General features: G+C 33.2%; 7 protein-coding genes and 1 pseudogene across 8 annotated transcripts in view; 2 read left to right on the top strand and 6 right to left on the bottom strand.

The window, feature by feature from the left end:
• Positions 1–18,025: 18,025 nt before the first annotated feature.
• LOC112764544 (uncharacterized) lies at positions 18,026–25,341 on the bottom strand. Its single transcript, XM_025810240.1, has 5 exons — positions 25,113–25,341; positions 24,861–24,917; positions 20,912–21,483; positions 20,626–20,809; positions 18,026–20,526 (listed from the first exon to the last, which is right to left on the bottom strand). Exons 1-5 carry the CDS (start codon positions 25,339–25,341, stop codon positions 18,026–18,028), a joined length of 3,543 nt encoding a protein of 1,180 aa, XP_025666025.1.
• A 6,761-nt stretch (positions 25,342–32,102) lies between these two features.
• On the top strand, positions 32,103–33,406 carry LOC112706122 (uncharacterized). The gene has a single exon (XM_025757261.3). It carries the CDS (start codon positions 32,508–32,510, stop codon positions 33,159–33,161), a length of 654 nt encoding a protein of 217 aa, XP_025613046.1. The 5' UTR covers positions 32,103–32,507; the 3' UTR covers positions 33,162–33,406.
• A 15,522-nt stretch (positions 33,407–48,928) lies between these two features.
• Positions 48,929–50,301, bottom strand: LOC112764465 (uncharacterized). The gene is made up of 2 exons (XM_025810130.1): positions 49,968–50,301; positions 48,929–49,914 (listed from the first exon to the last, which is right to left on the bottom strand). The coding sequence occupies exons 1-2, from the start codon at positions 50,299–50,301 to the stop codon at positions 48,929–48,931; spliced, it is 1,320 nt and encodes a 439-aa protein (XP_025665915.1).
• Positions 50,302–51,281: 980 nt separating this feature from the next.
• On the bottom strand, positions 51,282–54,746 carry LOC112706111 (serine/threonine/tyrosine-protein kinase HT1). 2 transcript variants are annotated; one of them, XR_011865024.1, is made up of 5 exons: positions 53,618–54,703; positions 52,872–53,327; positions 52,532–52,611; positions 51,970–52,260; positions 51,282–51,799 (listed from the first exon to the last, which is right to left on the bottom strand). XR_011865024.1 is itself a non-coding variant. In XM_025757242.3 (4 exons), the coding sequence occupies exons 1-3, from the start codon at positions 54,065–54,067 to the stop codon at positions 52,015–52,017; spliced, it is 1,152 nt and encodes a 383-aa protein (XP_025613027.1). In that variant the 5' UTR covers positions 54,068–54,746; the 3' UTR covers positions 51,282–51,799; positions 51,970–52,014. The 2 variants fall into 2 exon arrangements, 1 of the variants encoding a protein (XP_025613027.1); XM_025757242.3 differs by lacking the exon at positions 52,532–52,611 and having other exon boundaries at positions 53,618–54,746.
• Positions 54,747–55,827: 1,081 nt separating this feature from the next.
• LOC112764408 (tropinone reductase-like 3) lies at positions 55,828–57,494 on the bottom strand (annotated as a pseudogene).
• Positions 57,495–57,726: 232 nt separating this feature from the next.
• On the bottom strand, positions 57,727–59,387 carry LOC112706105 (tropinone reductase-like 3). The gene is made up of 6 exons (XM_072201698.1): positions 59,080–59,387; positions 58,891–59,007; positions 58,667–58,801; positions 58,458–58,583; positions 58,252–58,353; positions 57,727–58,166 (listed from the first exon to the last, which is right to left on the bottom strand). Exons 1-6 carry the CDS (start codon positions 59,200–59,202, stop codon positions 58,017–58,019), a joined length of 753 nt encoding a protein of 250 aa, XP_072057799.1. The 5' UTR covers positions 59,203–59,387; the 3' UTR covers positions 57,727–58,016.
• Positions 59,388–60,894: 1,507 nt separating this feature from the next.
• On the bottom strand, positions 60,895–61,541 carry LOC112764327 (tropinone reductase-like 3). The gene is made up of 3 exons (XM_025809916.2): positions 61,362–61,541; positions 61,173–61,289; positions 60,895–61,083 (listed from the first exon to the last, which is right to left on the bottom strand). Exons 1-3 carry the CDS (start codon positions 61,482–61,484, stop codon positions 60,895–60,897), a joined length of 429 nt encoding a protein of 142 aa, XP_025665701.2. The 5' UTR covers positions 61,485–61,541.
• Positions 61,542–64,004: 2,463 nt separating this feature from the next.
• LOC112764243 (protein FAR1-RELATED SEQUENCE 5-like) overlaps positions 64,005–65,083 on the top strand; it is a 1,686-nt gene continuing 607 nt past the window's right edge. The window contains exons 1-2 of the mRNA XM_025809829.1: positions 64,005–64,668; positions 64,754–65,010. Of these exons, the coding sequence (XP_025665614.1) occupies positions 64,005–64,668; positions 64,754–65,010 (921 nt within the window). The remainder of the gene's footprint in view (positions 64,669–64,753; positions 65,011–65,083) is intronic.

Genomic DNA, 65,083 nt, shown 5'->3' with positions numbered 1-65,083 from the left:
AAATCCAATCCCACTAGGTTGGAACAGTTGGTTGCTGAGAGTGGATGGTATAGAACTCGTGAAGTGATTATTCTGTAGGAACAGTTCCTTCAAAAAATTCCTAGGATTTTGATGTAGCCACTTTAGGATTGTACCATAGAAGAAGTTCAAACTCAGATCCAATGATTCCAAACTCACCATCTCCATCAATGATTCCAGGAGCAACACTTCGAATTGGTTGAATCAACAGAAAGCTCCCTCAGCCTCTCCATTTTCACAAAAATCTCAATCGGTAACTCACCGAGAGGTTGTTAGACGAGAGATCGAGTTCGACAAGCATAAAACAGAGACTGTCCGCCATGGCGATCAGAATCTGGTCGGTAAAGTGGTTGCCGGTAAAGGAACTAGAGCGAACTGGTGGGGAGTGAGGGAATGGGGCCGGAGAACTGGTTGTCACACAAAATGACGTAGTTTTGAGGGAGAAGGACTTTTTGTCCAGTTTTCAAAACTATCATTCCACTCATATGCCACGTCATCAGAGACACGTCAGACTTTTTTGTTGGGTTTGACGAAGATATTTGCACAGAGAAACTAATCCGTCTAACTTTTAAGGAGGTGAAGGACTTAAAAATATTTTCAAATAGTCAATGATGAAAATGTCCACAGGACAAAAGCTCAGGGACTTATTTGTTATTTTATCTTTTAATTTTTCACATATACAGGATTGTGTTGTATTTTAATCCAAAATCAAATTAGTGTATGGACCCTCTTATAATATTTCGATATCTTCTTTATGGCTTTCTTTAATTAATATTTTTTTTTGGGACAATGTCCAGGCTGGGCAGCCCTACCGGAACCAAGCTAAGCTCCAAGCCCTATCCAGTAGTACTACGGGACAGCAGCACAACTTTTCGCAATCTTCATCTTCTTTGTGATAGTTTCAACTTGTTGTCCCCTTTAACGACTTCTGTAGCGCCGCCCATCATTGCGCCCCTCTCGTCGCCGACGCCGGTGGTTTGTTGTCGTCGCCGTGCTGCTACCTCCATACAGCGTGAGAATGAAGATACTCGAAGCTACATCAACCTCGATATCTCTGGCAATAACTCCTATCTCTTATCCAATCAACCTTATTCCTGATTGATGCTACTTTCGCCAATGATGCCACTATGTTGATGGTATTGAAATTCCTCCTCAGTGGGACAGTGAAGGCATAATGATGCTAATTTCCTTCTGACTTAAATCGAATTGCAACCAGTCAAATTTAGATTCCCTTAGTCATGATCTATTTGCCGTTTGTAGTGACATGTAATTCTCTTTTTTTAGAATGTTCGTGATGGTTTGTGGCTTGCACATGAGCCAATTTTGTTGAAGGGTATATCGTCAACTGTAAGTTTGGCGACTTCATGCGCTAAGGCATTCCCTTCTCTAGGCACCTATGTGAACCCACAATTTGAGATACTTCTTGCTAAATCCAAAATGTCATCTAGAATAACTTGAATTTATGCAATTGATGCTTGTGATTTTAGTGCTTTGATGAGAATCAAACTATCAGATTCTATGATAATTCTTTACAGTTGAAGGTTGTTTGCCATTATTAATGCTTCCCTAACTGCTAACGCTTCCGTAGCTAAAGGCGAGGTGGCCATTATTTTGGAGTTTGAGCTTGTAAAAAGATTTTCAGTGTGGTCTCTAATTACTGCTGCTGTAGCCCCTCTAGAATGCACTTCAACAAATGTTGCATCAACATTGCACTTAACCCATCCTGCCAGTGGTGGTCTCCAAGTAACCCTTCTAACTAACCTTCTTTCATTAATAGAAGTCTTTTTCGGGTTCTTCTACAATTTCTGCAAATTCTGTTTTCATTTGTTTAGCCTTGTAAATCACTGTTAATGGATTAGGTTTGAACCTCTGATGTACTGCTTGATTTCTTGCTTTCCACACCTCCCATACTAAAAAGCCAACGTTACTGTCACACTGTTCATAACTAGCTCCTGTATTCAACTTCATATTTTTCAAAATATCCATCATCCATTTCCCAAAAGATGTTACTGTATGGGCTGTAGGGCAGCATTGAAATTGGACTCCAAACCACGCTACCCTTGTCCAGAAACAGAGCAGCAATGCATGCTTAGTGGTCTCTGGTTCTTGCAAACAAATTGCACATATAGGGGGTGTTAGTTATTTTTTATTATAAAGATTTTTAAAAACCAGTATCATGTTATGTGGAGCTCGCCATAAAAAGGTTCTAATTTTTTGAGGTACTTTTAATTTCCAAATCTCCCCCCATAAGTCTTTAAAATCATCACTAGTTGATGGGTTATTTTTATTATCGATGCTCCGTTCCTTTCTAGCAACATGATATCCCGTCTTGATAGTGTACTTGCTATCTGTTTTAAGAGGCCAGTTGAATTTATCTTCTCTTTCAATAATAGTTACTGGGGTTCTAATGATTTTTTCTATAGTATCTCCATCAAAATGTTTCTTTAGCTCATTCATATTCCACCCCTGTCCTTCACTAATCAGCTCATTTACAAAAGTGACATCATTATTCCTAATTTCAGGATTCTTATCCATGTTTAATATCCCGTTATCTTCCAAGATTCTCACTTTCTCTCCATTCTCAATCAACCATCTTCCATTCATCAAAAGAAAATCCTTACCATACACAATATTTTTCCAAATCCATGATGCTGCCCTTCCTGCCTTAACTTCTTTAAAGTTCTCATTTGGAAAATACACAGCCTTTAGCACCTGAACCCATACCGCATTAGGACATTCAAAAATTCTTCATGTTTGTTTTGCCAAATGTGCTATATTTTGACTATAAAAATCCTTAAAACTATTTCTTCCATCCTTTTTGCTAGCACATATTTTTTTTCAACTCCTCCAATGGATACAGAAATCCTTACCTGTAAATGCCCACCAAAATTTAGCCACCCTCTTACTAAGATGTTGACAAAAGCCTTTAGAAAAGAGGATGACATTCATGGTATAGGCTGGTATCGCTTGAATTATCGATTTGATGAGAACCTCCTTCCTAGATTGATTAAAGAATTTTTCTTTCCAACCTCCTAACTTATCTGACACTCTCTCCTCAATCCACCTCAGAGATCTATTCTTTGATTTTCTCTATTGAGCCGAAAGTCCAAAATACTTACCTGGTTAATCTCAAGCTGACAACCCTAAAAGCTCTTCTATTTCTACTCTATTCTTGATCAGAATATGTTTGCTAAACGTGATCCCAGACTTGTCCACATTAATCCTCTATCCCGAGGCTTCCATATACATATTCAAAATAGTTATGAGCTGATAAATTTTCTCCTCGCTATCTTTTGATAATATAATGCAATCGTTCGCAAATAGAAGATGTGAAATGGCTAGTGCAGAAGGAGCAATTTTGATTTCAGAAATTCTACCCTTTTCTCTAGCCTTATCCATAAGGATGGTAAAAACATCTGCCACTGTGATAAACATGTACGACGATAGAGGATCTCCTTGCCTTAGTCCCCTCTGCGGCACAAAACTCTTTGATAAAAATCCATTGATCTTAATCTTATAAGTGACTTGTGTCACGCACTTCATGATCATCTTAATCGGTCTAAGCTGATTAAAAGTTTCTGGGTAATTGGTCTTAGGAACCAAAACTATAATGGTTTTTCTTATGCTGCTTGTCATGTTCTCGTCATGAAATAAACTCTTAACAATTTCACAAACCTCTTTTTCAACAATTGCCCAATGCTTTTAAAAGAAGAGACCATTTAATCCATATGGACCTGGTACTTTGAGACTTCCAAGGCTTAAAGTAGCTTCTTTGATTTCCTGATCAGTAACCTCCTTCATGAGCTCTCCATTCATATCTTCAGTCATTTTAATAGGAATTTTACTTATGCATTTAGTCATATCTAAGTTCTCTAAAGTCTTAAAAAGATTCTGAAAATGATCTACTGCTAACTTAAGAATATCGTTCTCCCCACACACCCATTCTCCACTAGAATCCTTCAATCTCTTTATCCTATTCATGTCCCTTCTTTGAATGGTAGAAGCATGAAAGAAAGGTGTATTCTTATCCCCAAATTTTAACTATTTCACTCTCAACCTTTGACCCCAATACTTTTTCTTGTCTCCATAGTCTAGTAATTTCCATTTTCAGTCTGTTGTTCTCCTCTTGCTGTCTATCCAAGTACTTTCCTTCATGTGCTTGTTTAAGGTTATTCTTTAATTTTTGTATTTCAACATCTGTCCTCTTAAAGCTAACTTACTCCATTTGATCAATTTCTTCTTACAATTATGCATCCTTCGAGTTAAATTTGTCCAATGATCAACCTCACTATTACAAGTATTGCTTCATCCTCTCCTTATGACATTATCACAATTAACATGGTCAGCCCAATAAGCCTCAAATTTAAAGCACCTACTCCTTATTTCTCTTGGTTTAACATTGAGAATTAAAGGTTATGATCAGAGCTTATAGCTGGTAAGGCGGAAAGAGTGGCATGTTGGAAAGCTCTTCTCCATTCCCAATTAGCAAGTACTCTATCTATCCTTTCTTTAGTAAAAAAATCATTCCTTGGGTTACTAAACTATGTGTATTTTATCCCTTGTAATTCCAAGTCCATGAATGCATTCTCATTTACAAGACTCCTAAAAGCTTCAATCTGACTAGTCAATTTTGGGTGCAACCTTACTTTCTCCTCTTGTGTAATTACATCATTAAAGTCCCCAATAAAAGCTTTCGATTCATCCAGGTTATTATTTGTATAAGTTAACTCTTTCTATAACTCCTTTCTCCTCTTGTGATTAGGATGGCCATGAACAAAAATTCATTTTCAATCCTTATCATTGGCAGTGCTGATCTTAGTTTTAATAAAATTTTCACACCAAACATAAACATGAACATTTATATTACTTTTTCAAAATAAGCATAGCCCCCAAATAGCCCCCGAAATTTCATACAAAACATATTATCAAAACCTAACTTTCTCCTAATACTAACACACCTAAGTTTGCTAGCTTTAGTCTCCATAAGAAACAAAATGGACGGCCTAAGAGATTTACATATACTTCTCAGTTCAGCCACTGTCGAAGGGGCCGTCATACCACAACAATTCTAGCTGACAACAATCATGGCTGTTGGTGGGGCATGTTAAAGCCAGTTTCCTCATCCATGATTGTTCCAGCTTCGTTCTTGAACTTCTTACTAGGTTTTTTCATTCTTAGTTGTTCATTTTCCTTTATCTTGTCTTCATAATCTACTAGGCTGCTTGTATCTCTTTTTCTTTTGAAATTCAAATTCATCCCTATGTCAAAAGCCAACTCTAATACGCCTTGATTTTCATTCCTCTGCTCTGACACAGCAGCATTATTCTCTTCCATTTCTTGCTGCTCCTCAGCTAGTTCAATGTAATACTCTTTCCCATTCTCCATTCTTTGAATCATGGTTCTACCAACTATCCTCTTCATTTTGGTTTTTTTCTATAACTCCAAAACTGGCCTGCAACATGTCTTATGATTCCTGTCTCCTTCTCTGTTTGTTTAATAATTTCCTTATTGATATGTTGATTTAGTTGGGCCTCCTTCTTTCCAAAAAACTTCTCCAACTCTTGTCTGATTGTTCAATCTTTGGAATTCTCCCAGCCACCTTCCTCTACTTACTAGTTTTTAATTCGATCCTCAATATCCTTTAGCTCATCCAGATGTAATTCATTCAACCTTGTTTTCATAACAAAAGGTTGGCCCTCCATATTTTCCGCAACTTCAATATGCTCATCATGCCTCTCTTTAACATTCTGAATATTGCATGGCCCAGAAACCTCTTGTTCCACATTGAGCCTGGACGCACAATTCACTTCACCTATCTCTTGAAGCTTATCCTTTCTTTTTCTCGTCCTATTTATAAGGTCTGCTGACTTGTCACTTCTTCTTAAATCTTTCCTGTCTAAAAAAACACGCTTGATTATCAGATTTTTTGAATCCTCCTCAACTGCCCTCTAGACTCTAGCTAGATCCCTGACTCTCTCTACTTAACATCTTCTGCTACTTTGAATTTGTTTCGAGAGTTCTCTGAAACCCTCCTCCTACTCCCCTGCCTGTGCCACTCTCTTCTGCCCAATGATCCTTCACGCTCTTCATTTTTACAATCTTCCCCTCACATGCCTGTTTAGCCTCTGTCCATTTCCTGTTCTCCTCTTCTTCTTCCTGCTCTGTTCCCCTGACTGAAATGGCCTTGACTCTATTAACCCCATACCCAGTCTATACCTTGGCTTTATGTGGTCCCAACTTGCCATAGCCATTGAATTTTTATATTCCTTCTTGGTATGACCAAGAATTCTATAATTTAGGCAATAACTATTCTGAATTCTCTCATATTTGAACTCGACCCAAAGAGTTTGATGATTTTATCTCACTAGTCAGAAGCCAGTTGGCAAAGGTTTAGTGTGTTCATTGTCACCTTCACTTTCAAGAAAGTTCTGTGTAGTATGTTGTTCAATCTAGGATTTTCTGTTTTCATCACGACTCATATTTTCTTACTAATAATATCAGTTGTTTTTCTTGTTATATAATTAAGTGGAAGTCCATGTATTTGCACCCATAATTTTATATACTTATGATTCACTTCGTAGACTGACTCTCTTCCATTCCATATATGCAGATTAACAAGATTTTTTCTAATACTCCAAGATCATCCCTTACGTATTTGAATGCCTTTCCTTGTATTTTTAAAGCTGATAAACCCTTTGTTTCTGCCGACATTGGAGATGACTACTCTTTCTGAATTTTCCCAAATTTTCAAAAAAGCTACTTTGCAAGTCTCGAAGCTAATTTCTTTATCCGAGAGAATCTTTTCCACTATATTCAAATTTTCTTTAGTAAAACTCTCGTCCTCGTCTGGATTGATGGAGATAACTTCGCCTTCAACAGATTATTCCTCTTTATAGGCCATATGTAGTATTGCAGCAATAAAAGAAAGAAGATAAATATAAAAGCTTGCGTAAAGGTATGAAAGATAAAACAAGTAAGCGCAGAACTAAAGAGAAACACTCATTATAAGAGAAAAGTTCTCCATGAGAGAGATAAGGTGGTACCCTTTAATTAATGGTTTATCTTTAACCCACTTGATCTCTTTTTTTTTGGTCCTCTACAACCATTGACATTAATGATTTACCCATGTGTGCATAACATAGATCCAAGACCAAACAACATTATTTGACCAAATGACACTTTGGGATTGCTGAAGAATAGACGAAATAATAAAGCAACCGAACCATCATAATATTTTATAAATACTTCAAACAAAAAAATTCTATTAAATAAAAATTTTTACTTATAACTCATATAAATATCTATTTTAGAATCTATTTATTTATGAATGTCAACTAAGTATTGTAAATAAATTGCTTCCGATTGTTCAATCATTTGAAATTGAGTATACGTGTCCCCCTTTTTCTTGTTAGAATTAGATTATCTACAGGATTCATAACTACTCCTCTTACTACTCACCACCCATCAATGCATGGTGTTCTTCGACTTATTTCAGCTCCATGCTTTATTCCCTTTGTGAAAAATTTAGTAGAGTTTAAAGATTTTTTTCTTTTTTCAAATAAAAAATAAAAAAAGTGCATTATCATACCTATGTTCCTTGCAAAAATAGAAGGCGAAATCAATCCATTTTTTTAGTTTTGCGTTTTATATTCATTCTTTTTATTTTTTATTATTTTAATAATATTTATTATATATAAAATTAGATTCTATTTTATACTAGTGGCTCACCAGGCACTATCGTGCCTGTTGAGCCGCTTTTCTATTGAGTTTAAGAAATTATTTTTATATTTTTATTTTAAAATTATAAATTTAATATCAATTAAAAATAAATTATAAAAAATAAAATATCTTAAATTATTTAACATGTAAAATATTAAAAAACAAATTTAAATTAAAAAATAAGATTAAAAAAATATTAGTTTGCTATTATGTGTAATAAAATTAATATAAAAATTTATTGATATTATTTAAAGATTAATTATTTATAAATATTATTAAATTTATTTATTTTTTTCAATCCCATTTAATTAGAAACAAATTTAAAAATTTATATCCAAAACATTTTTTATCTCCATCCATAATTCTAATAGATAAAAAATATATTTTTTCAATTTTAATATTAAAATAATAGTACTTTTATCTGACATTTAAGTAAAAATTATCTTTTATAAATAACTAACATGTATTTTGGTTTATATATACTCTTTTTGAATCAGAATAATGTTATTATCATTATTTTTTAAATTATATTTTGGTTTATAGTAATTTTAATTTTAATAAAATATGATATAAATAAAGTCATATCAACATTAAAATAAAAAATACTTATCTAATAAATTTGAAGAGTAAATGATATATTAACAAAAAAATAAAATTAATTTCTTAAAAACTATAGAAAAGCGGCTGAAACCGCTTTTTTATTGAGTTAAAAAAATATTTTTATTTTTTTATTTTTAAAATTATAAATTTGATATCAATAAATAAAAATTAATTATAAAAAATTAAAATATTTTAAATTATTTAAGATATGTAAAAAATATAAAATAATTAAATTTAAATTAAAAAGGTAAAAAGTTATATTATTATGTATACTAAAATTAAGATAAAGATTTACTAACATGGTTTACAAATTAGTTATTTATATATTAAATTTATTTATTCTCTCAATCTTATTTAATTTGAAGCAAATTTAAAAATTTATATTCAAAACACTCTTTATCTTTATGTATAATTCGAATAGATAAAAAATATTTTTTTAATATTATATTAAACATCTTTAATTATTTTTAATTTTATTATTATTTTAAAATTATTAATTTTTATTTTGATTATATCATCTCATCATATTATACACTATCAATTTTTCTTATCATTTTTTTTACATGGATAACTATTATCGTCTCACCGTCACTATTATGTTGTCTTGTCTTATTTTTTTCTTGTTTTCTTCTTCTATTAACCACAACTGCAATCAATTACCATAATACCATTATGGCAGCTCTCATTTTTGTTCATCACTTTGTATGTGAAAGACAGATTAAAAATATATAAGAATGAGTTAACAAAATAATTTATGAGAGTTCTTCAGTTCATTATTGATAGGTATATACATGTCAAAAAAATTAAAAAATAAATATCAGATAAAAAAATAATATTTTTTTAAATTAAATTGATGAGAGAAAACTTTGTATGTGAAAGACAGATTAAAAATATATAAGAATGAATACAGTTTGGTAAGTAAACTGAAGAGAAAGGAAAATGAAGGTGAAAGTTATGCGTGAAATTAATATCCGCAGTAAAATGGTATAAAATTTGCAATTGTAGTAAATGAAAGCGAGGAAAAGATGGAAGCGATACAATCACGATATTCAAGAAGGAGAATGATGGCAACAGTAATAATATAGAAGAGTGCACCTAATGGTGAGAGGAGAAGCACTAAAAATTGAATAATAAGTTCAAACTTGGTATAAAGTACTCAAGGATATACCCAAAATAAAACGATAAGATCCATACAAAATTATTTATCACCCCTAATTATTTTTTTTCTCCTTTCATACATGGCGTCGAAAATCAACATTTGGCATAGTCATTATCTAGTTCAGAAAATTACAAAAACTCATCCAAATAATTATTACATACAGAGAAGCACATTCAGACTTGAAAAGAGAAGTAAGAGAAATTGAAAACGGATAAAATTAATTAAATGGATAAATTATTGGAATAAAGAATTGAAGAAGAGGTTACGGTTCCTACAACTATTAGTGAAATACAGAATGAAAATAAGATAGAAGAACATGTGTTGCTGTTAACGGTGAAAGTTCTTTTATTTAAAGTAACTGACGCATGTGCGGGAGAATCTCTATCATTAAGGGCAACATTAGAAAGTAAATTTGGATACGAAAACTCCGTATCCATATTATATATTGTTATAGATTTCTGTTACTTGTGCCTGTTCCATTGTCATGCGCTTCCATTCCTGTATGTTTTAAAAGTAAAATATAATTATTAAAAACTAATTGAATTCATAACAAAGAAAATTAGTTATTGTGTTACCTGTATCAAATTGATGAAGGGTGGTAGCTCTGGTCATTTGTCTAATTGTAGTCAATCGGGCTACTCCTATATTTGTAGTTAATCGAGTACCTCTACCTGTGTTTGGCCTTGGAGTTGGAATTGGAGTCAGTTGATATGGCAACTTGTTTTCCTTGTCGAATCATCTCCCGATAAGTTGCACGTCTTCTAGCTAGGTGTTGCTGTCTTTGTTCTTCAATCATGTTGTCTTCTTCGCCTAGCATATTCTGTTCAAGTGGGTCGATGTTGACGTAATTGTTGATTTTATGAAGTTTTCGCCTAGCATATTCTGTTCAAGTGGGTCGACATTGACGTGATTGTTGATTTTGTGAAGTTTCCATTTCTATTTGTCAGAAAGATAGCAAGTTGCAGAGAAGAAAAAAGGTGAAAGTGAAAAAGTATTTAATTCTGTTGGGGTTGTAGTTTTTAAATTGAATAAGCAGTTTTTTATTAGAAGTAAATCAGTTTTAAAATATGTCGTGGGTTGAAAATGTATCAGTTTAATACTCTATCGTGAGATAAATTCTTTTTTTATAAAAAATATAAAAAATTGAGGACGTGGTAACAGTTTGTTATATTGAATTCAGTGTATAACAAAAATAAAAAAGAAACAGGGGTAAAATAGGGAGAAGGAATTAGATACCAAACTTTTCTATCCCATTATATATTGGTATAGATAAAAAATAGTTATTATAACAAAAATAAAAAAATAATAAATAGAAAATAATAGAAAAAATAGTTATTATAATAGAAATCAAAGTTGTCAATCATGCAATGGGACTATTTCAATTCGAAAAGAATAAAAGAAAATTTAAATCTAAATTTTTTGATATTAAATAAAATAAAATTACATAAAACATTATTATTTACGGTATAAATTAAATAAAAAATTATCAATATTTTTAAATAAATATTTTATACAATAACTGTCAAGCAGAACTCACTGAATAAAAAAATTGAACATCAAATTCCTATATTTTCTTTGTATATTGTTATTTTGTTATATTATAAATAATAGTTTTGGAATTATCTAAATATTTTAATATAAATTATTTAATATTGTCAAAGCTAAAAAAATTAAGAGATAAAATTAATATTTCTTCTAATGATTATTTTTAAAGTTATAAATACACAATAAAAAATTAGAGTACATTAAAATAGTACCATAATAAAAAATAATTCAAAAGATAAAATTAACAAACTAATAGAATATATATACACAACTAACCAATGTTATCATCCTTCACAATATTATTTGGACAAATTCTAATACTTGAATATCTAAAAACAGATTTTTAACATATAAATAATATTTATTGAATTTCATAAATCTTTTAATATAAATAATTTAATATTCTTTGGACAAAATAAATTAAAAAATAAGATTAATATTTCTTTTAAAAATATTTTTTATCAAAATTATAAATACATAAAAATTTAGAGTACATTAAAATAGTACCATAATAAAAAAAATTTAAATATTAAATTAATAGTGTAAATTTTTTAAGTGAACAATTAACAACCATAATACACTGTATTATAGATATATGTAACATAGTATATTAGAAATAATTAAAAGTTTACTAAGTATGAATTAAAACTTTTAAAAAATGATAATTTATACCCACTAATATTATTACCGTTCTATCTATTACTTAAATTTGGACCAATTTTATTATTATTATGAATATCTGAATATTTAAAAGCAAATCAATTATTGGCATGAGTCTAATATATTTTTAAAATCTATTAATATATTCAATAATATTAATAAGAGATGAGATGAGAAGAGAAAAATTGAGTAAGAGGTGATACGTGAAAATTACGTCAAGTGGCCAAGTGGAGTAATGGTAGTTTTCCAGAGATAACTGACATTAAGTGGAGAAGTTGATTTGAAAGGGTAATACTGGAAAAAAATTTTGGACACCAAACTCATGAATTGCCATTATATATTGTTATAGATAAAAAATATTTATTGAAAAAAGTGATCCATTAAGTTATACTAAGTATATTTGAATTCTATTGATTATAGGCTATCTTTATAACAATATAAGAAAAAAATGCGATATATAAATTAAATATTTTATAATTAATAATTATATATAACAGGTACAAATATTAAATCGAGGTACCCATTTTATGATAAACTTACTTTTTATTTTTGTGCCTTTGTCCCTTCTCATGTCAACATATTCTATTGTTTAAAAAGAATTATACTTATTTTTTAATTCAAGTAGTAACAGAGTTTGTTATAACCTTTTATTATCGTCCGACCGTTACTGAGATTTTCGGTTTAATATATAATGACCGAGGTTAATATTGGTTGACTAATCCGATCTGTTCATCGATGGTCGACAAGTATAATAATTTTAATGATGATCCTGCATGTATTGAAATTTTGAATAAGACGACATTTTTTATTTTAAATTCTTGTAGAAAATAGAAATCATAGTAGAGAGAAGAATATAAAGCTCCAATATTATATTATTTAGCTTTTATATCCACCCAAAACACAAAAGAAAAAATTGTTAACTTTTACTTCATACCACTTTTTACACCTTGTTATTCATTCTTTTATTTCATATGTTCATGTTAGAGCTTGTTTGGGTAAGTTTTTAAAAGAAGATCTTTTTTTGAGTTATCTTTTTTTAAAAGATTTTATGAAAAAGTAAAAGTAATTTTATGTTTGGATATCTCATACAAAAAGATCTTTTTATCTATCAATTATGTTTGGGTATAACGATATAAAAGTACTTATTTATTTATTTATTACATGAAAAATATCTTTTTTTTAAGGAAAAAAGATCTTTTAAAAAAAGATATAATTACAAATTCTCAAAAAATATATATTTTTTAATTTTTCTAGTGCTTTTACTTTTACTACTAAAAATTTACCAAACACGCTAAAAAATAAAAACGATTTTTTTCATTAAAAAAGATATTTTTTATCAAAATAATGACGCTAAAAAAAACACTGACTATTTTTAAACTAAATCAATCTTAATATTATTGGTTTATAATTAATTATTTTAATTTCTATTATTTGTATATTTTTTAAATATTTTTTATTAAGTAAGAAATATTGTATTTTTATAAATTAAATAAATTTTAGTTTTATTTTATCATGATTTGTATGAATAATTAAGGCTAAAAACAATAATATACTAATTAAGTTAACTATAATTTTTTTATGTTCAAATGAACTATATATGTTTTTTTTTTTAAATTAAAACACATAACTTACAATTTTATTTGTTAACTCTAACATGTCATTTTTAATGAGTAGTACACGTTATTTTATTTAGATTACATCAGATGCTATTAATTAAAAAAAACTTTTTATATAAAACAATATATAAAAGATAAGTTTAACGTACACATGTCATTAGCTAATTTTTTTTAACTTATCAAAAGTATTCATAAAATTTACAAATATTGATAAAAATATTCATAAACTAAAAAAATTAATATTATATTTATTGAATATGAATTCTGTATGACAAAAATATTTAAATTCTAATTTTTTATTAATTTTTTAATAAAATTTTTAAACTACCACACCTTCAATCTCAAGTCACTTTTCTAACTTTTTATAATTCAACCTGCAACTTTAAAATTTTTGTCATGAAATCTAAAACTATTTCTACAATAGACCAGGACAAAATCAATAGTGGTGGTGATGATGGAAGACCTCAATTAATTTCTAATAAAAAAATTTAGTATGGTGAGCTCTTTCTCATTTTTTTCACCACATTCCTTCACACAAAAAAAGCTTTTCAAATTAAAGAAAAAAAATTTAACTGAAACGATTAAAAACTATTCCTTTATAGTTTTTTCTCTAATTCTTTATTGGCATTGGTTGATTTTGTTGTTAATCTTAATGCTACAATAATCTATTGCATTACTATCTAGAGCTTCCATTATAAAGGATTATTTTGTGTCCCAAAAACGCAACATCACCATTCAATTTGGTGTCGATATTGTAGTCGCTGCTGAAAAAAAGTTTCATTGTTTGCCACACATCTCCAGCTGCGTCTTGGACCTCTTGTTTAATCCGATGCCGATGTTACCATCGAAGAGGCTTCCTATTGCTTTCTCTTTGTCATCAAGACCAAAGAGGAGGATGAAGAGGTTGGAGGCGGTGGAGCTAGCAACAATACCAGTAACATCGAGACGGAGGAAGGAGCCAACAAAAAAGTACTTACTTGAGAGGGTGTGTGATGTTCTGCGGTGAATTAAAAGTTTATGAGATAGTTGAGGAGGAGAATGGAGACGATAGAAAAGGAATAAAAATAAAGACTACGAGTACTATGAAAAAGACCATCGGATGAGAGATTTGAGTGCGATGAAAAATATTAGAAAAAAGTCGATAAATTGAGTAAAAAATGAAAGATTTATGGTAATACAATTGAAATTAAAGATAGAATAATTTAAAAATTTTAATAAAAAATTAAAATTTAAATATTTTTATTATACAAAATTTATTTTTTATAAATATAACGTTAATTTTCTTAATTTAAAGATATTTTTATCGGTATTCATAAAAAGCCAAGTCTCTGGTGGCTATGTCTATGGTAACTAGTGGTGGATAAAGCTACACTTTTAACTTAAAAGTGTAACTTTTCACAAAGAAAAGCGTCACCTAATGAAAAAAAGTAAATTAGAAGATTTAAGAGCAGAAATAATTAAGTTATCAAAATTAATAGATCAAAAATTAATGATTTTAACTAATGTTAATTGTAATGACACCGAATTCTTAAAATCAATACAAAATGATTTTTCTCAAAATCTTTATTTTACTATAAGTTTTATTGAAGGACTTTAAAAACTTGAAAAAACTTATTTTTCACACGGAATTTCTAAAAAATGTTACCATGGAAATGATTTCCCACATCTATATCATACTTTTAACCCACAATTAAATTCTATAGTAGATATGTTTGAAGAAATATTAACATCCATAAAATTTCAAAGAAATAAGGAAAAAGAGAATCCCAAGGAAGAAAAATTTCAAAACATAATTAACATAACAGATTTAAAAGTAAAACCACCACTAAAATTATGAATATTGAAGAAAAATTAGAAGAAGTTACAATGCTTTTTAAACAATTAAAAATGGCTCAAGAAAATAATATTATGGAACATGGTTTTCAAATAGAGGAAGAATTAGTAAATTATGAAAATATAGAAAATGAAGAACACATTCTAAATTATTCAAGTGACGAAGAACCAGCTATTCCAATACAAGTAAAAAATGAAGCTGGAACATCTAAGGATAATCAATCTCAATTTAAATGGGAAACAGGTTTTGATAATTATACTTTTAAAAAAGGGTTTATAAATAAAGATTCAAAATATACAAAAATACCATCAAAATACGTTCCTAAAATCCAGGAAATGGAAGGAGAAAGAATGCTCGATTTAGACTGCAAAAAGAACGAAAAAGAAATTTTCGAAAATTGGTTGAATTCCTTCTTATTAAAAGCCTTTACTAATCCAAAACTTGGTGAATTGTTTGGAAGGGACATCTAGAATTACATAGGGTTTCATACTAAAGGAACTATAAGAGATTATATGACATCAATAGAAAACCAAATAATAGAAGAATTAGAAACAAAAATAACAGCTTATGATAAGATATTATATATAACTAGCGGCTCAACAGGCACTACCGTGCCTGTTCAGCCGCTTTTTTTTATGGGATTTAAAGTTAATTATTTCAATGAATTTTAAAATTTTAATTTAGAATAACATAAAAATAATAATATAGAATAATCTATAATAATATAAAGATGTTCAAATTAAAATAATCATATATTACCTATCTATAAACAATAACAATATGAAAATGATTTAATTATAATGAACACATACATCACCTATCTACAAATCTACAAATAACATAATTCATATAAAATAATTATTACAATATTATTTTATCTTCTTCTATCTAACTCAAAGTCATAAAAATAAATAGAAAAATACGATTGTTTACAAAAAATGAGCCATATTTAAAAGTCACTTTTTTTTCTTTGTTTAGGGACCTTTTTTTTTAGTGGTAAACCAAAGTACGGATCTGTATTTGAAGAATCTTTCTTGTGCCTACAAAAAGTGTAAAGAAGAAAAATAATTATGTCTTTTTTTTGTGATTATATATCAAACTATAAGTAAAAACGTTAAGATAAATCTAAAGTAATTTCTGAATTTGTACCGAGAAAATTTTTTTAGCAATTCCTCATACATCTCCTTATCAATAGATTCTTGAGCCTTGAAGAACTACAAATTTTAGAAATCAATAAAATATACCATATGCCAATACAAATTTCATTATATTTGAACGAAAAGTTAACAATAAAAAATATAAAACCTGCAAAATTGAAATTTCTTGTTTGAGGTTAGATTTCCTACACATGCACAACAAAAGAAGCCATTAAACCCTCTGTAGAGCATTCAAATCTATAAGTATCCGATATTACCTCTATTTTGGGTGGTTTCTTAATCTAATGATAGGTACCTGCAATGTTGTTCTTTACTAACATCAGTTGGTTCCGCTCCTATGAGTTTGTTGCTGGAAAAAGAAAAATGTTTAATTTATTATCCGTAGTTTAAAATTATTTTTTGTAACTTTATTCAACATGAGAAACATAATCTCCGTTACAATCTCAGAGTAACCTTTTAATATTTTAGGCATATACTTTTTTCCTTCATATTTTATTAGTAAAAGAAGAACATAGAAGGGGATAGATAATAGGCATATCAATAACATTCTGATTACGATGATTGTGTTACCTTGTATGTTGTTGGAGCAGTATTTCCTTTTTTATCATCTTCCAGAATTGGGTCTTGTCTGTTTTAACCGTTCCTCCCCAGCCAATAGAATAAATTTGAAGGGAATGAACCTATTAGATAACATATGATTATGATTACTAACATAGAAATAGAAGTATGTATATTGAATGCAATTTTGACAGTAATTAATTTAAAAAATTACTTTATTGTCTATTGGTTGGATTGATGCAATTGCTTGCTTATCTTTCCATGCACTCCAGAGATTTTGGAATCCTTCTTCCTGTAATTGATATTTGTTAATATATTTCTAGTATATATATAGTATGTCTTAGTTAATGATAATTAGTACGTACCTGTTGCATAAAACAAATGTTCAAGTTGGTTGTCTTTATCTCCTGGCATATATTGATGAGCTCCTTTGAAATCAAATTGTCTATTAAAAAATTATTAGTCGTTAATCCTCAATAAATTAAAGTTTGTATACATAGATATATATATCAATGAAAAAGATTTAAAGATTAAAATTATATGTAGACTGAATTGTACCAAGAAGTAAATACACACACTTACTAAGAACATAAATTACCTGTGGGGAAGGTAACAATATTTCTTTGAAAACTATATTTCTGGTAAATTCACCACTTGTTCCATCTATTTTTTCTTCTTTGACTAAAATTTTTGTAGTTGACTGAGAAATACTTCGAGACAGAGCAACATATAATTGGCCATGGCTAAATACATGTTTAGGGAGATAGATCCCTACTTTAGGAATTGTCTGTCCTTGTGATTTGTTTATTGTTATTGCAAAACTCAACCTTACAGGAAATTGCTTCCGGATAAGTATAAATGGCAGTCCTGAATTTTCTGTTGTTTTGTGTTTTATCCGAGGTAAGAAAGCTCTTCTTCCACAGTGATGACCGGTTAAAATTTCTACGTCCAACATGTTTTGAAAAGTTCCACGACATAGTAACCTTGTACCATTGCATAAGCCGGCCTTAGGGTCTATGTTTCTCAATAACATCAAAGGTGCACCTCCTTTTACCTTCAACACATGAGGTGGCAACCCGCCTGTAGAAACTGAGTTAAGATATTCTTGTTGATATAAATTATTAGCATCTCCTTCTACTTCATCAAATGAGATTAAATTTCATTCTTCTCCTGGAAACTGGTTGATAATTATATCATTAAGCTGTTGCACATCATGATTTTTTGGTGTCAATATTGCCCTTTCTACCATGTAAGAAGCGTCCCACCCATGAGATTGTAAGTTTGGAAATATTTCTTCTATTAACTTGTGTAACGATGTTTCACCCTCCCACGGAATTGCCATATTTGCTTGTATCCGTACAAAGTCTTCATGTATGGTGGGTTCAATTCCATCACCAATGCGCATAAGATACTCAGCAAAAACATGATCATTAGAAGATCGCATATTTTGTCGCAAATGGAGAATTTTCGTGGAAGCCCATAATTGAGACTTAACTATAGAAGCTGAAATCATTTGTGACTTACTACCTTTCGGTACCACAGGCAGTACTTGGCGGAAATCTCCTCCCATCACCATCACTTTTCCTCCAAATGGCATACCGTTTGCTAATATATCTCTCAGAGTGCGGTCTAATGATTGCACCGATTCTTTATTTGCCATAGGTGCTTCATCCCAGATGATTGCCGTTGTTTGTCTAATCAGCTTTGCAAGATCTGATTGTTTGCTTATGTTGCAAATGGATGATGGTTCTGCATTAATTGGGATCTTAAACCTAGAATGAGCTGTTCGACCCCCAGGCAATAATGTTGCGGCTATTCCTGATGATGCAGTTACCAAGACAATATGACCCTTATTTCTCAATTCTGCAATTATAGCTCTGTAAAGAAATGTTTTGCCTGATCCTCCTGGCCCATCAACAAAGAACACTCCACTTTCTTTTCGATCAATTGTATTCATAATGCACTTGAAAGTTTTAGACTGGTCATTGTTCAATCTTGTTACGGAACACAGGTCTTCTCGGGGTACTTCGACAGACAGTTCTTCTTGGATAACTCTGGGTATCGAGTTGTCATTGTCATTTTCATGAGTTAAAGCTGGCAAATCGTATTGTGTAATCTGTTTTCCGTGCTGAAGGAGTATATCATTTATATCCCTGAGTAGCCGATTTGTGAACACTAAGGCTGTTGTGGTGCTGGTTGACGGATAATCATCCACCATATGTGAAAAAAATTCATCCCATAAGCTTCTTACATCTGTAGGCTCACAAAATATTAAGATGGTTGCAAACAACCTTCGTAAAGCACATGGCAATCGTAAAACAGATGCCTCAACCAAACATTCACGGATGCTACTGTCACTCTCTAACAATCCTCGATGTTGAGCAGATTGCTTGAAGGACGAATATTGGATCCCATTCACTGTTAGCAAGTCATCCCAACTGATTGGTCCTCTAACATTAGATAACAGAATACGCAAATAGAATTTTTCTCCTTCTGAAGGTGATACAATATAAATCCTACCGATGGATCTCCTCTGTGTCTTGCGCCGACGCCATTCCTTTTCCTTGTTGTGCCAAGTGTAATACTCTGGAATTTCCCTGTACAAAAGATGCCTAGATTGTTGGTCCTCCTCACGATTTAGAGCAAAGAACTCAGTGAGCATTGTTCTAGAGAAATAGTCATCATTAAGTATTTCAGAAATGGTTTGGTGATCATAGAAGCTCACTTGATGTTGATTTGGCAAATGAATTTGTAACCTTTCCACTGATGGATACATTCGGTAAAGGTTAAATTTAAATATTCTCCAACATGCCTCTGGAGCAGCAATCCATCTTGCATCAACAAACTGTTGGACCTCGTCAACATTAGAACTGTTGTGAACTTCCATTGCAACCCGGTCTGGACCCTTGTAGCAATATTTGTAGAGATACTTTATACTCTTGATGCTACTACATATCTCAACATTAATATGGCAATCATACTTTAGTAGTAGCCAAGGGTTGTACGGAACTACCCATCTATTGTCAACCGTGACATTTTGGTTAATTTGTACTGGAGTGTCGAATCGTCGCCTATATTGCGGATATGAGTTGTCACCTCTTCGTGTTTCTGCTGCGAACTCTTTTGGGTAGTTGCGTTTACATTTGCCATTTTTCATGCAGGGTGAAGATTGATCAAGTGTACCGCAAGGACCATGAATCATATGTTTTAGCACAGCATCATGTAGGTGTGGTTCTACTTCTTTAGATGGTATCTCTGCACGTACCAAACTATCATAATGCTCCGGGTCAATTAACTTGTCATTGTTTTTTAAGATTAGCAACATATGTACATGTGGCAACCCTCTTTTTTGAAACTCAGTGACATAAATATAGCTCTTCACCTTTCCCAAGACACCCTTAGTAATTACATCCTCTTTCAGCTGTTCAAATTTGGCTCGAAAAATTCTTGTTGTTAGATCTGGACGATCTTGTGGAGTTTGAACTGGGTTGAGTTCTGTAGTTATTTCAGTCCAAGATGGATTGCATGTCATTGTGAGAAAAATATCTGGCTTTCCCTCTTTAAGAACAATCGCCATTCCATCTTCATATCGTTGGGTCATGTCGCGACGGCTACCAATGAACGACGATGGTAATATTGTTCTTTTTCTTCCAACATTTTCTGAAGACAAATATATAGAGAAATATTATTAGTTTTAATAATTATTTTGGGTAATTCTTAATTATTTTCGAAGTAGCAATTAGATACAACAATGTTTACCTGCATTAGTTTCTCCTGTGTGCAAAGCATCTTGTAAACCTTGGTATAATTCAGCCCGTAATTTCTTCTGTCTATTTCGAACCCATCTTAACTTTCCGGTTTCAATTTTCACATAGTTATCAACAACATATTGTTGTAGTAGTCGTCCTGCTTGCAATACGGTGGAATGATCATCGGGGCGGATCTACAAATTTTTTAGAATTTGTAAAAAAGATTAGATACATTGATCAATTTTTTGGCATAATTTTATTGAAGTCTATACTGCGTAGGAAATGGAGATTTGTACCTGGAGCATATAACTATTATATGTTCGGCATGATACTTTGCCGCCACTTTGACTTCGGGTATTGATATCCCATCCATGAGTTCCAAATGGAAAAAGAAGAGGATATTGTAGTGGATCGTAATAGCCAACGAATTCCTGAATCCTTCGTAGGCTACCAGCATGAGTTTGCACCTTAATATCTCGCCCACGAATCATTGTTTCAACGTCATCACCAACAATTATGGCTGCTACCTGCGACGCAGTTGGAAGACTATATTGTGGCTGATTAGCAGGTCGCTCTCTAATGACCAAACTACACTCATGTACATCTGACCGTTGTGCAAGCTGGCGAAACACATGGAGAAAAGGATTATACCGGTGTAGCAATTGTTGTAACTTGAAAACTAATGTTTCATGTAGTTGTGTGTTCTCCAGCATCCTATTCTGCAACTCGTGATCAGTATCATATATGTACAGTTGCAAAAACCGTGGCCGCGTGCCCTGATCCGGATGAAATCCTCCTATACTGTGATATATTGAGCCTTGAGCACGAAATGTATATATACCACGACCTGTTATAGCCAGTTGTTCGTCTATGTGCACACCACACGAAGTGAAGGAAAATACATGATTGTATCCACGAATATGTTTTCTAAAATGGTTTCCTTCTACAGAGGGGTCCAAGAAGATTTCAAGCAATTCCTGAGGAGCATTTACTCGGGGAAGAGAGACTTTTCCCCATTACAGCACATCTCGAACGTCTCATGGTGAAATAGACGTGCGCTACAGTAATGACATGTCCTTGGGACTGGTAGTGGAGTTCGAATTATTGTTCCATCCTCTTGAAAATTTCGAGCACAATTATGGGATGCTCGAACATTTTGTCTAATTTCTGTACTCGTATTAAATTAACATATATTTGGTTATATTCATAATGAAAATCATAAAATGATGAATTTTGTAGCAACTAAAAAAATAGTTCTTTGTTGATTATAAATACAAAAAATTACTTCCATTATAGTAGTCATCATAAAAAAGAGATAAGTAGCTATCAAATATTTAAGTGATGTTTCAATCATTTTTCTTGACTTTGTTACATTGTATAATATTGTGATGTTGTTTGACTTTATTTTTTTAAAATTTTGTCATTCAGATGTATTTAACAACTTTAATTATAAAATATTTTATTTTATTCTTTCTAAAGATGTTTTTTATTCGTTAAATAAATGTTTTTATTCTTTTAATTATAAAGAAATATTATTTATTCTATAGCAATATAGTTTTATTCTTTTTTTAATAAAATCATTTTGTTTAAAACCTTTTATTCGAAACTGTTATAACAAAGTTAAAATCACTTACGATCTATAACAACATTATATTATTCTAAATGTTTATTATTTTCTTGTTCCATTATATATTTTTGTTTATATGGTAACACTATGTTTATCATGGATTATTTTTTTAGATTAAATAGTCAATACAATATAGATTGAGTCTGAAATAAATAATTTTTTTAAAAAAAATACTTTCTTTATATATCATAATTTTTTTTTGTATAAAGTTCTTTGTTCATCAATTGTCTTATAGCATTTTTTAGTGAATTATCTTATATAGGATATGACAATTTTTGCCTTTGGCCAAATTTTTTAGCTTGTATGTTTTGTTTCATGTTTTTTAAATGTTTAGATATTACTGGTCGAAATAATACAATACATGACGATAATATTTGTTCATATTTTATTTATTCTATTACTTCTAATAATTTTTATTTTGTATGCTTTCGCCTAGAGTTATCATTTTAATTTTTACTATTTATTTTATTTCTTAAAATATATTTTATTTAATCATTTTTTATGTTGTCATATTTGTGTGAATTATAATAATAAAATAATTCAACAAAATATAAAATTTTTTAAATTAATTTTTTTTTGTTTTCGCTTAAGTTTTCATATTTTTCATTTTGATTGGCAAATAAATATTTTAAGTATTTTATTGGTTTTTATAAAATTTTTTTGTGTATAGATTTTAAATTTTTTTTGTTAGGCACTGGCACTCTTTTTTTATAATTGGTTCTTGTAATGATCTTAAATAAATAATTTTTTTAACATTTTATTTAATTATTTTATTTTGTCATGTTTGTGTGAATTATAACAGAATGATTCAACAAAATATAAAATTTTTTAAATTACCTATTTTATTATTTTTGCTAAAGTTTACATATTTTTTATTTTAATTGGCAAATAAATATTTTAAGTATTTTATTGGTTTTTATAAAAAAAATTTGTGTATAGATTTTAAATTTTTTTTTGTTAGGCATTGGCACTCTTTTTTTATAATTGATTCTTGTAATGATCTTAAATAAATAATTTTTTTAACACCAATTATGCTCACACTTAATGCTTACTATGAATACATTAATATGCTAACAGATAAGGATAAAATAATATTTTTTTTATAAATTTATTTACCTATTAAAATTATGTCACAATAGTAAATATATAAAGAAAAAAAAAGTACAATACTAACCAGTTACATTTTCTTCACGTCTACTGTTTTGATCAGATCTATTTCCATGAATTTCTGATAGTATGTAAAAAGAACACATAAACAAAATTATAAAATTTTTCATTAAATTAAGTCTGTACACTATCAGTGGTAATTGAGAGGTTACTTTTAAAGAAACAAATCATACCAAATTAAATTGATTGGAAGTAATAGAAAACGTAGAATACCCATTAATATCATAATTATTCAAACTCTGAATAACTAAAAAAATAGATAGTGACCGTAAAATACAAATACATGATAGGCAGTTAGAGTTCCTGTAAAAAGTCACCATTTGAAAAAAATTCAAGTGTAGCCGTATAATAGATTTATTAAGTGAAGAAATTATCATTTATTAAAAATATTTTAACCTTTTTTGTGTATTAAATAAAACGTTTAAAAGAATTGTAGAATATTAAAAAAGATATGAAACGTAAAATTATATTAGATATTAATTGAACCACTATTATTATGAGCATCTGAATAATAGCAATCATATTATTGGAACGACAATAATGTATTTTAAATGATTATATTTACGGTGTTTAATTTTTCTTTAGAGATAAATAATTCGTGAATATAAAAATTATATTAAACTGGTAGCATCTATAACTTATAATATTGAAATAGTAAATTTATCAATTTAAATTTATGTAGTGAAAAAATAATCACTTCTGATATATTTATTTTTTAGAAGGAAAAGTATAAAAAAATATTGAAATTATCAACTAATTTTTTTTGTTATACAGTGAAAAAATTTAAGCTACAATTATAATATTAAACATATATCTAATTTAATTTTTTTATAATGATACGGCGCGCGAGAAAATTTTAGGACAATAATGGAAGATCTATTGAATCAAAATTTATGAAAAAATAAATTACTATTAATTAAATAAATATACAGGAATCCTATCCATATTTATTACCATTCGATTTCTTACTTGAATCAGTTTCGCTTTTATTATGAGTATTAAATTGTTAAAAAATTTATTCTTAAGATGAAAATAATGTAGGCTGAGAATTTAAAAGTACATTCGGTAGAGTACGGTAACATAGAGATACTGTAGAAATAATTCGAATTAAATGACGAACTAAATTGTAGAAAAAAAAATTAAAAAAATATACCAGAATTATCTATTAAGTTTTTTTTTTACAGAATAAGAAAATTTAATAACAAATATATTATTAAACAGTGAATATATATATTTTTCTTATAATAATACAGTTATAAAAATTTTATATTTGTATGATATTATATTAAAAAATTATTAAACTATTTAATAATTGAGATTATAATGATGTAAATTACATTTAAGATAATATAATAATATTATTTAGGCCAATAATAAAAGAGTTATTGAATCAAAATTTAAGAAAAAATAAATTATTATTAATTAAATAAATATAAATATAAGATTCCTACCCATATTTGGATCGTTTGGTATATTACTTGAACCAACTCCGGTGTTATTGTGAGTATCTGTATATGTAAAAAATTCATTATTAAGATGAAAATAATGTAATTTGATAATTTAAGGGTACACTCAAAAAATAGATTATACATAATTGGTACGTACTAAGAGTCCAGTAACATAGATATATCGTAAAAAATAAATCATATTAAATAATAAACTAACAATATAAATTTATTACTGAGAAGTATAATTTAGAGTACCTGATATAGAGTATTGTTGAGGAGGTATATTTGTGATATCTTGTAATGGTGTTGCCATGTTAGTTGGTCCACTTGATGTATCGATTTGTTTTCCTCGTCTAATACTCTCTCGGTAACTGGCACGCCTTCTGGCAAGGTGTTGCTGCCTCTGTTCTTCACTTATATTTTGTCTTCGTTGTCTGGCATAGTCTTGCCAAGTTCGTCGACCACTCCCACGTGAATCTTCCATTGGTATGTTGTCAACTATAATTAATCAAAGAAACATATAAAAACAATTATACACTTTTATTTAATGACAAAAAATAAATTACCGAAGATTTTACATTATATTTAGGCAAAGTGAGAAGAATGCAGGAGAAGACAGAGAAAAAATGAAAGAAATTTTTTCTATTACGGTGAGATATGGAGTAACCAGTGAAGTGAGAGAGATTAAGAAAAAAAAATGGGAATAATACAATTGACGGAGTAATTGATGTGAGAGGAATTAACTGATGCAGTAGTGGAGAATTAAGTAGTAGAATTTTGTAACTGATGCAGTAGCGTAATGTGAGAGAAATTAACGTGGAGAAGTTATATTGAGGTGAACGTGGATGGAAATGAAATAGCAAAATGTTGTAACTGGAGGTAGGTTACTAAAAAGGATAAAAATGGAAAGAAAAATTGGACACCAAAAATGGGTTTTCCCATTATATATTGTTATAGATGATGATTCTATATAAAGAATTTTTTGGAAAAAATATTATAGATCATAGACAAGAAGTCTATAATAAAGAATATCAAGAAGCAAAAAACCATTTAGCTAATATTCAGATATATGATTTATGTAATGTGGAGTCTTATATATGTGAATATAGAATACATTATTACAAATTAAAAGAAGAAGATAAAAATCATTATCTTAGTATGTACATAACAAAACTTCCATTCCTGCTAATGAATTTATAATGGGAAGATTTATAAGAGAAATAAATAGAGGAACAATTGAAAATAACTTTGGTGGAGCAACCTCTGCTATAAGAGAGGAAATAAAAGAACGTTGTATGCAAGAAGCAACTCAAAAAAGATTTGCAAATATAATCAGAATTTGCTGTCAGGATAATGAGGAGATATCTCAAAAATATGGTCTTAATAAAAATTTTCAAAGAAAAAGAAAATATCAATTTAGAAAAAGAAAATATTATCCAAACTAGAGAAAAAAGATATATTTTAGAAAAGAAAATAACAATAAAAACAAAAGACAAAGAAATAACTATTGCCCGAATAAAAAAGAAAATTGTAAATATTGGTATTGCCAAGAAGAAGGACACTACACAAATGAATGCCCGAAAAAGAAGGATAAAAAGGATCTTACTAAACAAATAGAAATTGCTAAGTCTTGTTTCATGGAACCATTAGAAGAATTTGATGATAACTTAGACTATATCTTTGAATATGTCTCGGAAACAGACTCAGAGACTGAGTAATAATGCTACATTTATTACTATAAAAATAACAGAAAAGTTTATAAATGCTTTCGTAGACTCTGGGGCAACACAATGCTTTGCTAGTTCAAATATAAAACTTGATTGGAAAAAATTAAAGAAACCATTAAGAGTTAGAATAGCTGACAAATCAATACATAAAATTGACCAAAAAGCAGAGATGGTTGAAATTTTTATTCAAAATTATAGGTTCATTGTTCCATCTATATATATGTTAGATTCTGGAATGGATTTTATCATAAGAAATAACTTTTTAAAGCTATATCATCCATTCATTCAAGAATTAACATATATAGTTTTAAAAGCTCCACACGATTCTTCAATAAATCAAAAATCAAAACGTATAAAAATACCAACTACTACTATAGATAAGATCTTAAAATTTAAAATATTTTCTATATTAGAAACATGTTATTTAAATCTATACTTTCAGATAAATATTCCAAAAAATAATCTTGAAATAAAAATAGAAGAACTCTTGGATGAAATTTGTGCTGAAAATCCTTTAGATATTAAAAATACAAATAACGAATTAGTAAGCATTAAATTAAAAGATCCCACAAAAGAGATAAATGTTCCAAATAAAATTCCTTATTCCGCAAGAGATAGAGAAGAGTTCTCATTAGAGTGTAAAGATCTTTTGGAAAAAGGAATTATAAGATTAAGTAAAAGTCCTCATGCGGCTCCAGCTTTTTACGTTGAAAACAATAATGAAATTAAAAGGGGAAAACGAAGAATGGTAATAAACTATAAGAAAATGAATGAAGCAACTATTGGTGATGCTCATAAACTTCCAAGAAAAGATTCTATTTTAGAAAAAATCAAAGGAGCAACTTGGTTTTCATCTCTTGATGCAAAATCAGGATATTGGCAACTTCGTTTAGACGAAGAAACAAAGAAATTAACTGCTTTTACTTTCCCAACAAAAGAATCAACAAGTGTGTTGCTTTATGAATGGAATGTATTACCATTCGGATTAAAGCAAGCCCCAGGTATTTATCAAAGATTTATGGAAGAAAATCTAAAAGAGTTAAATGAATTTGTTTTAGTATACATTGATGATATACTAATTTTTACAAAACAGAATAAAGAAGATCATCTTCAAAAATTATTAATAGTTTTAGAAAGATGCAAGGAAAAAGGATTAGTTCTTAGTAAAAAGAAAGCAAGAATAGCAAAACAAGAAATAGAGTTCCTTGGATTAATTCTATCCACTCAAGGAAAGCTAAAACTTCAACCAAATGTTCTAGAAAAGGTAAATTTATTTCCTAATAAAATAGAAGATAGAAAACAATTACAAAGATTTTTAGGGTGTATAAATTATATTTCTGATCAGGGATTTTTAAAGAATATAACAGAATACACTAAAAGCTTATTTCCAAAAATAAGTACTAAAAAAGTATGAAAATGGGATGAAAAAGATAGTACACAAATTCAAAGAATTAAAGAATTATGTGAAAAACTTCCAGAACTTTATATTCCAGAAGAAAATGACTACTTAATAGTAGAAACAAACGCTTCAGACATAACCTGGTCAGGATGTCTAAAAGCTAAGAAAGCTATAAAAAGGTTGGAACAAGAAAAAGAATCACTAGATTCTAAATATCCCCCAAAGGAATTACTTTGCAGGTATATTTCAGGGACTTTTACTCCAACAGAACAGAGATATACTACTTATGAAAGGGAAACTCTAGCAGCAATTAAATCTCTTAAGAAATGGAAAATTGATTTACTACCCAAAGAATTTACATTAAGGACAGATTCAAGTTATTTAACAGGTTTCATACGATATAATTTGAAAGTTGATTATAATCATGGACGATTGGTAAGATGGCAACTATTTTTGTTACAATATCCAATAAAAATTGAATATATTAAGGGTGACAAAAATGTTATTGCAGATACATTAACAAGAGAATGGAGTTCGTCTACAACGCATTAAATCAAGAAATTCAAAAATACGAACAAGAACTCGAAGAATGCAAGCATTGTCAGCAAATAAGGACACAGATCCAATCCCTCAAGAAGGCCATCGAAGCAATGAAATCAACACAACAACCAAAACCATCAGAGTTCAGCCAGCTAAGCGTGGTGGACAAATTAGGTGAGGAAAAAATTCCAGAAAATAAAACAATTGCTGAAATTATCAAAAAATCCACCCAAGATAAAAAATATTATGTAATTTATAATGGCTCCATGAAAGGAGTATATGATGCCTAGAAAAAAGCAGCACCATTTACACATCAATCAAAAATAATTCATAAAGGAGGGTTTTTAACATTGGAAGAAGCAAAGGAATCCTTCAGAGAATATGAAGCTCTTCATCCAGAGTAAACCCTAAAAAGAGCAGATAAAGCTCCAATTCAAACCCAGAGAACAGGGATAATAAGAAACATTCCTACAAAGGCTGAAATCAAGGAAAAGAAAAAGGTCTGTAGATCAAATCTCAGAGAAACCCTTAACATAGTCCTGAATTGGACTGAAGAAAAGAGGGTAATCTTGGGATATTATCCTATTGCCAAAGAACAACTAACAAAGCTGGTTATATTTCCAGAAGCTTTCCCATCTGACACCTATCAGTTTTTCCAGTATGGATTAATTGATACAATTTTAATTTTTAATGATTTGAAAATTATTAGTGAGTTTCCTGCAGGATTCGTTGATGCAGTAAAGAGATTTAAAAATATGATTGACAACGTAAATTCAAGGGATATATCCCTAAAATTTACAAACAGTCAACCTATTTTTAATGAAGAAGAAGAATGCTTGGTTCCAGCACATCAAGTAATATTCATGTCCGTCTTCCCAGGAAATTTTCAACCAATTGATCAAGTTCAAGATTTAACAATCTACAGTCATGAAGGTAGACTAGCCAGCACACTAGCAAGGGTCTTCGAAAGAACTCAAAAGATAACAAGGGAATATCACACAAGAATCAATTATAAAAGCAGAAATACTCTGCTTGTGTCCAGTAAAAGAAATGAAATTGAAGAAAGAGAGATGAGACTCTTAGTGGAATTTGAATCAGCATTCTACAACTTATCTGGACTCTTAGAAAAGCTCTCCGAAGGGATAAAGAGGAATCTCTGCTATTTGATAAAAGACAGAGAAGACCACAAGTGCCAGCTGTGTGTCTCAGAAATATCTGAAGAAAGTAATGAAATGGGATCCACCCACATGATAAAAGAAGAAGACAGCGCATCCACCCACATAAAAGAAGAGGACAGCGCATCTGAAGCATCCCTCGACATTATTGCATAATGACGTAAGCGCTTAGGTCATAGAGCACCAACAATGTAGCTGGTGCAAGATAATAAATAATGACGTAAGCAATGACGTCATAAGAAGGGTAAGGATGGGAATTGTCCATCAGACCCAACCATTATAAATAGATTGCCTAGGCAATTGTAGAAGGCATCAGACAGTAGAAAGCAGGAGGCTAAGAGTACTCATATGCTAGGAGAGCAAGGAGGAAGCTGCCGAGGCGATTCTATAGTTTGAAGAAGAATTCCCTTAGGAAAAACCAATTCTAAACTCCCCTCTGGAGTTAGTATCTATAATCTCCCCTCTGGAGATAAAAACATCTTATGTAAAATATTCTAAATAAAGGAAGTTTTTCTCCAGAAAGGTACGCCTTTATCCTAATCTCTTAGTTATGAATTATTTAGAAAGTTTAGAATTAACGGAAGAATCTGATTATTATAGATTATCTGCCTTATTAGATAATGAAAAACAGGCTGTGCTAAAAACAGAATTAAATCTCAAATCAAATGAAAATTTTAATAAACAAAATCTTTTAAAAGAAGTTTTTAATAGAAAAAATATAATATACTATGGAAAAATTCAACTTGAAGCCCCTATAAAGATAAAAATCCGCCAATGGAGAACTTGAAATAGCTTTGATAAATGATGAAGAATTGAGTAAACAGATTGAGAAAATTAAGGATCAACAAAAAAGATCTAAAATTGGATAGATTCATATTAGTATTATACAAGTCTTGATCAAATCTACATATATGAAAGGAATTAATTCACCAATAAGCTTAGCAATCTGTGATAAAAGAATTACTGATGACCCAATAGATCAAATAATTGGAATTGTTCATAGAAACTTGGCAAACGTAAATGTTAAATTCAATGCCCATCTTGGATACGCTATACCTTTATCAACTGAAAATCTTGGAAGATCTATAAGTTTAGCTTATAAATTTCACAGAAAGAATCTAATGGAACAAGATGATGAACCATTCTCAATTACATATGCAATAAATTACGCTTTAACAAATAGCCATCATAGTATAATATTTAAAAACAGAGAAAGGATTTATGTTGATGAATTATTTCAGAAAATTGTAAAAACAGAAATACCAAAATATAAAGCTATTGAAAACCCAGTCTTATTACTAAAAGAACCATCAGGAAAATTAGTTTCATCGAATTTTCAAATAAGAGAATCTAAAATTAATAGCCCTTTAAGTTTATCTAAGTTAAAAATTAAAGAAGAAAGTTCTGAAATAAAAGAACTAACAAAAAAGGTCGAAAAATTAAATGAGACCCTAAACACTAAACTATGACAATAAATAAAGAAGAAATATATGTAACTTATCAAGACAAGAAACAAGAGTTCTTTGAAAGAGAAAATCGTTTAAATTATTTACAGTTTTCTGAAATAAATCAAAGAGCATTTGAAGCCCTAAAAATAATTTATGACAAGTTGAAAAAAGAAGTTGAAAAGCTAGAAAAATTAATAGAATCTCTAGAAAATAGTGATGAATCGATGATAGAGTTTGCGAAAATTTTAAATAATGAAGTATAAAAAGATTGAAAAACCAGAAAATAAAAAAAAAAGAAATAGAACGAGAAAATTAAAAAGTAAAATAAAGAAGTATAAAAGGGAATTAAATAATCTTCAGATTGAAATTAATGATCTTATAATAAAAAGGATAGAAATAAAAATAAATATAAACAAGTTGAAATTAAACTTAAAAAATTTATAAATGCCTGAAAAACCATATTATGACTTAAAAGAATTAAAGCTGCTGAAAGAAAAAATGGAGAATGAAATTGAAAAATTAAACAGATATTTAGAAACAAGAGAAAGTGTAGAAATAAAAGAAGTTATTGAGGATTTGAGAAATTATATTAAAGAAAAAGACAAACAGATAAAAGATTTTATATACAGTAATCCATGCAAAAAAGAATATTATAAACTAAAACAAGATTAAAAAGTTATAAATTATAAATATACATTAAAAACTAGAGAAATAGTAGAAATTGTCAATATTTTAGAATTTACAAATTATTTTTATTCAAAGTTAAAAGTAAAAAATTTGGTATCAGAGCCAAGTTAACGATTAAGGGTAACACTTTCTTTTTAAACAACACTTTTAGTAATACGCTTTTAAATTAAAAAAAAAAATCAGATGTTCACATTTAATTGATAGATTACTTGTAATCACTATAGCCATGGTAACATAATGGGTACCACAGAAAGCACCTTCATAAAATTCACTAATACTTTGATAATTTTTAAAAAAAAAAAATAAGTATCGAGTGGCAGGTATAGCAGAGGAGCAGGAAGTGATGAAGAACCGCATCACACGTGAGCACTACCCCTTCCCAATGTATACTCCATTAACAATTTCATTATGTTACATTAATTACCACAACACATTAATTAATATTACTATTACTAATACTATCAGATACCGATTGCAATAGCATCTCTTCATTTCTCTCTCTCTCTCTTCCCACCCATTTATTTCTCTCTTTCTCCCTCTTCTCTGCACAGAATCAGAATAAAACCTCATCTACCCTTCAAACTCCAAAGTCTTTTCTTTTCTCTTCTTTTAATCTTCATCTCTTGGAACTGTCGAGGCTGAACAACTTCAGGTTGACTGAAAACCAAGAAAACATGAAGAAGCTCTATCGTAAAGGAACGGTGCATCCCTCGCCGCCGGTAATATCGGACCACCACCTCGCCTTCTTGCCACCCGCCATCCTCACTCTCACCGTCGCTCTTTCTCCTCAAGACTTAGAAGTCCTTGCTTATCTCCTAACATGCCCCTTTTCCTCTAGCCCCTCTTCCTCCAACCCCAAACCTCGCCGCACCACCACCACCACCACCAACAATAACGGCAACAGCCAGAAGGTGGTTGTGGAGGGTAACCATCCGCCTCTGTATAACTGCGGCTGCTTCATTTGCTACAAGATTTACTGGGAAAGGTGGGACAACTCTCCTAATCAACGACGCATACATGAAATTATCGACGCCTATGAGGCCTGGTTAGAGAGCAATAACGAGCCCCCAAAGAACAAGAAGAAAGACAAGAGGAACAAGAAGGGTTCTTATAAGAGCAAGCCCGAGCAGTTGGCGCTGGTATCTGATGAACCCATGGAATCTGCGGCGGAGAGTAGTAAAAGCAGCGGGGCTGGTCGTGTTGACGATGAAGCTGGTGACGGCGGCGGTGATGTTGGGGTTGAAGGTGGTGAGGAGAAAGGTCCAGTTAGGAGGTTAGTTAGTTTCATTGGAGACAAGATTTGGGGTGGTTGGGGTCAGGGGCAGTAGTGAGTAGTAGACAATCAAATAAAAGGAACATGAATAGAGCAAATTAAAGGTGGGTTTAATTAGTCCTTGCCCTTTCTTTTTTCCCTTTGTTTATCTATTTTTGTACATTATTATTGTTAATCACTACCCCCTTCGATGTACAAAAAGACATAGTAGTCTGGTTTTTGTTTGCTCTAGGTGATTACTATTGTTACAATCACAATTAGTTCATACTTAATCATCAACCTACTATTCTGTGGTTTCAATTTGTTCTCGTCATACACATTTCTTCCATTTTTGGGTTTTGTTGTTTCTGAGATGATCGGATCATTGATTGTTATGTCTGCTGATTGATTGATTGATTGATGCTTTGTAGGCCACTTCAATCGAGAATGTCTTCTATAGTTCTCTGTTTGTTATTGTTGAACGAATTTCTTTTATTTTCTTTCACCCTTTAATTCAACGGAGCTTTCATTTTCCTATCTACGACTGTAGTTAATAAATTGATACCATTTCTAACTAAGTATGTTTTATTTTCTTTTTTATAAATTAACCTCCTAGTAATACTGCTAAGTATTAATATTTTATTGGCTACTACTGGCTAGTAGTGTAGCAGGCATTAGGAAAGTGTGAGCAAAACATGTTCGAATGTTGTAAGGTTGTCCACTAAACGACGCCGTTTCGTGGTTGGAATGAAATGGAAAGGTGCTGTGAGAGCACCGTTGGGCATGTTTGTATGGCATCAAAGTAATTGGGCGGTGTGTCGATTATGTCAATGCTGCAGTTGCCGGTGATGACGAAACACCTTTCAGGAAAAAAAATATATATAGTGGTCCAATTTAATTCTTTCAAACTGCATGCCCTGCACATCAATTTTATTTCAATTATTTTATTATACAGTGGTTATCCGAAAATATGCCTCTAGATTAAACTATAATACTAACGCGATAATATAGTATGTACTTGGTGACCGTAAACATGATTATGGAGTATCATTATAATAGTTAAATAATGTGATAAGAAAATAGAAAATGAAAGTATAGATGGGGATGGGTGGGTGTCGCCAAGAACGAGGTCGGCGAAAGCAGTGGCTTCGATTAAAGCAAAAGGCGCAGAAAAAATGCTCTCTCTCCCCACTTCACTCCAAATTCCTTTTTACGGTGTTCTCTAGGTTCTCTTTATTTTGTGTTTTCTCCATGGCGGTGTTTAATTAGGGTAATGAAGAAACTAGATGTTTTCTTCAGATGAATGGTGGGGATATTGTGTGTGTGTGTGTGTTTTTTTTTATATAATTTAATCCCATGTTGATTAAGCATGCCTTGGCTATTTTGGCACCATGTGTATATTTGTATGGTTGAAAGCAAATGGATTAGTTGTAGTTGTAGATAAATATTGTTTTAAACAAATTTATTTCGCCACCAATTGTTGTAAACTACGTTATGCCACATTTGCCAATAAGGGAGCATTCCTCATGCTTGTTTGTCACTACTACAACTTTTGTTGTAATATTAATTAGTGACGAAATTCCTCTTAATGGTTATGCTTGATGGCGGCGCAAGGACAATAAAAAAAAATATATAATTCTCTTTAGAAATATCTTCTTCAGAAGCCTCGCATTAAATATTTAAATATTTCACTCATCATAGTTCGTTGGTTAGAGATAGTTATTAGTCACTTTTTGGATATATATCGTTTTTTAGGATTAGGATCAGTAACCTTAGAAAATTAGCATAATTTATTATTTTTAATTATTATTAAATTAAAAAAATTAAATTAATAACTAAAAATAATAAAATTTGTTAGTTTTTAACCATTTTTTATTAGTATATTTGTGGAGATTCTATGTATATAAATGTTCTATTATAAATAAAAATATTATTTATATATTAAAATTAATTATTGTATATTATACATAAATATATATTATTTAGTAGTTAATTTTAATGTATACGTAATATAGTGGGATTATAAATTGTTGGTATTATAACGTATTCATTCATTAACTAGGGTTATTTTGCATTTCCTAATATATTCTGCATATTGCTTGAGAAAAGATTGAAAAAGTTTTGATTTAACATGGAAGTTGGAAGTTGAATACGTGGGATGTGTGGCCTGTCAATTTCCACATATATGAATCAGAGAGAACTAAACAGTGTAATAGCCTCCGCTGAAATTGGAGTGTGGTTCTTATTTTTTCTTAATTGATTTGGTGTTACTGTGTGGACGAAAAAACCTTATGAGCTCGCTCCAATGAACTAACACATTTGTGGCAGGACCAAGCTAGACGTCAAAATTTTCCAGCGTTTGCATCGTTGGAAGTCGGTCATATAATACGAGCTAATCCTACTTGGAGATGACTCCCAATAATGAAGACAAAAATAAAAAATTGCATTAATTAAGTAACAATCTGAGCTTTTGTTGTCATCGATTTTTTTTAGCTAGTACCTTTTTAGGAGGACTAAATTTTCAATCTATATGGTCTCACGTTATGCGTGTGAATGTGTGATATTATGACTTTAACATGAGCTTTTCTAAGCATAAGCCTAACCATGCGTCCATATCTTTGACTGGCTTGCCTTCCATCTTAAAGACTAACCACATTCATTGTTTCTCTTAAGTCAATTTTGTCAATTCCAGCTCCTTCAACTTAATGCCTTTTTTTTTTCATTTTTTAAAGTAATTTACCACTAGGGGACCTAAGCATATGAAATGAAGCCTACAGTTACATATGAATCATAAAAAATAAAAATTTAAACAAGCAATCAACCAATAAAATAATAAAAATTTCAAGATTAACGAATAAAAAAAAAAGTAATGCTACATTCTCAATAAATATTATTATTTTTGGCCAATAATTAACTAGCAATAATTCATACTCATATTTACATATTTTTTACACACAAAAAATATATAATTTGTATTTATATTTATTAAAATTCTATACACAATTACACATAAATAAATATATTTTATATTTATATTTTTTAAAATTTACACATATGAATTAATAAAATTTATTTACTAAAGACAATTTAATATATGTACTAACTAGATGATGACAAAAAATACTAAAAATAATTAATCACTATAAATTTCTCTTAAAAAAAATTCCTAATTTTTTCTCTCAGGACTAATAGATTCGGTCCCATTTATATAAAATTGTACCTCTATCATATTGCCACATATGATAGATAACTTGCTCTCAAATTTGACAATGGTTTGGAAGGATTTCACCCAAAAATCATTTACACGTTATCATAGATTTGTTTCTCGTTATAACATTTGCTTGCATAGGGTCAGCGTTGGATTTTTAAACTTTCTTTTGGCTTTTTTTTCTGTAAATTTCTATCTTATCCGAAAAAGATATCACTGTGTCAACTGTCAAAAGACAATGTTGTTCCAAAATTCAAAGGGCATAAATTACATGACACTAGACTCTCTATACAATTTACTTGTGAGGTAAAATAGGAACACCAAAATTATACTATTTTGGTTTATTAAAAAATTGATGTATTTAAATAAATTTTTTTCTTTCAAAATCTTAGTTTTTTTAATGAACAAAAAAGCTGAAAGAGGCTATTAATTTAAGAACCAGAAAATAGTGATTATACTAATTAGTATTTTGTAAAAGATTAGACAAGGTTCCAAAATTGTGTAGTAGTAATAATGGTAGAGGATAGGAAGTGTGAGTGAGTGATGACAAATGTTATTTTGGTTGGTTGCACTCAATGATGATAAAAAGGACCGTACCTGGCATGGGGTTGTCTTCTTTCTCAGTTATTAATAAAGCCATGAATTATTGCATTTCATGTAGGAACAAATCTCCTAAGGATATGAATAATCAATCCTTACACTAAAGTAATTAAATTTTCTGTATTAAGCTCTAGTAGAATGCTTAATGAATAATGATCTTATTTGCAGTAACATGTGGTTTGAGTTGCATATCTTGATGGACCTTCAATTAATATTCTGCAGCTTGGATCCCATTCATTTATTTTGATCCATGATAGATGTAGTAGGCCAAGGTCTTAATATTTTTGTGCTTGTTTTATGGCACGAGAATGGAGTAAATCAAGATGATTGTTTTGTATTGTATCTAAACATAGAGTACTGTTACGGTGGGTAACCGGAGATTGATGGGCTGGATGGAGTTGGTGGCCCAAATGTGTGAAGAAGGAAGATTCCGAATGGATCTGCAACTCGGGAGGCTCCGTCCGACTTGTTTGTGCGAGGAGATGGGGATGGTACCTGCAAAGACACTCCGATGCCTAAGTTAGCAAGGGTGTAAGCAGGTCTAGAGAGTATTGGGCTTAGAGATACCTGAGGGGTGTCAGTGTATTTATAGTGGTGAGCCAATAACCACCGTTGGAGTAGTGCCATATTTTTAGGGCGTTAACCGTCCCATTATCTTAGGGAGGTTAAGATATGGCTCGTGAAAGTGGTTAGAGAGATTCTAGGGATAGTTATTCATTTAAATGAGTGTTTATCCGCCAGCTAATCTCGTGCCCGACTTCTTTAGAACAGGTCGTGGTGAGTACCGACTTCATAGGATGAAAATTGGTACTGGTGAGACCCAACCCTTTGGATTAGGTCCTTTGCTTGATCCTGGGCCTTTATTATTGGGCCAGGGTATGAACAGTGCCCCTACTCGAGCCCAATTTTTTCAAGATTTGGGTTCGAGTATTCTACTCGGGGTCGTAGCCGACTTATTGGAGGACCGACGTGATTTTCTAAAACCGACGTGACTTTTCGTGTCCTTTTGGTTCTGACAGTTACGTCTAATCAATCGCCGTGTCTGTTAGGGGTGTGCGTAGGTCTTGGTAACGGTGCATTTCTCATTAATGACTGCCCCACTTTTACCATTATGCCCCTTAGCATGTTTATAAATACTTTCCCTCTCTTTCATTTTTTCGTTTCTGCAATTTTTCAAATTTCTTCTTTCTTCGTTCGTGCTGCGTTCTTGCGTTTGGAGACTTCTGCTTCTTCCAACCTTCACATTTGGATAAAGGTTAGCTTTTCTTCTTTCATGACATGCTTTGTGTTTGCATGCTTTTATCTTGTAGGTAGATAGGTTGGTTTGTAGATTTTGGCTCCGTATCTCCTCCCTTTAGAGACCGTGTTTTTGATTTTCCTTTTCTTTTTCTTTTGTAGGTTTTTGTCACCCTTTATAAGAAAAAAGAAATGGCTTCCGTAGATGTTCTTTCTCAATGGGTTGATGTCACGGTCCTAGGGGAGGAACCCTTGGTCGATGCTGAGTTTATTACTCATCTTCGTACTCACCACAGGATTTGTACTTCTGAGGAGGACGAGTCAAAGTATGAGTTGGTAGTCCCGGGTCCAGAAGACCGGGTTTGTTTTGGGAGGGCCGATGAGGCAGCCCCTCATTTTTTCTTTATGTATGAATGTATGATCACCCGTTTGGGTGTTTTTCTTCCTTTTTTGCATTTTAAGATGTCTGTCTTGCACCACTGTCGAGTTGCCCCTACCCAACTTCACCCCAATTCTTGGGGTTTTCTGAAAATTTACCAATTTATTAGTCACGCTTTGGACTTTCCGACCTCTTTGAGGATTTTCTTCTATCTTTTCCACATGACTAAGCCCTTTAGTGGGCTAAATAACAAGCAGCAATGGGTGTCTTTCTGAGCCATACAAGGTCGGAGAATTTTTACCCTTTTTGACGAATCCTTCCACGACTTCAAAAATTATTTTTTCAAAGTGCAAGCTGTAGAGGGTCACCACCCCTTTTTCTTGGATGAGAATTCTTCCCCTCGCTTTCCCCTCTATTGGTTGGAGGCCTCCCCTTGTGAGAAGTACAGTCTGGACGACCTGGATGAGGTGGAGGCGGCCATTGTGGGGTTTTTCCGAGAAGTGTGGGGGAGGGCCCCATACTTGGATACTAGGAAATTCCTCCAGGGATCGCCGACCTTTGTTCGGTCGCAACTAGGTAGTTTTTATATATTTCTTATTTCCGACTTGTGTCTGCCGACTTGAGGTTTGCCGACTTGTAATTTTTGCTAATTTTTTCTTTTGCAGACATGGCAAGGAAGAATGCTCAGGAATCTTACCAAAGAGTTCAGGAGGCTAAGGCAAGATCCCGGGCTAGGACTGGTGGTACCAGGGCGATCGTCTCTCCTCCTCCTCTTCCTCCTCCTCCTCAGACTATGGGGACTCAGCCCATTGTGATTTCTTCTTCAACTTTGTCTCGGCCACTCCCCTCCGCCCGACTTCTTTCTGAACCAGAGAAGAAGAAGCGCAAGACTTTAGAGTCTAGCTCTTCTTTTGATGGTGGGGTTAAGGCGGATGCTCTTGCATTCATCCGAAAGAACATCTATCCTCATATCAGTATGGATGATGTTTCTGTTCGAAACCACCTCACCACTCTGGCTGAGGAGAGTTTTAGGGCGGCGGGTGTTTGTGGCAAGCTTTTGGATATTTTTGATAAGACTCCTCTCAGCTCTTTGGGGTTATCCTCGAAGGTTGAGGAGCTGGAGGGGAGACTTCTTTCTTATCAGGAGCATGAGAGGGAGTTGAAGGAGGAGGTCGCCAAGCTGAGGGCGGAGAGAGATGGCCTTCGGGAGAAGGAGAGTAAGTTGCGGGCCCAATGCAACATGGAGGCGAGTTTGAGGAAGACAGCACAGGAGAGTTATCAGAGTTTATTTCAAGATCTTGTGTCTGTGAAGAAGGATTTGCTGAACTCTCGAAATGCGTATGCCGAGTTGGAGGATTCTATCGCTGATGGTGCCGAGGAGGCTTGGAGGATTTTCAAGGAGCAGGTCGGAGTTATTGCTCCTGATTTGGATCTTTCTCCTTTAGATCCGGACAAGGTCGTTATTGACGGTGCTATTGTGGATCCTCCTGCCCCCGTAATTGTTTCCGAGTCAGAATTGAAGACTCGGGAGCAGAGGATTATTGAGTCCCCTCCTCGTTCCAAGGACGCTTCGAGTTCTTCTGTTGTTCCTCTGACTTCCTCTTCATCTCCTGTGGATGCCTCTCTTCCCGGCCCTGGTAGCTCTCCTCCTGACTCTGGTGGTGGTGATCCGTCTACTCCTCTGCAGAAATAACTTTTTTATGGCTATATGGGGGCTCGGCCTGTGAGCCTCCCCTTTTTTAAACTCTTTGTTTGTTGGTGGTGTTTGGACAATTTCTTTTGGCCTTATGCGTGTATGCTTTTCTGATTTTGATTTTCCGAAATCCCCTTGATCTTTTTTTTGAAAAACCTTTTCCTTTGGCTTGTCTGTTTTCCTGAGCCTTTTTGTTTAAGGACTTTTGGACAGCCTTTAAACTTTTTCCTAGGTTTTTTCAATCTCTTTTTGTTATTCCCTATACTCAACTTTGTTTTATTGAGTTCTTATGACTTAGGTTATTTTTGCGATGCGTTTTTCTTCTACTCGGTTCTTCATTCGAAGTGTTTCCGAGCTTCTCTACTCGGGTTTTCATTTCGACTTATGAGTCGGATTGTTTCTGAGTTTTTTACGATCAACTTGTAAACCTCTTTACACCGACTTGTACCTCATCATTTTATCCTGACGACCATCTAGGTCGGTTCATGGGATTTTTACATTTTGTCGAGCTTAAGTCGGCGCGTTTCGTAGAAAGACTTAGAAAATAGAAAGGAGTTTATAAGAGATATTGTAAATGAAAAAAGATCTTTTATTGATTGGGGAGGTACCTTCTTGCTACTAAGGGTTTTTAATAGCCTATTTTCCCTTAGCCTCTACTATGATGCCTCGTTAAAAACCCTTCTCCAGAAAAAACCCTTTGATTTTGGGAAAAAATCATGAAGTTGGAAAAAGAGTACATCAGGGAGTAGAGTTCGCTTTTAACTGTAGTACCTTTTCATATTACAAGCATGCCACGACCTTGGGAACTCAGTGCCGTTCAGGTCGGTTACTTTATAATAACCTTTTCCTAAAACTTCGTTGACTTTGTATGGTCCCTTCCAATTAGCAGCAAACTTTCCTTCCCCTGATTTGTTGACTCCAATGTCGTTTCTGATTAAGACCAAGTCATTCGGGGCAAATGTTCTTCGTATGACTTTTTTGTTGTACCTTGTAGTCATCCTTTGCTTCAATGCTGCTTCTCTTATCTGGGCATCTTCTCGGACTTCGGGGAGCAAGTCGAGCTCCTCTTTGTGCCCCTGTATGTTTCCAATTCCGTCATGGAGAATTACCCTTGGGCTTTGCTCATTGATTTCTATTGGTATCATTGCTTCTACGCCATAGACTAGTCGGAAGGGCGTTTCTCCAGTGGCGGATTGGGGCGTTGTCCTGTAAGCCCATAGCACTTGGGGGAGCTCTTCAGCCCAAGCTCCTTTTGCTTCTTGCAATCTTTTCTTTAGCTCTGCCAGTATGACTTTGTTGGCTGCCTCGGCTTGCCCATTGGCTTGCGGGTGCTCCACCGAGGTGAACTGGTGTTTGATTTTCATACTGGCTACTAGGCTTCTGAAGGTAGAATCGGTGAATTGGGTTCCATTATCTGTAGTAATGGAATAAGGTATCCCATATCTTGTGATGATATTTTTGTAGAGGAACCTCCGACTTCTTTGAGCGGTGATGGTGGCCAATGGTTCTGCTTCTATCCACTTTGTGAAGTAATCTATTCCCACGATCAGGTATTTGACTTGTCCTGGCGCTTGGGGAAAAGGACCTAACAAATCCATTCCCCATTTTGCAAAGGGCCATGGAGAAGTGATACTGATGAGCTCTTCTGGTGGAGCCACGTGGAAATTTGCATGCATCTGACATGGTTGACACTTTTTCACAAATTCCGTGGCATCTTTCTGCAAGGTCGGCCAGTAGAATCCAGCTCGGATTACTTTCCTGGCTAGTGACCTTGCTCCGAGATGATTTCCGCAGATCCCACTATGTATTTCCTCCAATACCTCGGCAGTTCTTGAGGTCGGTACACACTTTAATAATGGTGTTGATATCCCCCTTCTGTAGAGAATATTTCTCACTAAGGTGTAGTGTTGTGCTTCCCTTTGAATCTTTTTAGCCTCTTTCTCTTCTTCTGGGAGGATGTCGAATTTCATGTATTCGACCAAGGGGTTCATCCATCCGAGGTTTAAACCGACTACCTCAAGTATTTCTTGTTTGTCTTCTGTTTTTACTACTGAGGGTTCCTGGAGGGTTTCTTGGATCAGGCTTCTGTTGTTCCCTCCTGGTTTGGTACTTGCTAACTTGGATAGGGCGTCCGCTCTGCTATTTAGATCCCGAGTTATGTGTTTTACCTCGGTTTCTGCAAAGCGCCCAAGGTGCTCCAGAGTTTTCTCCAAGTACCTCTTCATATTTGGGTCCTTTGCCTGATACTCTCCGCTTATCTGGGAGGTCACCACTTGTGAGTCGCTGTATATCATCAACTTTGTAGCACCGACTTCTTCTGCCAGTTTTAATCCAACAATCAAGGCTTCATATTCTGCCTAGTTATTTGAAGCTGGAAATTCAAATTTTAGGGAAGCCTCTATCTGGGTTCCTCTTTCATCTACCAATATTATGCCTGCGCCGCTTCCTGTTTTGTTGGAGGATCCGTCTACATAGAGTTTCCATGTAGTTGGTTTTTCCTCCTGATCACCTGCGTATTCTGCAACGAAGTCGGCGAGGCATTGGGCTTTGATCGCCGTCCGAGTTTCATATCTTAAGTCGAACTCGGAGAGCTTTATTGCCCATTGAACCATTCTCCCTGCAACATCCGTCTTTTGGAGGATTTGCTTCATGGGTTGATTCGTACGGACTCTTATTGTGTGAGCCTGAAAGTAAGGTCGTAGCCTTCGTGAGGCTATTACTAAGGAGTAGGCAAACTTTCCTAGTTTGTGGTATCTTAGCTCAGGGCCTTGTAGAACTTTACTGATGAAATAAACTGGATGTTGTCCGACCTCATCTTCTCTTATCAGGGCTGATGAGACAGCCTTGTCTGCTACGGATAGTATAGAACGAGGTCTTTCCCATATACTAGTCGGGTCAGAATAGGAGGTTGGCTTAAAAACTTTTTGAACTCCTGGAACGCCTCCTCGCATTCAGGAGTCCATTCGAACTGGCATCCCTTTCTTAATAAGGAGAACAGTGGAAGGGATTTTAGTGCCGATCCTGCCAAAAATCTGGAGAGGGCTGCAAGTCGGCCATTCAGCTGTTGGACTTCTCTCAAACAAGTCGGGCTTTTCATTTCTAGGATGGCTCTACACTTATCGGGATTGGCTTCGATCCCTCTTTGTGTTAGCATAAATCCTAGAAATTTCCCTGCCTCTACCGCGAAGGCGCACTTTGCGGGATTTAGTCTCATCCCATGCAGCCTTATGGTGTCAAAGACTTGTGAGAGGTCTGACAAGAGGTCGACTTCTTTCTTGGTCTTTACCAGCATGTCGTCGACGTATACTTCCATTAGACTCCCAAGGTGAGAGGAAAACACTTTATTCATCAACCTTTGATATGTGGCTCCTGCATTCTTTAATCCGAATAGCATGACCACGTAGCAGAAATTAGCTCTGGGTGTGATGAATGATGTTTTCTCCTGGTCTGGCTCATACATTGGGATTTGATTATATCCCGAGTAGGCGTCCATAAATGATAAGTATTGATACCTCGAGCTGGAGTCCACTAGGGTATCAATACTTGGCAGTGGATAAGGGTCCTTGGGACATGCCTTATTTAAGTCGGTATAGTCGACACACATTTTCCATTTGCCATTCTGTTTTTTGACTAGCACTACATTGGCTAGCCATGTTGGGTACTTGACTTCTCTGATAAAGCCAGCTTCCAGGAGCGCCTGCACTTGTTCTTCTACTATCAGGGCTCGTTCTGGGCCGAGCTTGCGTCTTCTTTGTTGTACAGGTCGGGATCCCGGATAAACCGAGAGCTTGTGGGACATGAGCTCGGGGTCTATCCCAGGCATGTCAGAGGCCTTCCAGGCGAAGAGGTCGGAGTTATCTCTTAAGAGTTTAGTCAATTCTTGTTTTAGGGTTTCCCCTAGGTTGACTCCTATATGAATATTTTTTCCTTCCTCTTTGCCGACCTGTATCTCCTCGGTTTTTCCTCCCGGTTGTGGTCGCAGCTCTTCTCTGGCCCTTGCACCGCCGAGCTCTATTGTGTGAACTTCTCTGCCCTTTTCTCTCAGATTTAGGCTTTCATTGTAGCATTTCCTTGCCAACTTTTGATCCCCTCTTACCGTTGCTATCCCTGCTGAGGTCGGGAATTTCATGCAAAGGTGGGGAGTGGATACCACAGCTCCGAGTCGATTAAGGGTAGCTCTGCCTATTAAAGCATTATATGCTGACCCCACATCAATGACTATGAAGTCTATACTCAGAGTCTTTGATTTTTCCCCTTTTCCAAAAGTGGTGTGGAGGGGCAAAAATCCCAGTGGTTTTATTGGCGTGTCCCCTAATCCGTATAGGGTGTCGGGGTAGGCTCTTAATTCTTTTTCCTCCAACCCTAGCTTGTCAAAAGCGGGCTTAAAAAGGATATCCGCCGAGCTTCCTTGGTCTACTAGGGTTCTGTGGAGATGGGCATTCGCCAGGATCATAGTTATTACTACTGGATCATCGTGTCCAGGGATTATTCCTTGCCCATCTTCTTTTGTGAATGAAATGGTGGGGAGGTCGGATGACTTTTCTCCGACCTGGTAGACTCTTTTGAGATGTCTTTTGCGAGAGGATTTGGTGAGTCCCCCTCCCGCGAACCCTCCTGAGATCATATGGATATGTCTCTCTGGAGTCTGCGGCGGTGGGTCTCTTCTATCCATATCATCTCGCTTTCTCTTTCCATGACCGTCCGACCTTTCTATGAGATATCTATCAAGCCGACCTTCTCTAGCCAGCTTTTCTATCACATTTTTAAGGTCGTAACAGTCGTTTGTGGAGTGACCATATATTTTATGGTACTCACAGTAATCGCTGCGGCTCCCCCCTTTTTTATTTTTAATGGGTCTAGGGGGTGGCAATCTTTCAGTGTTACAAATCTCTCTGTATACATCCACTATAGAAACTTTCAGAGGAGTATAAGAGTGATATTTTCTTGGTCTCTCGAGACCGAGTTCTTCCTTTTTGTTGGTTTCCCTTTCCCTCTCTTTTGTTGAGGGAGGGGGCCCAGGTCGCCAACTCAGGTCTCTCAACTTAGCGTTTTCCTCCATATTGATGTACTTTTCAACTCTCTCCTGTACATCACTTAGAGAAACGGGGTGTCTTTTAGATATGAATTGTGAGAAGGGACCTTCTCTGAGTCCATTGACTAACCCCATTATGACTGCCTCTGTGGGCAGGTCTTGAATCTCTAAACATGCTTTATTGAACCTTTCCATATAGGCTCGTAAGGATTTTCCGACCTCCTATTTTATTCCCAGGAGGCTCGGTGCATGTTTCACTTTGTCTTTCTGGATAGAGAACCTCATCAAAAACTTCCTTGAGAGGTCTTCAAAGCTAGTAATCGACCTCGGGGGGAGGCTATCGAACCACTTCATCGCTGCTTTCGATAGAGTGGTTGGGAAGGCTTTGCATCGCGTAGCGTCGGAAGCATCAGCTAGGTACATCCGACTTTTGAAGTTGCTCAGGTGATGCTTTGGATCCGTGGTTCCGTCATAGAGGTCCATATCAGGGCTTTTGAAGTTCCTCGGAACTTTTGCCCTCATTATGTCCTCGCTGAAAGGATCCTCCCCACCTAAGGGCGGCTCTTCTTGTTCGTCACGGGAGTTGCAACCTTTGAGGGAGGATTCTAACTTTAAGAGTTTTCTTTCTAACTCTTTTCGTCGTTCCATCTCCTCTTTTAGGTTTTTTTCAGTTTCCTTTTGTCGCTCCCGTTCTTGTTCTAACTGTTCCAGGCGACTGTGGACTAATCCCATGAGTTCAGTTACATGGGATGGTCCCTCTTTCTCTGATTCGCACCCTTCTGAAGAGTTTACCTTCGAGTTTTTTACTCCGAAGGTACCTTCCCTGTGATGATTATCAATTTCCTGGTGGAGGGTGAAGTCCGCATCGTTATTGCCTGTGTCCAGATTCTCTTGCTCAGAATCTGTCTCCACATGACCTTCTTCGTGGGATCTGTCCGCCATCAGTGGTTGATCTCTCGGGTCTCCGGCAACGGCGCCTATGTTACGGTGGGTAACCGGAGATTGATGGGCTGGATGGAGTTGGTGGCCCAAATGTGTGAAGAAGGAGGATTCTGAATGGATCTGCAACTCGGGAGGCTCCGTCCGACTTGTTTGTGCGAGGAGATGGGGGTGGTACCTGCAAAGACACTCCGATGCCTAAGTTAGCAAAGGTGTAAGCAGGTCTAGAGAGTATTGGGCTTAGAGATACCTGAGGGGTGTCAGTGTATTTATAGTGGTGAGCCAATAACCACCGTTGGAGTAGTGCCATATTTTTAGGGCATTAACCGTCCCATTATCTTAGCGAGGTTAAGATATGGCTCGTGGAAGTGGTTAGAGAGATTCTAGGGATAGTTATTTATTTAAATAAGTGTTTATCCGCCAGCTAATCTCGTGCCCGACTTCTTTAGAACAGGTCGTGGTGAGTACCGACTTCATAGGATGAAGATTGGTACTGGTGAGACCCAACCCTTTGGATTAGGTCATTTACTTGATCCTGGGCCTTTATTATTGGGTCAGGGTATGAACAAGTACATCAAAGAATTAAATGAAAATTGATAAGGAGTGAGAATTCTATAAAATTATAAAAATACTCAAGAACATAAAGAATACTTAATATTTTTTTATTAACTAAACTTTTTAATCTTCAATTCTTAATTCTTTTTTTAGTGTATTCTTTTTCATGCTAAGTATATCTTTTTATAGGAGTTGAAAGCTTGTATTAAATGAAACAAAATATATTTAAATAATTAAAATTTTTAAGATAGAATCGCTTTATTTTCTATTTTTATAAAGTAAGATGCTAAATATTCGTGACACCTTATTTTTTATAATTATCTTCTAAATGTATATAAATGCTTATATATCAAATCCCATTAGAAAGTAAATATTTTAGACTTTAATCTAGTCTCATGGATAATCAATTTTGTGCTTGTTTTATGGCATGAGAATGGAGTAAACCAATATGATTGTTTTGTATTTTATCTTAACATAAAGTACGTCAAAGAATTAAATGAAAATTGATAAGAACCAATGAATTTTATAAAATTACAAAAATACTCAAGAACATAAATCTAACTAAAATACATATACTAAAATTGGTCCTAAAATCGCTCACTCATATAAATGATGCTATCATATTTTTTTATCTCTTAACTTCACCAACATTCATATGAAATAATAGAACAAAGAAGAACTTCACATAATCATATCTTCTTTCATTTCATGGAACATATAAAATACAAAAGACATATGTGCCTTTATATAGACAAAATTTCATACTAAAAGTTTATGATTCTATTAGCTTCTTAATACACATACTTATCCAACTTTGCTTCTTACTTTGACTATTCAAATAAGTAACTTCTTGTAATTTCTAACACATCTTGAAAATTCTTTATTAAGCTTACTCATCAATCAATGCACTTCATGATTCTTCTAGTATGGAGGTGATGAGTGCAACTTCCATTCAATTCCAATTCAATTGATTTTGAACTTCTTCAATGTTCTAGTATATTGTAGTTCTACTACTTTCTTGAATATTCTTGATTTAATTTTCTAACATTGCCTCCCTTAAATCAAGCTTGTAGAGTTTATCATTCCAAGCATCTTCTTCAACTTGTAAAATAACTCGGTCTTCAATGGCTTTGTAAATATATCTGCAACTTGTTCTTCAGTTGGACAATACTCGATCACAACTTCTTTCTCATTTACCGACTCTCTGATTTTGTGAAATAGAATATCAATATGCTTCGATCTTCCATGAAATACTGGATTTTTGCAAAGTGCAATAGCTGACTTGTTATCACAAAATATTGTTGTTGGAGTACTTTGTTTCTCATTCAATTCCTCAAGAATTCTTCTTAGCCAAACTGCTTGTGTTGCACTACTTGCTGCTGCTATATATTCTGCTTCTGCAGTAGAGAGTGCTACTAATGGTTGCTTTTTATCTGCTGGTAAATCTGCCAGCTCCCATGTGTCATTTTTCTCAATGGCATGAATCTCCTCATCCATTGCTTTCTTCTAATTGTTGTCTTTAGAGGCTTCTTCAAAGTTCAACGGCTCACAATCTGAAAATAGAGCAAAATTTATAATTTCTTCATCGATAGGATCGTTGTCATTGCCAACTTCATAATATGCTAATCTAGCAGGTAGTCTTTGCTCTCTTTGCGATCTTATAGATGATTCTGGTTGTTCAGTTGTGTCAGGTTATCTTTCTTCTACTTCATCACATGTATTTGGAATTATAGTCAGCTGCTTTTCTGTTTTTGCATTCCAGTCCCACATGTCTTTCTCGTCAAACGTCACGTCTCTGCTGATGATTATTTTCTTTGTTTCTGGATTGTACAACTTGTATGCTTTTGAATCTATGCTATAGTCGATAAAGATACACTTCTCGCCTTTGTCATCTAACTTCTTCTTTAATTGATCTGATACGTGGGCATAACCGATACACCCAAAGATTCTGAAATGATGGATGGAAGGCCGCTTTCCACTCCAAGCTCCCTCTGGTGTTTTATCACGAACACTCTTTGTTGGACATTTGTTTAAAATATGAACTGCTGTTACGACTGCTTCTGGCCAAAACTCTTTAGGCATTTGTTTTGACTTGAGCATGCATCTGACCATGTTCATGATGGTTCTATTCTTTCTTTCAGCAACTCCAATTTTGTTGAGGAGTGTATCTAGTTGTTAGTTGGTGTTGAATTCCGTGTTGCTTAAAGTATTATGAACATGCAAGATATTCTGTTTGAAGTCATCTTTGCTTTATCAATGAACCTTCCGTTGTTGTCAAATACAGTGCAATATCTACGATAAGTTATCATCTTATATTCCTTCTCAGATAATTGCTCCATACTCAATAAATTGTAATCAAGTTCAGGAGCATAGAAAACATCAGAAATATAACTCAGAGAACCATCTTTCAATCTAATTGGTATGTGCCATTTTCTTTCAATAGGGATCTTTGTACTGTTACCAAACTTTAATAATAGTTTAATTGAATCATCTAAAGAAGAAAATAACGACTTTCTACCAGACATATGATTACTGCAAACATTATCCAAGTACCATATATTTTCATCTTCTGCACATGAATTACTTGTAAAAAATAAAGTCTGAGTACCCAGATTATTATCAGTAATTTGATTCTGATTTTCTGCAACATGTGCTTGATTGTTATTCACCATTTTGAATCTGTAATCTGTTGCTTTGTGTCCATACTTTCCACAATGAAAGCAATTGAAATTGGTTCTTTCTTGATAAAAATTGCGTCGACCTCTTCCTCGGTTGACAGGCCTGAAATTCGTTCCACCTCTTCCTTGATTAGGTGGTGTAAAATTATTGTAACTTCTTTGTTTGTAATTGCCATGACCTCTACCTCTGAAGCTTCCTCTGCCTCTACTTTGAAAATTAAAACCATGACCTCGTCCTTCTTGTGTATGTCTTGATGCTGTAACATTGTTTAAATTCACTCGGCTTTTCAGGGCTTCCTCAGTTGATTTTTCTGATTTCTCCAGTATTTTACTGATGTGACTTTCCAAGGTTCCTTGTAACTCTGCAATCGTCATGGTATCCATATCGTGGGACTCTAGTATCGTAGTCACCATATGGTCATACTTCATCGGCATGGTGCGAAGAATTTTCTCCACCACTTTGCTATCGGGCATATCTTCTCCATAGACTATCATCTTATTGACAAGGTCTGTAACACGAGTAAAATATTGCTCAACAGTTTCTCAGCTCGACATCTCGTACCTTTCATATCTCTTCTTAAAGACGGTAGCTTTGCTTTCTGAGCTTTATCTACGCCTTTGTATGACAGCTTCAACGTGTCCCATGCTTCCTTTATACTTTTGGCATTTGCTATTTTGCCAAACACCGTATAATCTACTCCTTGATGAATTTGAGATAGCGCCAATTGATCTCTCCTCTGTTGGGCAGTATCTGCTCCTTCTTGCAAATCCGATTCAATGAAATTCCACAGGTTTTGGGCCTTCAAATGGGTAAACATCAAAATCTCCCAATAACTATAATCAAGTTTCCCATCTAACTTGGAACCGGACCACACAATATTGAAAGTGTTTGCCATACCGACTTTATGAATAAACAACTATGTGAGAACTCTCTCACACCTCACAAACTCTCAAACACCAGGCGTTGGATTAACCAGCTCTGATACCAAATGTAAGTAAAATACATACACTTAAATTGGCCCTAGGATCACTCACTCATATAAATGACGCTATCATATTTTTCATCCCTCAACTTCACCAACACTCATATGAAATAATAGAATAAAGAAGGACTTCACATAATCATATCTTCTTTCATTTTATGGAACATATAAAATACATAAGGCATATGTGCCTTTATATAGGCAAAGTTTCATACTAAAAGTTCATGATTCTATTAGCTTCTTAATATACATATTTATCTAACTTTGCTTCTTACTTTGACTATTCAAATAAGTAACTTCTTGTAATTTCTAGCACATCTTGAAAAATTTTTATTAAGCTTAGTCATCAATCAATGCACTTCATGATTCTTCTAGTATGGAGGTGATGAGTGCAACTTCCATTCAATTTCAATTCAATTTGATTTTGAACTTCTTTAATGTTCTAGTATATTGTAGTTGTACTACTTTCTTGAATATTCTTGATTTAATTTTCTAACAATAAAGAATACTTAAAATTTTTTTATTAGCTAAACTTTTTAATCTTCAATTTTAATTTTTTTTTTTTTAATGTGTGTACTCCTTCTCATCCTAAGTATATCTTTTTATAGTGTTTAAAAGCTTGTATTAAATGGAACAAGATGTATTTAAATAATTAAAATTTTTAAGATAGGATCATTTTATTTTCTGTTTTCGTAAAGTAAGATGCTGAATGTCTGTGACACCCCACCTTTTATAATCTATTTTATTTTCTATACGTGCATAAATGCTTACATCTCAAATACCATTAGAAAGTAAACAATTATTGCACTTGCCATAGCTCTAGATTAGCATAATTATTGTTTCAGAGGATAACGGGGAGCATGTTTGCATGGAAATAAGTAAGGCCTTGATAATGAATCTCAACGACGAATACCACGCTATGAATAATTTTACTTCTTAAGGTTGAGTTCGATACACTGTCGGATATGTTATATATGAAAATTCAATAATCAATATTACTATGATTTTGATTCGATATTCTAGATGCTTTTAATTTGTTTTCAGAATCTTTCAGGAGCAACTCGCCTTGCTTATATGACTAACTACTTATTACTTGAAATAACAATCACAAATTTACAGTTAGTGACACAAGATTAACAGCTACAACCTTATACATATGGACTCCATATGAGTCTTAATGAATACAAAGATATAGTTGGCTGAGCTAGATTTTGCAATATTCTGTGACAATTTTCACAGTGAATTGCTGCGTTTTCGGTTTGTTATCTCATCCAACAAACAATTAACGGTGTTCTTCAATGCCTATTGCAGGCGCAGCTGGTTCTATTGATGGCCTAACCAAACAAAATATAGCTAGCATTCTGCATACGGCCTTTTGGGTTTAAGTAATTCCAGTTAAACGAAGCCCACACTGCAATTATGAATGTAGTTACTTGAACTGTTGTGTATAAAGCATTATTCATTTGAATTTTTTTCTGAATTAGAGTCTACAATAGTACAGTTGAAATTAAAGAAGAGGAAGCATGTGTTAATCTATATATATATGAGGTTCATTTGAATAAGGGAAGACAATAACAATACCTTTTGGTGTTCTTTATTGGAGGAAGGGGTATGGAAGGGAGGGAGTTAAGCATGTACAGGTATGGAGGAACTCATGGAGACGCAGCCTTTTAAGCGTTCAATGAGGTTTCTGCTGACAAGTCTTGAATGATGAGTTAGGGGAAGTCCCTCCTTCACACATTCATCGTACTTCTCAAGAGTGGTCACTATGTCACTGAAGTCCGGCCTCTTCGATGGGTTCGCCGCCCAGCAACGCTTTATGAGGTGTGCTAGTGCTGGCTGGCAACTTGCCGGCAGTGGTGGCCTCTCATTCTGCTCCAAACACAATTTGCAATTAGGCCTTCCTTTATTATTAAGTAGTGAGGTGCACAAAGATTTTATACATGCATTAATTCAATTTAATACCTATTCTAGGGTCCTTAAATTACTCCCTATTTCTCTGTCTGGAGTGTTAGCTACTGTGCTATGTAATAACTGATCACAAGTGACATGAGGAGTGCATTGTAATTAACAAGTTCTTTTCTATGATATGACTAATTAAACTATGATAGAAGTACTGAAATGATTCTGAAATATATATTACCAAGTTAGCATTAAGAATTTTCTGTCATCCTTAACCTGCTTCTGTCTAATACTGACAACAATCAGCAACATGTTGATATGCTAAAAAGGAAAAATAGAACAACATTAAAACTCCATAATCATTGAGAAATGATCAAAATAGCTTGCCATCCTGATTCCCTTAACTGACATGCATGATGTAAAAGATTCAACAATGTCCTTCATCATATTTAATAAAGATTCAACCTCATTGTATAGCTAGGACATGAGAGCTTTCCTAACCAAAACAGGCAATGCTAATATTCTAAATTCTAAGCAGGGAAATGAAGCATGTAACATAAATTTAGATGTAGAGGTGTGACCTTCTCAGCAACAGCAAAAGCAGCTTGGACAGGGGTCATTCCTTGGAAGGGAAGTAAAGCAGTTGTGAGTTCCCAAAGCACAATACCAAAACTATACACATCAACTTTGCGAGTGTAAGGTTTCTCCTTAATCATCTCTGGCGCCATCCAACGATACGTTCCCATGTTTCCTTTGGTCTCCCGGCACCTTGTTTCGAGACAAGATGTGCCGAAATCTGCCACCTTAACCCTCATCTCATCATTGAGAAGAAGGTTATTTGACTTGAGATCTCTGTGGATGACGCCTTGCGAGTGAAGGTACTCCATACCCCTAGATATGTCAAGAGCTAACCTTAGTATTGTTTCAATTGAAAGAGAGTACGGCTCTTTCTTGTTCAGATACATCCTCAGAGTTCCTTGTGACATGTATTCTGTTATGATACAGTACACTGGCGGTTTTTTACAAGCTGCAATAAACTGTAAAATTAAAAGAGTCATTTCAAAGAATAAATTAAACATATACCTCTAACTTCAATATCAAGTACAATAGATAGTTCACAATGCATAAATGTATACTTGAATTTTGAACTCTCAAACAGGATAATTTCCAAAATCAAACACACAATGGGACAGAAAACAAGATGAAAAAGTAGAATCTGTCTCATACATTTCTATCTTAAGACAATTACCAAACTGGCATGAAGCTAAATAAACAAAAACAGCATAAGGACAAGAAGTTGAATATACATAAACACCCTTGGAATTACCTGAACTATGTTTGGGTGAAAGAGACGTGAAAGCAAAGCAACTTCAGATTTGAACTGCTGCTCAAGCAAGGATCTTCTCTCCTCGTCCTGTGTCGGGATCCTCACCATTTTCACAGCTACGGCTCTCTGCTTGTAAATTCCACGGTAGATTCTACTGTGAGCTCCAGATGCAAACTTGTTCCCTATGAAAAGCTGTGACAAATCTGCAGTCCACTCCTCCTGATCCTCCTTAGAAGCTTCCCATGTCTCCACATTCTCAGAGTCCAATATCATGGACCATGATTCCAAGCTGTCAAATCTCTTTCTCTCCATGTTCTCTAAGTCAGAGTTCATCCTTTTCTTGGAAGACGATGAAGGAGGAAGCTCCGGTAAAGGCTTACTCTTTGATCTTCGCATGCGAAGCCCATGGAAGCATGAGCCAGCCATTGAAGAAGCTCTTGTGAATTGCATGCTTTATTTATTTGAAGTTATGGTTTTGTATGTTTGTGATGCTTGTCAGAAAAGACAGTCAAATGGAACAGCTTTCCTTCTGAACGTGTGAACCGATTTCAGGAAGTGCATGAAGCCATAAACGGATTCCGAAACACGGGCTCCAACAACAAAGAACGAAAAGCATGCATCAAAATGATTCATTTACGTCTTGAGAGAAGACCCTTTTGGATTTTAACAAGAGAACAGAAAGGTGTGGTATGGAACAAGGCCACTTTTTCATGTCAAGCTTTTCTCACACTTTTCAAGAACAAGAACTCTTACTATAACACATAACCAGAGACACAAACAATAAGGGATGCTGGGGTTTCATTGTTAAACAAGAATTGGAAGCAAATGCATGGAAGTTTCATGAAAATGAAATTCTGGCAGAGAAAGAAAGAGGAAGAAGAAGAAGAAGAAGAAGCAGTTTTTTCTTTCACGGTTTCTACAAATAGGATGGATCAGGAATCAGGAGGATTAGGTCGTTTAGCAGCATAAAGAAGAACTGATTCAGGGGTGTCTCGTGAGTTCTTGGTTCAAAAGAGAGCCTTTATTTTTAGTTTGTGTTATGGGTTACTTTGTTTCCTTTTATTGCATGCATCATCATCATTCATCATTTATCAATGAATGTAATGTTTATATAAGTGGCCACAGTGCAAAGTCTGATTAGATTTGAGGCTTGAGTTCAGCTTAGCCAACAATTTGCACTTTGCAGTCTTCTCAGACTTTGGGATATATCCTTTAACTGTAGCAAGCACCAACTTTCTTGGGTTGGGACCCAAAAAGTCCTAGAATACATGTGGCACAAAAAGTAATGCACTTGACAAGTGCCAAGTCATGAACCGTTTGATCCAGTTGCAAGTTATTATTATCTTTCCTTCTTCATAGAAATATATGAAGTTTTTTTTCTTTTGGTCAGGTACTTAAATGGTACAAAGTATAGTACCTTACTGATGGATTTGGATGAACTATTTTCGCATTTTGGCTTCTAATTCCTATTCTCCTCCTTGAAGATTTTTATTATTTTGGGTTTCTCCTTTATTCCATCATTGAAATAATCAATAGAGCACTAACTAAAAGATAACAACGTGATGAGAGGGTAACATTCTGTTTTTGGAAGAAGCATTTCAATTGCGGGTCATCAAAGCTTAATCTCCAAGCAATGGTTTGCAATTTTGCAAAGCAAAGATTCTAAGCACAGAATCAGGCCCGTTTATGATAAATTCAAAGGTGTGGATTCTGATTAAAGGCTAATGCTTTGAGAAATGAAATTATGAAATAGACTTATTAAAAATAGAACCAAAAACTATTGTACCTTGTAATAAACCATCAATGGTACCATAATATTTCAATGTTGGGTTGTCTAAAACTTCTAAACCATTATTTAGGTAAAAACTTCTGTCCAAAGTCCAAACTATGATTTTCAAAGTTCATTTGAACATCTACCAGCTAAATGTTCTGTAAATTTATGCTTTCAATTACATTTTTCATAAAAAGAGATCCGTGTGTATTCATCAAAAACACTTCCGTCTTGCACAAAACTCTTGTTTAATTAAGATTCTAAGGAAAACACTTTTTGTGAAGCAAAATTCGAAAAGAAAGATATTTTATGCTTTTTCAGTATGCTCTCAAACTTATTGTTCTTTTTGGTTGGTTTGTTTAGCTGCTGAGGCCCGAGTCTGGTAAATGGCCTTTGCAAAACAAAAGGAGTTGCTAAAACTAAAAAAAAAAACAAATACTGGATCAATTTAACTTGTTTTTCACATTCGCAAATCGCAATACAAACTAACACAAATTTCTAGGCTCACTTTCTAGTTAAGCATTACATAGACTAACTGAAAAGAAAACCCTTCAAAACCACTTAATATTAAGATATACTATTCTTTTTTTTTTCGCATCTAATTATTATATGTCATGCATACATCAAATAACAACTTGAATATACCCCCCCCCCTTCCTTCCTTTCCCCCCTTCTCTGGGTACAGAACTATATCCAACAGCAGAAACATACTATAAGAAGAAAACGTAAGCTACAGCCTCGATGGCATTCCCCCAGCAGTGGCTAGAGTTTCCCGTCATATAAGCATCATCATCTGATGCCAGAAAAGCTGCACCGGCAGCCATGTGCTCCGTTGCACCAAGCCTTCCAAGTAATGTCTTTTCTTCAAGCTGTAGCCTCTGCAGTAGCACACAAAGATATACAGTGTGGAAGGAGATTTGAGACAAGAAAAGCATATTTAAGTCAAAAGATTACTCACAGTAGCTTCATTACTAGTAATAAACAAGGGAAAATTCGTTGGCACAAAACAGGGAGCAATGCAGTTAACACGAGTGTTTGGGACCATCTCAGCAGCCAGAGCCTATGCAGCATATTACAAATAATTATCAGAGTAAAGAAACACGAAGATATATACAGTTTTGTTAGTTTCAGAAGGAACACTTTGCAGGGCAAGTGAAGTACCTACTTTGGTAAGTCCAAAAAGGGCTGTTTTGGTCACTCCATACATATACATAGAACTAGAAGCAGGCAGGTTGAAACCGGCAATAGAGGAAACAATAACAACAGAGGAACCCCTGTGCAAGTGAGGAGCTGCATCCTGCAAGAATCATAAAGGTGGTTAACACATTAATTAGAAACTTAGCTCACCAAATGGAGATGACATGACAGAAAGATATGGTTACCTTGAGAAGAAGTATAGAGGCTTTGACATTAATCTCCCAAAGCTTGTCAAGGACAGAGTCTTCGGTTTGCAATATGGAGTCAACAGAAGGATTTGCAGCTGCGTTGGACACAATCACATCTATCTTTCCATGCTTCTGTAAGGCTCAGCCGCATATTCAATCAGCATTCAAATAGCTTATAAAACAAGTTCTAATAAAAGATAATAGTAATATAGAACTATTTATATGCAAGTAGATGTTCAGTTAAACAAAGATTGAAATGAAGAAAAGGGTGACCTGTACATTTTTTGTGAATAAAATCCTTTCTCTGTTGACCGTTGGAGCCACAACAGACAAGGGCCAAAACTTCAATTCCTTTAGCCCTAGCCCTAAGTTTATCTGCAGCCTGCAACATTTTGCTGCAGATATAAGTAGGAGTAAATGAAATTGAGTAATCATATGAATATATTTAATTGGAGGGAAAGAGGAGAGGAAAGGGACCTGCTTGCGAGAAGAGATGACTTGAGAAGCAACTTCCATGCCAAACCTCTCAGCTATCCCAAACCCATTTCCCCGAGTCGAATATGTAACAGTGGCCACCTTCCCCTTAAATCTTTTTTACCATTTCTCCAATCTCAAATTCAATCCAATAATAATCTCTCACAAGATCAACCAACATACTCGCCAATATAATCATTCATTCAGTATTATTATTGTTGTCACTTAGGGATTTTCACTACCTGCTTGTCTTCCTCACCTACTCAGTTTTTTACTTTTTGCCAAACTTTTTTGGTTTTGGAGGAAGGAAAAAAAAGAAAAAAGGGGGGGGGGGGGGGTATTTATTATTGGAGACACTTCTACAAAACGAAAGGGAGAACAAGACAGAAAAACCTAACCATCCTGTTAGTGTTGCTAAAACTAAAAATAATACTAAATACTGTATAATTTAACTTGTTTTTCCCATTTGCAACACAAAATTAACACAAATTTCTAGGCTCTTTTTGACTAACTGAAAGGAAAACCCTTATAAACCACTTGATATCAAGAGAAGGGTTTCTTTTTCTCATCTAATTTCTTATACATCATGCATACATGCATTTCACTACCTTGAAATTTTTGTATGATATCTATTCTAACACTCAAATTCTTATTTTCTGGGGTATCAATAAACACCCACTTTTTAAACATACAAATACCACAACCAGAATATTTATTTTCCCCTTGGGTACAGAATTATATCAGACAGCAAAAAGAAGAAAACCGTAAGCTACAGCCTCGATGGCATTCCCCCAGCAATGACTAGAGTTTCCCCTGTGATATAAGAAGCATCATCAGATGCCAAAAAAGCTGTCCCAGCCGCCATGTCTTCAGTTGTACCAAGCCTTCCAAGCAATGTCTTTGCTTCAAGCTCTTGCCTCTGCAGTAGCACACAAAGATATACACGGTGAGGAAGGAGACTCAAGGCAAAAGGTAACACATATTTGAGTCGAAAGATTACTCACAATAGCTTGATTACTGGTAATAAACGAGGCAAAATTAGTTGGCACAAAACCGGGAGCAATACAGTTTACACGAGTGTTTGGGGCCATCTCAGCAGCCAGGGCCTATGCAGCGTATTACAAATAATTATCAGACTTAAAAACAAGAAGATATATGCAGTTTTGTTAGATGTTCAAGGAACACTTTGCAGGGCAAGTGAAGTACCTACTTTGGTAAGTCCAAAAAGGGCTGTTTTGGTCACTCCATACATAGACATAGAAGCAGGAGGATTGAATCCGGCGATGGAGGAAACAATAACCACAGATGAGCCTTTGTGCAAGTGAGGAGCTGCATCCTGCAAGAACATAAAGGTTGTTAACACATCAATTAGAACATTAGCTCATAACAACAAACAATTGACAGCTTGAACTAATTTACCTTGAGAAGAAGTATAGAGGCTTTGACATTAATCTCCCAAAGCTTGTCAAGAACAGAGTCTTTGGTTTGCAAAATGGGGTCAACAGAAGGATTTGCAGCTGCGTTTGACACAATCACATCTATCTTTCCATACTTCTGTAATGTTCAACCGCATATTCAACAGCATTCAAACAAATTTTAACAAAGGATAATGCATTCGATAAAAATGAATAGAAAAGGGTGACCTGTGCGGTTTTTTGAATCAAATCCTTTCTCTGTTGATCGTTGGAGACATGGCAAACAAGGGCCAAAACTTCAATTCCTTTAGCCCTAAGTTTCTCTGCAGCCTCGTCAACATTTTGCTGCAGAAACAAGGAAATTGAGTAATGAATATAATTAATTGAAGGCAAAGAGGAAGAGAAGGGGAAAAGGACCTGCTTGCGAGAAGAGATGACGACGGAAGCACCTTCCAAGCCCAGCCTCTCAGCTATGGCGAACCCGATTCCCTGAGTCGAAGCCGTAACGATGGCCACCTTCCCCTTAAACCTCTTTTCCATTTCTGCGATCTCAAATTCAATCCAATAACAATCTCTCACAATAATAATCACCAATAAATCGTTATCATTTATTATTATTATTACCAGTTCGGAGTTTTCAACGCCTTTTTGTCTTTACTCTACTTATTATTACAATGCCCATCTTTCTTACCAAGTAATTTCTTTTTCTTGGAGCTTATGGATTCGATCCTTCCAGAATGTTTGTACCCTTAAATAATTTTAAAATAAAATATATTTTTTAAATTTTTTTAATAACGATTAAATAATTTTTTTATTTTAATTATAAATTAATTTTATATATTTTATTTAATTATAAAAATTATTTTTATTTTATAAATAATTATTTTATTATAAATTTATCATGTTTATTGATCTTAATAAATTTTTTGACTATTTCAATCGATAAAAAGATTATATTTGATCTATGACGTTCGTTTAGAGCCGTAAAATTATATTTTCTTGAAAATCAATCGATTAGACTACATGTTATCGCAAAATAATCGACTGTAAATTGTAAGGCAGCATAGTTTTTGCAAAAATTAATTGATTAATCATATTATCCAATCAATTGAAAGATGACTAAAATATGGATTTTTTATAATTCAATCGATTGTTTATACTACCCAATCGATTGAATGCTTCAAAACAACCTGAGATCTCACAATTAAATCGATCGGTTGTGATAACTAATCAATTGAATTCATCAAAACAATATGAATTTGCCAAATTCAATCGATTGGTTGTGCTACCCAATCGATTGAAGTGTGTACTACGCCTATTTTAATTTTGTTATCATTTTTATAAATTATTATCTTATTATTCATCTATCTTATTTTTAAAATTCTATTCTCAATTTTTAAGGTTTTATTTTGATTTAGATATTCTAATCTTATCTTTTCTTTAATATTAACATTATAAATTGGTGAATAATTCATTACCAATTATTCAATCCCACCATTGAAATCGTGTATCAATCTCTTTAATTATACTAAATTTCATTATTTTTCTTTCGGATATCCATCTACTTAATATCCAATTTTTTTCATTTTTTATCCGTCTATTTAATATCCACTATTTATTCATCATTAATTGATAATTACAATTGCAGCAATCAGCAAAGGTCGAATCAATTTTTTTTATTGTAGTGTTCAGAAAACAATCCATCGTTTTGATTACAAAATCGAGGTCAGTGAATAGAATCTCTAATTTTGCAATTCTTTGTTTCGATACTTTATTTGTGAAATTGATTGTGTAATGAAAATTTTTTTTATCTGTTAATAATTCACAGACATTGAGAAATATAAAAAGTAAATAGATTTTATTATTTTTCACTATGAAATAGATCTATGTCTTAATTGTTTAATTCACTAATATTTTTTACCTAACTAATTTAATATCATACCCTCAAGTCTTTATACTTTTTAAATTAGTTTTTATATAATAATTTCTATATTTATTTTTTTAAAAAATCATTTGTTTTTTTATATTAATATATTTCACATTCATATTTTTATATTAATAATAACTTACGTAATTATGTTTTGGTAATCACATTATATACTTTAGATATTATTTTCTTGTAAAATATATTAATTTTTCTTCTAATTTTACGTTGTTAAAAGAAAAATTTTATAAAGATATCTTATATTTTGTATTCTATAACGGTACTGTGTCTTTTAAATAATTAATAATTTATAATTTATTTTCAATTTTTTTAAAATTTTTGAAAGAATGAATTTTAATTAATAAGAGAAGAAGTATAGAGGCTTTGACATTAATCTCCCAAAGCTTGTCAAGAACAGAGTCTTTGGTTTGCAAAATGGGGTCAACAGAAGGATTTGCAGCTGCGTTTGACACAATCACATCTATCTTTCCATACTTCTGTAATGTTCAACCGCATATTCAACAGCATTCAAACAAATTTTAACAAAGGATAATGCATTCAATAAAAATGAATAGAAAAGGGTGACCTGTGCGGTTTTTTGAATCAAATCCTTTCTCTGTTGATCGTTGGAGACATGGCAAACAAGGGCCAAAACTTCAATTCCTTTAGCCCTAAGTTTCTCTGCAGCCTCGTCAACATTTTGCTGCAGAAACAAGGAAATTGAGTAATGAATATAATTAATTGAAGGCAAAGAGGAAGAGAAGGGGAAAAGGACCTGCTTGCGAGAAGAGATGACGACGGAAGCACCTTCCAAGCCCAGCCTCTCAGCTATGGCGAACCCGATTCCCTGAGTCGAAGCCGTAACGATGGCCACCTTCCCCTTAAACTTCTTTTCCATTTCTGCGATCTCAAATTCAATCCAATAACAATCTCTCACAATAATAATTACCAATAAATCGTTATCATTTATTATTATTATTATCATTATCAGTTCGGAGTTTTCAACGCCTTTTTGTCTTTACTCTACTTATTATTACAATGCCCATCTTTCTTACCAAGTAATTTCTTTTTCTTGGAGCTTATGGATTCGATTCTTCCAGAATGTTTGTACCCTTAAATAATTTTAAAATAAAATATATTTTTTAAATTTTTTTAATAACGATTAAATAATTTTTTTATTTTAATTATAAATTAATTTTATATATTTTATTTAATTATAAAAATTATTTTTATTTTATATATAATTATTTTATTATAAATTTATCATGTTTATTGATCTTAATAAATTTTTTGACTATTTCAATCGATAAAAAGATTATATTTGATCTATGACGTTCGTTTAGAGCCGTAAAATCATATTTTCTTGAAAATCAATCGATTAGACTACATGTTATCGCAAAATAATCGACTGAAAATTGTAAGGCAGCATAGTTTTTGCAAAAATTAATTGATTAATCATATTATCCAATCAATTGAAAGATGACTAAAATATGGATTTTTTATAATTCAATCGATTGTTTATACTACCCAATCGATTGAATGCTTCAAAACAACCTGAGATCTCACAATTAAATCGATCGGTTGTGATAACTAATCATGAATTCATCAAAACAATATGAATTTGCCAAATTCAATCGATTGGTTGTGCTACCCAATCGATTGAAGTGTGTACTACGCCTATTTTAATTTTGTTATCATTTTTATAAATTATTATCTTATTATTCATCTATCTTATTTTTAAAATTCTATTCTCAATTTTTAAGGTTTTATTTTGATTTAGATATTCTAATCTTATCTTTTCTTTAATATTAACATTATAAATTGGTGAATAATTCATTACCAATTATTCAATCCCACCATTGAAATCGTGTATCAATCTCTTTAATTATACTAAATTTCATTATTTTTCTTTCGGATATCCATCTACTTAATATCCAATTTTTCTCATTTTTTATCCGTCTATTTAATATCCACTATTTATTCATCATTAATTGATAATTACAATTGCAGCAATCAGCAAAGGTCGAATCAATTTTTTTTATTGTAGTGTTCAGAAAACAATCCATCGTTTTGATTACAAAATCGAGGTCAGTGAATAGAATCTCTAATTTTGCAATTCTTTGTTTCGATACTTTATTTGTGAAATTGATTGTGTAATGAAAATTTTTTTTATCTGTTAATAATTCACAGACATTGAGAAATATAAAAAGTAAATATATTTTATTATTTTTCACTATGAAATAGATCTATGTCTTAATTGTTTAATTCACTAATATTTTTTACCTAACTAATTTAATATCATACCCTCAAGTCTTTATACTTTTTAAATTAGTTTTTATATAATAATTTCTATATTTATTTTTTTAAAAAATCATTTGTTTTTTTATATTAATATATTTCACATTCATATTTTTATATTAATAATAACTTACGTAATTATGTTTTGGTAATCACATTATATACTTTAGATATTATTTTCTTGTAAAATATATTAATTTTTCTTCTAATTTTACGTTGTTAAAAGAAAAATTTTATAAAGATATCTTATATTTTGTATTCTATAACGGTACTATGTCTTTTAAATAATTAATAATTTATAATTTATTTTCAATTTTTTTAAAATTTTTGAAAGAATGAATTTTAATTAATAAGATATGTGATAACTTTTAGCTAAAGACGCTATAAATTATTGGTATTTTATATTTTTATAATGTACTATTGATATTGATATATTTTCTTTATGTAATTATCATATTAAAAATAAAGTTGTGAAAAAAATTATAATTATATGTATCTTAATATATCTATTAAAAAACTAACTCCAATTATTTTTATAGATTAAAAATTATTTAAAAATTAGCACCTCCATATCAAAATCACTGGATCCGTCCCTGCTAGCAATATTAGAATCTATTTATGTTTTGTAATGTTATAAGATGGAGTGTACTGAATTTTTTTCTTTTCATTGGACATTTTTAAGATGTCAGGTCTATTTACAGACACTGAGATGAATAAGCAATACCAGGAGGACGATGACATTAACCAACAAGAAGAGCTAGTTTGTGACCAAGATATGATGGATAAACAGAATGAATTCGAACAAGATTTCGGAGATGAATTTACTGAGGGAGCGTATTTTTCTGAAGCTGATCAGTCAGAAGATATCCTTGAAGCTGCTTATGTGGTTGACTCCGTGCAAGACATTACAACTTTGAATTTCAGTAAAAAATTTGCGGAGAAAATCGGCAAATATCACTTTTCTACTTTGCAACTTGCATTTGATTTTTATCTGAAGTACTCAAAGTCGAAGGGTTTTAGTGCAAGGGAGAGCAAGACCTTCAAGAATAGTATTGGCGAAATTTACAAACAAAAGTTTGTGTGTCATAGGCAATGATTTAGGGAGGAAAAATATTACACGATGGAAAAAAGGAAGAAGGAGCCTAGATTGGAAACAAAAACTGGGTGTGAAGCCCGAATGGATGTTAAATTTGTACCAGAAACTGGAAGGTGGCATATTTTTTGTTTCTCTGACGAACACAACCATGATCTATTGGATACACAATTCAGTGCTATGTTGCATGCCCACAGAAAAATGTCAGAGGCAGATATTATGCAAATGATGAACATGCTAAAGTTCGGGATTAGCACTTCACAGATATTTGGTCTTCTAGCTAGTCAAGCAGGCGGGTATGAATTTGTTGGCTATGGTTCCAGAGATATGTACAATGAGATTGCTCGGCAAAGGCGTCAAATTCATGGTGATGCAGCACGAGTGTTGAAGAAGTTGGAGGATATGCGGTTGAAGGATCCACAATTATATTTCAAGGCATGTCATGATTCAAGAGGCTTGTTACGTAACTTGTTCTGGTCTGATGGGATTAGCCAACTAGACTACCGACTCTTCAGGGATGTTATTGCTTTTGATACTATGTACAAGAAGAACAAGTATAGTTGTCCATTAGTCATATTCAGCGGGGTTAACCACCACAACCAAACAATTGTTTTTGCTACTGCGTTTATTGTGGACGAAACTACTAATACATATATTTGGCTCCTGCGTCAGCTCATGTTTGCAATGAAGGGTAAGACCTCGACCTCAATAATAACTGATGGGGCCATGGCAATTAGGAATGCAGTAAGAGATGTATTTCGCGAAGTCAAACATAGATTATGCGCTTGGCCACCTTATTCGAAATGCAACTAGCAATGTTGGAAATCCATCATTTACATCTAAATTTAGAAAAATCATGTTGGAAGACTACGAGATTCCCGTGTTTAAGCGTAAGTGGGTTCAGCTTATTGAAGAATTTGGCCTTGAAGATAAGCCGTGGGTGAACAACATGTATGAAGAGAAGCATATGTGGGCTACTGCATATATAAGAGGAAAATTTTTACTGGCTTTAGAACTACCTCAAGATGTGAAGGTTTGCACTCAATTGTGCTAAGGTATGTGGGGTCGCAGTATGATTTGACAAGTTTTGTAGAGCATTTTCAAAG

The sequence above is a fragment of the Arachis hypogaea genome, chromosome 1 (genome assembly GCF_003086295.3).
Source record: "Arachis hypogaea cultivar Tifrunner chromosome 1, arahy.Tifrunner.gnm2.J5K5, whole genome shotgun sequence".
NCBI classification, from domain to species: domain Eukaryota; kingdom Viridiplantae; phylum Streptophyta; class Magnoliopsida; order Fabales; family Fabaceae; genus Arachis; species Arachis hypogaea.
This window is presented reverse-complemented; position numbering and strand designations above follow the sequence as displayed.

What these genes read in the sequence shown, in the direction of transcription:
- LOC112764327 (XM_025809916.2), bottom strand. Translation starts at nt 61,484, where the DNA reads ATGGAAAAGAAGTTTAAGGGGAAGGTGGCCATCGTTACGGCTTCGACT. An exon ending in TCATCTCTTCTCGCAAGCAG is followed by an intron (nt 61,290 to 61,361) that starts GTCCTTTTCCCC and finishes TTGTTTCTGCAG; the next exon opens with CAAAATGTTGACGAGGCTGC. An exon ending in TGATTCAAAAAACCGCACAG is followed by an intron (nt 61,084 to 61,172) that starts GTCACCCTTTTC and finishes TGAACATTACAG; the next exon opens with AAGTATGGAAAGATAGATGT.
- LOC112764465 (XM_025810130.1), bottom strand. Translation starts at nt 50,301, where the DNA reads ATGGCAAACACTTTCAATATTGTGTGGTCCGGTTCCAAGTTAGATGGG. An exon ending in TTTAAGAAGAGATATGAAAG is followed by an intron (nt 49,915 to 49,967) that starts GTACGAGATGTC and finishes CTCGTGTTACAG; the next exon opens with ACCTTGTCAATAAGATGATA.
- LOC112706111 (XM_025757242.3), bottom strand. Translation starts at nt 54,067, where the DNA reads ATGCAATTCACAAGAGCTTCTTCAATGGCTGGCTCATGCTTCCATGGG. An exon ending in TTCACCCAAACATAGTTCAG is followed by an intron (nt 53,328 to 53,617) that starts GTAATTCCAAGG and finishes TTAATTTTACAG; the next exon opens with TTTATTGCAGCTTGTAAAAA. An exon ending in CTTTTGCTGTTGCTGAGAAG is followed by an intron (nt 52,261 to 52,871) that starts GTCACACCTCTA and finishes TGTTTGGAGCAG; the next exon opens with AATGAGAGGCCACCACTGCC.
- LOC112706105 (XM_072201698.1), bottom strand. Translation starts at nt 59,202, where the DNA reads ATGGAAAAGAGGTTTAAGGGGAAGGTGGCCATCGTTACGGCTTCGACT. An exon ending in TCATCTCTTCTCGCAAGCAG is followed by an intron (nt 59,008 to 59,079) that starts GTCCTTTTCCCC and finishes TTGTTTCTGCAG; the next exon opens with CAAAATGTTGACGAGGCTGC. An exon ending in TGATTCAAAAAACCGCACAG is followed by an intron (nt 58,802 to 58,890) that starts GTCACCCTTTTC and finishes TGAACATTACAG; the next exon opens with AAGTATGGAAAGATAGATGT.
- LOC112706122 (XM_025757261.3), top strand. Translation starts at nt 32,508, where the DNA reads ATGAAGAAGCTCTATCGTAAAGGAACGGTGCATCCCTCGCCGCCGGTA.
- LOC112764544 (XM_025810240.1), bottom strand. Translation starts at nt 25,341, where the DNA reads ATGGAAGATTCACGTGGGAGTGGTCGACGAACTTGGCAAGACTATGCC. An exon ending in TCAACAATACTCTATATCAG is followed by an intron (nt 24,918 to 25,112) that starts GTACTCTAAATT and finishes TTACATATACAG; the next exon opens with ATACTCACAATAACACCGGA. An exon ending in CACAGGAGAAACTAATGCAG is followed by an intron (nt 20,527 to 20,625) that starts GTAAACATTGTT and finishes ATTTGTCTTCAG; the next exon opens with AAAATGTTGGAAGAAAAAGA.